At 43.6% G+C, this 72,089-nt stretch overlaps 3 protein-coding genes across 4 annotated transcripts; 2 read left to right on the top strand and 1 right to left on the bottom strand.

Annotated features, from left to right (window-relative positions):
* Nucleotides 1-17,071: 17,071 nt before the first annotated feature.
* prpf6 (PRP6 pre-mRNA processing factor 6 homolog) lies at nucleotides 17,072-49,105 on the top strand. Its single transcript, XM_079492897.1, has 21 exons — nucleotides 17,072-17,306; nucleotides 18,730-18,889; nucleotides 22,352-22,470; nucleotides 23,061-23,139; nucleotides 23,624-23,800; nucleotides 31,348-31,476; nucleotides 31,735-31,829; nucleotides 32,467-32,623; nucleotides 33,616-33,778; nucleotides 34,361-34,479; nucleotides 35,849-36,067; nucleotides 37,593-37,715; nucleotides 38,400-38,521; nucleotides 38,640-38,778; nucleotides 38,971-39,090; nucleotides 40,600-40,776; nucleotides 41,249-41,382; nucleotides 43,543-43,634; nucleotides 44,869-44,983; nucleotides 46,451-46,577; nucleotides 48,195-49,105. Exons 1-21 carry the CDS (start codon nucleotides 17,095-17,097, stop codon nucleotides 48,345-48,347), a joined length of 2,931 nt encoding a protein of 976 aa, XP_079349023.1. The 5' UTR covers nucleotides 17,072-17,094; the 3' UTR covers nucleotides 48,348-49,105.
* On the bottom strand, nucleotides 25,031-30,846 carry LOC306942956 (calcium homeostasis modulator protein 6-like; the record flags this gene model as incomplete). The annotated part of the gene is made up of 3 exons (XM_079529152.1): nucleotides 25,031-25,190; nucleotides 29,813-30,120; nucleotides 30,301-30,846. The coding sequence occupies 3 exons, from the start codon at nucleotides 30,844-30,846 to the stop codon at nucleotides 25,031-25,033; spliced, it is 1,014 nt and encodes a 337-aa protein (XP_079385278.1).
* A 1,014-nt stretch (nucleotides 49,106-50,119) lies between the features above and the next one.
* On the top strand, nucleotides 50,120-59,726 carry aar2 (AAR2 splicing factor). Of its 2 annotated transcripts, none has more exons than XM_079490333.1 (5): nucleotides 50,120-50,238; nucleotides 53,813-53,979; nucleotides 54,409-55,051; nucleotides 55,899-56,128; nucleotides 57,259-59,726. In XM_079490333.1, exons 2-5 carry the CDS (start codon nucleotides 53,845-53,847, stop codon nucleotides 57,424-57,426), a joined length of 1,176 nt encoding a protein of 391 aa, XP_079346459.1. In that variant the 5' UTR covers nucleotides 50,120-50,238; nucleotides 53,813-53,844; the 3' UTR covers nucleotides 57,427-59,726. The 2 variants fall into 2 exon arrangements, with proteins under 2 accessions (XP_079346459.1, XP_079346458.1); XM_079490332.1 differs by lacking the exon at nucleotides 50,120-50,238 and adding an exon at nucleotides 52,268-52,374.
* The last annotated feature ends 12,363 nt before the right edge of the window (nucleotides 59,727-72,089 follow it).

Here is a 72,089-nt window from a genome sequence, read left to right as displayed (position 1 = left end):
GGGCTCGTCTGAGGCCGACCTAGAGAGAGTCACAGCATGAAAATATTTGGTGGAAATAGGCCAAATCAGTGAAAATAGCAGATCTACAAGCTCTATAAAGATTTTCAGCAAATAGATTTTGTTGTTTTGTAGAGGGAGAAAGAAAGTACAGACCCCTGGGTGATTGAAGAAGCAGTGAAGCACTCATAGGTTTTGCTTATGTAAAAGTATCAATACCGTATTGTAGAAATAGTCAGTTACAAGGTATTCTACAAAAGTATTGGCATCAAAATGTACTTGAAATACCAAAAGTAAAAGTACTCGTTACGTTATGCAGAAGGTCCCATCCCATATCACAAGTTAAAAAAGATAAAAATCACTACAATACAAGCTCAGCGTGTTGGCGTGTTGTGAGCTTGTAGATCAGCTATTTTAAAATTGCCAAATATATATAGGTCTGAAGTGGTTCAAATTATTGTGGAGACTGTGAAGTAAAAGTACAACATTTGTCTTTGAGATTAAATGTACTTAGTTACTTTCCACCACTGGGGGTCCCCAGATCAAACCAAACAGGAGACATTGGAGAAGTCCAGCTGGATACTGAAAATAATTCAAAACTTCACACAACAGACAGACGAGACATGCCAGCAGCTATTTGACAGTCAGACACACCACCACTGCCCACTTCAAAGCAATAGAGTTTCTGGGCAAGTTGAGTGAATATCATCAGTTTTGCGTATAGAACCTTGTATGTCAAAAACTATTACTTTTCAGTAAATGGGAAGAAATCTTGTGTTCCAAAGGGTCCAATTATTTAGTTACAAGCTCATGTAATACTCTTCATTGGTTAAATATTCATAAAACCCACAGACTTAAACACTTTCAATTTGTTATCCCATGTCAACATAGGTCAAGCGAAAACATTTAAAAGCTTTTTTTTAAAAAGCTGCTTACAACGCATCCCATCACGCGAAAGTGCGAAACAGCAACTCACAAGTCACAACATACTTTGTCATACGATAAAATAGGGTATTCATTTATGAAAACATGACACAAGTAGCTGGGCACAGGTCTCCACCAGGATAGGATTGTTTGTGACATAACAGTATATTCATAATGCTTAGTAATGTTATGAATGCATGTTGTGTTTTCAATAAATGGGTGGCATAGTACGAAACGGGCCACTCCTGAAAACTTTGGAAGGCAATCATATAGCCAATCAGGTTGGAATATGAGAAATTAATCAGACCGGTCTTGATCACATGACTATAGAGATCATGTGTACTGATTTGCGTGAGATTTGGATAAAATCTGTATGAGTAATATAAAGAAATGTGTTTTTCAAAAAGGAGTGTTTTTCGTGCAAACCTAATGCTTGGAATGTGTTCAGAACGTCACATGCTTCTTTAAAGGACCACTTCACCACTTTTCAACATCTCTTCATATAATTGGTCCTCACTAATGTTCATGATAAAACACCACCATTTTTTCCTACTCAGTCTGTGTCTCATAGGAGGGCTTTGGGCAGTTCGGACACCCGTCCACCAGTGACATCATCATTAGGCAGATTTTTTTTTAAACAAGATTTGTTTTAAAATATGTTTAGATTTGTATTATCGTGAGAACGATGGCTTCAACTTTTGCATTGCAACTTTTCAGGAAAAGAAAGCCTGCCGTTTCTATTAGCTTGGATTCACCATTGATGATGTCACTGGTGGACGGGTTTCTGAACTGCCCACAGCCTTCCTATGAGACACAGACTGAGTAGGAAAAAATGGTGGTATTTTATCATGAACATTAGTTAGGACCAATTATAGGAAGAGAAGTTGAAAAGTGGTGAAGTGGTCCTTTAAGTATAATGAAATTTAGAAAATGTTGCCATATATTGGTTGTTGATGGTACCCCAACTTTCAGCAGCTGTCAAATATTCCCCTAGGGTAGTTGAATAGAAACCAATGTGGGATATGTTAGTAGACACCCTTACAAACACATTGGGGATTAATATCCCCTGACTATTCGGCCTGGTTGAGACAAAGATGAAATATGGAGATACAAGGTTCCTGCCCCATTGCGAAGATCTGCTTTAATCAATGTTACCTACTCTGTAACCTGCTAACTGAGTCCGCTGTTATTTGTTAGATGTCTACTGACTGCAGAGCAGTGCCTTTTGTAGTATCAGAAAAATCATTCCGGAATGAGGTGATGGGAGAACATTACCCTCGGGGCCACGGGGTCAAGTCACAGGTCCACGGAAAAGGCAAAATGACATCTAACAATGCGATGTCAGACTCAACAAGGCTTCATCACAATGTTGGCAGGGAGCAAAGACATCAAACATTACATGTTTGTACACACAAACACACACACGCACGCACGCACGCACGCACGCACGCACGCACGCACGGACGCACGCACGCACGCACACACACACACACACACACACACACACACACACACACACACACACACACACACACACACACACACACACACACACACACACACATTCACGTATGCAAATTATATGCAAATGAAAGCTGACACAATCTCTCACAGAGCCTAATTTGAGCAGTCAAAGTGTGTGGATTTGATTCAGAAGGTGGCCAGTGCAGGGAATTGTGCAGGATGTATCACACACGCACGCACGCACGCACGCACGCACGCACGCACACACGCACGCACGCACGCGCGCACGCACTCACACACACAGAGGAGATCACTGGCTGAGCGGCCACTTGGGAATGGGTAGATTCCTGGTTTGATCCCTCTCACTGCCACACTGAGTTTCAAGTGATTCCACTTGTCAATGTTATCTTCCCACCTTTTCTTTTGTCTCCCTCGTCTCTTGCCACTCTGTACCCTGTACCCTCGCAGGATGGTCTTTGCAAGGCCTGAGGATCCGGTGATGTGTCTGAACACCTCAGTTTTCGCTTTATGACAGTACTAGTAAGCAGGTCATCATGATGGCTTGGCTGAGATACCCATGAGTCTTCTGTAGCGTCTCATCTCCATGCTCTGTATTCTCTTTTACACCGTAGTCACAGTAGTCTCACCTTTGATGCCAGACTGATGATTTTGAGGGGCGCTAGCCCCTCCTATGCCCAGCTTTGTGTGTCTGTGACTTTGTGTGCACCACATTTGTGATGATTTGATTGGCTGAGCACGGAATGTGATGTATGATGATGATATTATGATGATAAGAGCGCCCCTCACTTCACACAAGTGTGATTTTTGTCTTTACATATGGGCTTGAGTTTTGCCAAGGCAGCAGTTGTTGGAGCAATTCTGGCAAGGACCACCCCTTTGGACCCCCTTCATCAGACACGATTGCACCGAGGTATTTAGACACCATGTCCAGTGCCTGTCTATTGACTTTGATGTCTGAGCGGATGCCAGTGTTGTTGTTCATCATCATTTTAGTTTTTTCTGCATGGATGGCATCCATGGTGCACTCCAATAGGCTCTATGCACACCACGCCATTTTGGAAAAGAACTTGGACCCCTTCCATACTTCCTTCACAGGTGTTACCGATGATACCAATGAAGGCTCAGGCTGACAGTGCAGGCCAGGGTGCTGCTATTGAACATGCTGGCTCACTGTGTGTGTGTGTGTGTGTGTGTGTGTGTGTGTGTGTGTGTGTGTGTGTGTGTGTGTGTGTGTGTGTGTGTGTGTGTGTGTGTGTGTGTGTGTGTGTTAGGCTGCTCAACAGTGACACTTGGTGGTCAACAAACGCTATTTCTGTACTCAGAAAGACAGACAGACACAGGGACAGACATACATAGCTGTCTCTAGCTAGCACCAGAACCACTGTACACTACATGGAACAGAGCCTTAATTAGTATCATCGGTAGTATAAATGCAACATTTAGCCTATTGTTGTCCTGAATCAGTCTCTGATTGCTCCGTTGTAGAGAACTGGTAAAGGACAAATGTACATAGGAGAAAAAGGAAAAACGGTGGCAGTGAATAACACCTCCTTTTGATGGTAATTTGAATTTACATTTAGCTCCCCTCTATATAAATGCACGCACGCATGCACGCACGCACGCACGCACGCACGCACGCACGCACGCACGCACGCACGCACGCACGCACGCACGCACACACACACACACAAACACACAAACACACACACAAACACACACACGCACACGCACGGCACACGCACACACGTAGGTATACACAGAGAAGTATATGTACACACAAACTATTTGCACTATAGTGACTGCCAAAGAGAAAAAGACGTTTTCAGGGCAGAATATGTTCTGTCACTGGCAGAATCATGTCTTTAAATCCTTGGAGACAGCCAGGAGAACCAAAGCATGCATTTGTGTCTGACTTGATTTTCACAACCACAACAATGTGGTTGTGAAGATGCATCTTTGGGGTCATAGAGTGGGAGATGTGGTTGTGAAGATGCATTTTTGGGGTCATAGAGTGGGAGATGTTGGAGATGTTGACAGTTCAAAGGAGAGAAACAAATCCAAAGAGAGATGCAGTGATGGAAAAAGTATTCACAATCGTTACTTAAGTAAAAGTATCAAGTAAAAGTTCGGTATTCAACGTTTTACTAGTACAAAAGTATGGGCTTCAAAATATACTTAAAGTACCAAAAGTAAAAATACTCATTATGCAGAATGTCCCATTTCACAAGTTTCCAAATATATAAAAAGCCTTTGAAAATAGCATATCTACAAGCTCACAGCGCGTCGCATCGCGACACATTGTGAGCTTGTAGATCGGCTATTTTCAAATAGGGCTGAAGTGGTTAACGTTTTGTAATAATAATCAAAACCCACAAAGTAACTAGCTACTAAAGTGTCCAATTAGTTTTATTGGCATAAAAGTACAATATTTGCCTCTATAGATGGAGTGGCGTAGAAGTAAAAGTATTGTAAATTGTAAATAAAGGTGCCCCAAAAGTGAATATACTTAGTTACTTCCCACCACCGGCAGAGACGCAGACAGAAATGGAGAGCGACAGCGTGACCCTTAGAGAGGAGACACAGAGGAGCTATTGATACTCTTGAGTGGAGCACCAGCTCTTTGCCAGTGTCCGTTGAACCCGTTCAGCATCACGGTGAATGGAGGCGCCCTCTGACTTGGCAGAGAGAGAGGATGGTACCGGACAGAACCCATAGGACACGGACAGAAGAGAAACGGTCGAGGGAAAGAACGGAGCAACCCTTTGGCTGCGTCTAAATGCTCAGAAACAGATGGGAGAGAAGCTGAGAGAAGCGGGGTGCATCTCGGGAGTTTCCCACACATGGGTACAAAAAGAGCCCTCTTTCTCCTGCTTAATCTGACGTGAAAGAGATGGCTCTTTTGGGGTGGAACTGAAAGCCATAGCAAAATGATTCCTAACTGGGCTTTGGTAATAGAGCGATCATCTGGGATTTTGGATATTCCTGTTGTCAGGGCAGAAACCTCTTACAGTATATCCATATTCAACCTTTTTGTGTTTTGTGGGGTTTTTTTCTTCTGTAAATCAAAATTTGCAGATATGCAAGCTTGAAACACGGCGCGTTTTGAGGTTGTCGATCTGCTACTTTTGATATTTTGCATCTGAATCCTGAACAGTAAAAGATTTGGACATATGAGGTTTCCAACCGACAGACCGTATCATAATATAATGATGTCGTTTCCTGGTTATGCTGCCTTACAGATTACAGCAATTTTCTGAACTTATACCAGACTGTTCTGGCTGTTCAATTATTTGCCTTAACCCACTTACAGCATTTGCGATGATTATTCATCAAAAATTGTCATTGTGAAAATTGCAATCCACCATACACAAACACAATATCGTCACAGAGATATTTGGTTAAAGGTATATTCAGTGATTTCACTTAATTCAAATATCACTTCTTTTTTCTTATTTTTTGGATAATCCTCCCTACTATAAAGTGTGCTGACCATATAAGGAGTTCCTCCCTGTCCCCAGTGAGCCCCTGGAGTCTAAAAACCCTAGTTTCGGTTTGGGCTTTGGGTGGCAAAGCCTTCATCCAATCAGGATGAGAGGGGCCTTCCTCCAATCATGATCGAGTGGGGCGGGCCTTGGTGCACGTGCTGTTGGTCTGTTGTACTTCCCCCACTGTAGAGCGTGTATACGTGCACATCTTGTTTTTTCCAAATCACCCAAATCACTGAATGATCCTTTAACAATATTGCGATAACAGATAATTTTCCCATATAGTCCCTGCCGGGTGGAAATCATTATATCCAAAACTGTTACTTTTCAGTAACAGTATATGTGAGGTATATATGACAAAGGCGTATCCCAACTATACCAAACCCCAGCATCAGAGCAACGTGTCGTGAGCAGTATAGCCACTAGTATAGAGCCCTGAGGGACTCCCCTCAACAGCGTCTGGGGTTGAAGTGCTCCATTCTGGACACATACTGTAGACATGCCAGGAATCCTTAAAGAAAAACAACATCCCCGTCGCCCTACTATTTATTCAGGAACATGAACACAGGGTGACAGAACCTATTTGAGAGATATATTCTCTGTTTGCCTCTCCTTGAAATCATCACCTCTTGTCTTGCGTGTGTGTGTGTGCGCGCGCGCGCGTGCGTGCGTGCATGCGTGCGCGCGCGTGCGTGGGTGTGTCTGTGTGTGAGTGTACAAATAACCACAGTTACTGTAACAGGCAATTTCCAAATCCGAGCTTTGTTCCAAACACTAACTCGCATCATGTGCACTTGAGCACACACACACACACACACACACACACACACACACACACACACACACACACACACACACACACACACACACACACACACACACACACACACACACACACACACACACACACACACAAACACACACACACACACACACACACACACACACACACACACACACACACACACACACACACACACACACCTCTCTCTCTCTGTCCTTATACAGCATAGTGCGGTGCTGATGGGGAAACTTTGTCCTGCAGAGCAAGGGCGTGCTCAGCTCAAGAAGGAGCAAAGTCATGCTGTGTTCCTATAGCTGACTGAACTGTAGAGCTGACTCCTTTAATCCTCTACATCCAAGACAAATGGACTGTGCCGCTGTTTCCTGTGAAAAGCACGTACAGACATTTTGTGAGAGAAATCAACAACCAGGTCTATGAAAACAAGCCCAAAAGAAGTGACTATAGGCCACATGAGCACTTTAAACCTATACACTACACATTGGCTATTTGAAAATAGAAAATCTACAACCTCACAACGCGTCAAACACAACATATGTACTGGCACAAAATGTTTTCAGATGGGGATACACAGACAATTAGAGGGACGGTAGTGGTTAATGTGCCATCTTATATTGCATTTGAGACCAGTGGAAGTGCACAAAAATGTGCGCCAGTTCAGATCGCAAAGTCATGGCTTTCTCCACACGCAACGGTGCTCTGTGCGCCTCCACGCCCCTCGTGTGACATTGAGCTGTCCTCTGCTCCAACATAGACCCCTTTCACCATCTTCAATGTGCTTGCATTCTTTTATTTACTTTACTTTCGCCAATAGAACCTACTCCCCCTAGCAAGTACCCTCTCCCCCTAGCAAGTACCCCATCCCATAGCATCGCGCCTGCTTCCGTTGCTGAAATCCATTGTCACTGCATCCGCATAAACGTGCATTTCTCTTCAGAAGCGTTCATATTGTAACCTCGACACAGCATAGCATCAGTTGCTAACATATCACATCGCATGATCACAGCACTACTAGACTGTACAATGGTAGTTTGTCAGATCATGTATAGTGTAAATTATGTCAATGTCAACTTCCTGTCAGCTGTTTACCCTAATTGTAGTGATCTTTTGTCCTTGTGGTGGTTTTCCACTGACTGTCAAACATGACCAAAAAAGGGAAATGAGGAATGTCCAAACCAGAAGTTAAAGTTGAACGTTAAAGTTTATTCCATCCAAGTTGAAAACAAAGTAAATAGACTTTAGCATAGAAACTGTAACTTAGTTAGAATAGAGGGTATAACAAAAAACAGACGTAAAAAGCTGTGAACCTCCAATCAACTACACCTGGCCCCCTGTTGGCCAGGTTCTTACTGTATGTTCTCCTCTCTTCCATGTCTGTAGAGGGTGACAAAGCACACTGACAGGGACATTAGACATGGCACATACATGATAGCTTCTACACAGCTCCTATAGGTGTAGCTCCTACACTAATAGAGTAAACATTAATTCAAATCTAATAATTAATTAGTTTGAATGCAAAGCACCAAATGTAACTGATGTTACCCATGGCAATGCATTGTGGTTGGAATGTCCAGGAACCATATTGTTGTTAATGTTTACCATAACCATCTATGATATTGTCGTGAACAACTCTATTCTCCTCCTTCTCTCAAATCAACTCTTTTAACTCAATAACAACGCAGTATCTTCCCTACACAATCTCCATTATTCTCTGAACAAAGGTAAGGTATTTCTCTGAACCTATAACAACAGAATATAACTAGAAAAAGTACCCCTCGGGGCACAGGTCTCCACCAAGCCAGGTCAGGTTGTGGCCTCCTGGTGGCGCTATAATAGGCCAATGTGAAAAGGGTGCCATTTCTTCATACGCCTTTGATGGCAATTGGATGATTTGATGCATTTTGTTCCAAAAATTTGTTTTGCAAAAATCAACCTGTTGGTGGCGCTATAACAGGCCAATGTGAAAAGGGTGGGAGATATTCCTCAGCCTAGTAAGAAAATGTGTGAAAGATTTCACGTAAATTGCATGCTGCGTTCATGATTTGAGGCTTTTGTTCAAAACGGGGCAATCTTGCAAACTGTGAAAGCCAATTATAGCCAATTAGGATGGAATATGAAATATCGGACAGATCCGACTTGAGCACATGACCATAGAGATACTGTGTAACGATTTGTGAGATTTTTGGACAGAATCTGGAGGAGTAATGTAAAAAAGTGTGTTTTACAAAAGTCGGCCTCCTGGTGGCGCTATAAAAGGTAGATGCGGAAAATGCAGTTCAAAGGTTTGTCCTTGGCCTCTAGGGAGTGTGCATGCAACGTTTCACGCAGATCGGTGCAGTTTTAGGTATAAAATGTGAAAAGCTGCCTCAAGGTGGCGCTATAACAGGCCGTTCTGGAAAATGTGGGGCAGAGGTTCATCGTTGGCATCCAGGGAGTGTGTGTGCAAAGTTTGGCATCGACCAGGTTAACGGTGCCAGAGATTAGCTGGTAACGGACGGAAGGAAGGAAGGCCGGACACACACACACACACACACACACACACACACACACACACACACACACACACACACACACACACACACACACACACACACACACACACACACACACACACACACACGGACGGAGTGCAAAACATACTCTCTCCCCATGCCTTCGGCCTGGTGGAGACAATCAGGAAATGCTTGCTTTGACATAAAAAAGAAGAAGGGAAAAAGACAAAGAAAACAGAGAGACATTCTCTGGCTGCATTCACCAAAATAAAATGATTACCATCTTTGTGCCATTCCTCATGGGATATTTTACAATGGAGAGAGTCCAAGTTTGCTCACTATAGCGTCAGGCTTCTGAGGGATGGCAGGTTGCCTTCTCTTTCCTCTCTCTCTCTCTACCTCTATTTCTCTCTCTCCCGCTCTCATCTGTTCAGGATTTTACAACCTCTGCCTGTCAGGAAATATCTCTAAAAGTTATGGAGTATCGTAACAGTCCTCTCCTCTCCTCTCCTCTCCTCTCCTCTCCTCTCCTCTCCTCTCCTCTCCTCTCCTCTCCTCTCCTCTCCTCTCCTCTCCTCTCCTCTCCTCTCATCTCATGCCCTGCTGTCTCCTCCCAGGAAAGACAGGGTCAATGAGAACAAGGAGTCCATCTATAGTCAGATCTATCATGTCAAAATGGTCCAGCCCCCGTTATACGTACCAGGCGGCAGGGTTAGGGGTCGATCTGGACTGTAAATAAAATTGGAATGAGGTAATGCATGGGAGGAAACGACTGAATTGTATTTGTTTGTTCACAGCATGGATGAGTGGCTTACATTTGGCTGCACTGCCAACAAAAGACTATGCGATGCATTTGTATGTGACTGCTATAAAATCTTAGGGCCTGGGCCGCATGTCTTCCCCCCCATCTCTCTTCCCCTTTCTTGTCCAAACATTACTGTACCCTATCAATAAAGGCAAAAGCCAAAAAATCATACATATATATCTTTAAAATCTTAGTGTTTTGCCAATTATTTGGAGGGCCCACTTGCAATATTCTCATGGCCCACTAGTAGGCCCAGGCCCACAGGTTGAGAACCCTGTCATACTTGCATATACCGTACTATCTGTGACTCAAGGTGACCCTCCGTGCTGTACATGGATACATGGAGGGGAGCGGGAGGGCAACGAACGCCCTTGTCTCTCTCAGCACTGCAATTAGCCTAATAAATCATATCTGATATAACTGACCTCCACAAGCATTTATCTGTCATGTTAATTGATTAATTAGAAGTCAAAACAGACAATCCATTACCTATGTTTCTGTCTCACATAATTTGAGTCACATTCACGCCATAGACTTAATTACCAGACTGTCCCCATTTAAATCTTTGTTGTTGTGCCAAGCTACAATGGATCAATGGGGTTCCATTTGGACAAGTGTCACCCAAATAAGCAGCAATCCATTACGGAAGGCCATAATGACAATTTTTCCCATTGTCCTTTAACAAGGACGCAGCGCTTTGTTTCAGGATTATTATGCATGCAGTAATAATCGCAAAATAAATCATTAGCCTTCGCAGAAACCTCTCCTTTCCACGTACAACAAGGCTGCTTTGAACAAAGAGATGCTAATTGAGTTTAGCATGCGTGGGTAATGGTGAAAAACGATGATGCCGTGTTATGCATTGCCCTCTTAAGTTTGCCCCACAGTGTTTTGTTTGGACATAAGTTACATTTAGCTCACAGTGCTCACACAAAGGCTGATATGTTTATGTCTTTTGGGTTGTATGTATGTCATTTGGTTACTGCAAAGGCAAAAGAGGCATGCTTACATCATTATAGGCCTGTCATATGATGGTGTCTCTCACACAAAACATCCTGTCTTTTGGCAGACAGTGATACTAATATAACTGCGTGGATATTAGTCTCTCTCAGCATTAGATTTTTTTCTGCAATGTCCCGCCCCATATTTGCATACTGGGCCCTGGTTGGTTATAGCCTGGTTCCAGAAGAATCTGGTTGGCTCGTCACCACTTTGGCCGTGAAGTCCTTCCACAATAAGCCTATCTCACAGAATTTCCCCGCCCCCTTTTTACGCCCCCTTTCGGGGCTAGTGGTGATAGCGTGACGTCACTCCATAGACACTACATGTTAACAGAGGTTATTTAAGAAATCTACAACTTTTGTTTTCTCAAGGTAAGGTTTGTTCTATCTGTTCGAGCTGATTTACCATCTTGTTTGCTTCATAATAATATTGGTCTGTCACATTTTTACATTAGAAAATGTACTTAGATTCTCCAGAGAAAAAAACGTGTAAATGCTAATGTTAAATGACACCACTATCTACCGGAAGTGGGCGTGGAAAGCGGGCTGTGAGATAGGCCTATTGAGAGGGGCCAGACTCAATCTGCCTACATGGGGCAATATGCATTGCAAAGGCAGATGAAGGCTGACTACGCAAGGCTATTATGATTTGTCTTCATGTAGTACCTACCTTGTCTCTTTTATAGCATTGGTTCTCAACCTTTTTGCACCTCAAGGACCACCCCATTCCACCTCCCCACAACAATACTGTATATATATATTTAGTATAAGAAGGCATAACACAGTCATTTTCATTTGATTACATTTGTTTGTTTGTTTGTTGTTGATTACAACACTCACTGATGATGTGTCCAAGTTTGTGCATCAGTAGATGTTTTATTTACTGAAATATAACTCTGGGAATGGGAGTACCAGTGACAACCAGGAACAGACTGGATGACGACCACAAAGACTGTGGTGACATCTGGAGAGACAGAGGCCGACCGGAGAGATGGCAACCTATAGGGTGGAGAGGGCTGGCAGCCCAAACCACTTCTTCCGTGAGGAGGAACCCAAAAAGCTACAAACTATACGGTAAAACCTGCAAGGAGCTATAGGGTTTAAAATCAGCCTCGGTGCAACTCGAGAGCCTATAACGAGTTGCACAGAGGCTGAGATGTGTGCTGTTCAGCGGCAACGATGACGCAATGCACAGATGGATTCAGCACTTCTGGTCAGACAAAGATGGAGCCGGGCCCGGACAGCAACCCACAGCGCCTGGAGCCTCCTAGTGTCACCAACATCTCATCTTCCCCACTGACTGTCTCTGAACTCCCCAAAGAGAGTTGGGAATTTTGAATGGGTTACCCCGAAAGCCCTACATTTGCTGTTGCTATTGATTCTCTCCATCTCTCTGCACTAACATTCCAAATGTATGCGTATCATCTTCCACTGGAGGTCTTCTGGGACCGAGGGGACTGGCACAATAAATCCTATGATGCCATGTGTATGGGCCGGCAGGCCCGACAGATTAAAGGCGGTCAAGCATTACTATACTATACTATAAATGTGCCACCTCTCTGTGTGCGTGCGTGCGTGTGTGCGTGCGTGTACGGTTGTAATGCACGGAACTCGAGAACCGTTTGACCCACTGACTTCACATTCGACACACATGTTCCACACCCCCACAGGGAGTGCAGTGCCAGGTATCGAGTCGGTCGGACCCACGGTTCTCCAGAACCACCACAAAAGGCTCTGCTCAGGCTCTGCCAGTGGGCCTAATGAGGCCAACTCCTTTCACCTGGGCCAGGCTCTGCCAGTGGGCCTAATGAGGCCAACTCCTTTCACCTGTGCAATTTCCAGCCTCTGCCTCAGCCAATTGAGGCTCAACCAATCAGGCTCTGCCAGTGGGCCGAAATGATTGCCAAGTACACTTTTCAGGCACACAGGCACATACACAGATGTGGGACACCGGCTGACAGTTAAAACGAGTGCTATGACAACGTATATCATTACGTTCCCAAGTTGCAACGTTCCCAAGTAGGCCGGTGGCTGACTGCGACGTGCACGTACAGGTCTAGTCTATACAAGCTGTGACACACATGAACACACACACACACACACACACACACACACACACACACACACACACACACACACACACACACACACACATACACACATCCGGTGTAGAAGAGCTTTTGATGTTCTAAAAAAGAAAGTTGAATCAAATCTACGTTTTTCAAATTTATTAGAAAACATTGCTCTTTATTTTGGACGGAAATCTGTCCTTATAATTAAAAAAGGTTTGAGAACCACCAGAATTATTCTAACTAGACCTGTGCTAGCCTGGCTAATAAGCCAGACGCAAATCAGCCGTTGGCAAAACAAAATTGCCTGCCGGCGGCGACAGTGTGATATGAGTCTGGCTTATTAGCCAGGCTAGACCTGTGCCACCACCACACCAGCCTACTTGGGAACGATGCAAGTTGTGAACAATTGGGAATGCATACCCCACCCACCTGTTATATCCGTTGTCATAGCACCTGTCTGTCTGTCTGTCTGTCTGTCTGTCTGTCTGTCTGTCTGTCTGTCTGTCTGTCTGTCTGTCTGTCTGTCTGTCTGTCTGTCTGTCTGTGTAAGTCATTGTGTAGTGATAAACATCTGTGGAGAATGTCTGAAGATTGCAAACTGACTGTGAAAAGTGGATTGACTATAAGTAATCAAATGGCAGGTGTGGAGAATAAAGCTGGTGTTGCCATGGCAATCAATTGGGTCAGGCAGAGCCTGGAAATTGCACAGGTGTGGGGACTTAGGCTCATTAGGTCCACTGGCAGAGCCTGATCAGAGCCTTTTGTGGCGGTTCTGGCCAACCGTGTATCCGACCGACTCAAAGCCGGGCACTATAGTGCAGTGCCCGGCGGTGGTGGTGTGGAACGGGTGTGTCGTATGTGAAGTCGGTGGGGTGAACGGTTCTCGAGTTACGTGGAATACAGACGTACACACATAGATTTGGTACATTTATTGTAAGATTGTAGACGTCCAAATGTGATGGAACTGATTCCAGTTCCTCAATGTTGGATTCAGTTCCTCACGTTGTGGATCTCAACCCTATGGTGACCCTGCACTCACGCTCTGCCATGCTGATTGACAACACACCACCAGAGAGATATATCATTCATGGAAATTAACCCTTTTCATCCTAAATACAATTCCAAATGAGACTATATTACCCTTTTCTAAAAAAAAAAAAAAAAGAAAAAAAGAAGAAGAAGCAATTAAATGATTGTCTTTGAGCTCTACTGTAATAGACAAATTACAGTGACTGGCTTATACTCTAATGCGGGGAGAATTATTATCTCATTTCGAATGGCCTCCAACATACAGTACTTTCAAAGTCTCACGAGCTGCAGTAGGCTATTCACGTCTTCTGCACTCACTTATTCCGTTAAAACCGGGAAACCACCTGCGTCATTTTAGATGTTTGGCTATTCAAAAATAGTAGATATAGGCCTACAAGCTCGCATGCGTGTCACTTTGTGCCGCGCTGTGAGTTTGTGTTAGAACTATTGATTTAGGCATTTGTAGAATCGGCCTCAGTTCTTAATGGGTTATTACAATGTTATAAATACATTGCATACTTGAATCCCCTCTATAACTGCATTTGAACACAACCAAAAGTTTTTTTTTTAAAGTTAAAAAAAAGTTTTTAAAAAAAAAGAAAAAAAAGACAACTAATCCGGTTCCACACCTCTGTTGTTGGATGCAGAATTCTAGCGGCTAGTTTGGAAGAGGACAACAACAAAGATAGTTTGTTTTCTTTTCATGTCCTCTATGCTTCATGTTTGGATGTGGCTTTTGGAGAGGATGCGTTGCATGCCAACGGTTTCATGGTGGCACATCAAAGGGAATAATGGTAGTGGGATGCAGGGGCTAGCTGCTGTGTGCTTCAGTCAGTCAGCCCCCCCATAGACACCCCCCCCCACCTCCCCAGGCCTATACAGACAATGCCTATACTCTCTGCTGCTGCTACGGAAACGGGGCACCCAGACTTGTGCATTCGCCTGATGGAGCATATAGTATATCAGTAGGCCTCAAACGTTTTGTGTATAGACCTGTGCACACATTTGGAAACCATGTCAGAAGAGTGTACAGATGGAACCAAATGGTCAATGTTTTTTGTAAGAATATCATGTGTACCCTTCCTTCCTTCCTTCCTTCCTTCCTTCCCTTGACAGAACACAGAGAGAGTCATTCATTCCTTCACCATCTCTCCTGGAGACACCATATAAATGAGCCACTGCCACACAAAGCAAAGCATGGGAAAAAACGTGAGAGAGAGAGAGAGAGAGAGAGAGAGAGAGAGAGAGAGAGAGAGAGAGAGAGAGAGAGGCTACTTGAAATAGGAACTGAATATTTTCATGGTCATTAACATTAACATGCATTGCTAATGGTTCTTTTGTGAATAATGTGGTTGACCTTGAGCCCCTCGTCCATGGTCCAGCACTGCACATGAATAATATTAAATCATAAAAATATTACAAATATCTAGGCTACTTCATCCATTCTTTTAATCTTTGCTGCCAGTGTAATTGTGATTATGGCATTGCCACTAATGAGTTGCTCACTTTGGCAAGCATCGAATATCATGGCTATTAAAAAAAAAACGGGGAAAAAAAATACATTTGGCTGAAATGAGGAAATTATCATTGAAATGATCACACAGAGAGAGAGAGAGAGAGAGAGAGAGAGATAGATGTAAAATAGTCCCTTGCATGCATGGTAACATGGGAGCTGAGTGAATTCAGATCTGTGGGTTGTATCTTCTGTATAAAATATCACATTGGCTGCAAGAGCTATACATTCTCTAATGTGTCTGACAGATCATTTTCATCACAGCATCTTCTATCCCAGAAGTGAAATGTCTGTTCCCTACGGGCATGGTAAATTAGGAGAAATGAAAAAAAGCCTGCCCGCCCCATCTATAGCCCTGGCGTCGGTGCACGGCGGGGTGAGGTTAAACATGATTGAAACTAATTGATGTATGGGCGCACTCTTCATCTCACGAGATGAAACCCAGAAATGTCATATTAGAATGTAATTACATTCATTAGCCACACTCTCCTGTCTCGTGTTTGAATGTGAAATGTCCGAAATGAACTCGTTAAATCTGGACGGCTATTGCTCTTAACGAACAGCTTACATATAAACCAGACACAGAGCTCATGCAAATTTAACAGAAAACACTTTGAAATGATGTGTGGCTCTGTCTGTCTGTCAAAGAAATTTAGAGAATAGCCTAAGATTAACTTTGGCGACTCTTTAATGAGCCAGAAATGCCTAAACTGGGTATACTTGGTTGTTTTGCAAATAGTGTAATGTGATTGATATGTATACCCCTTACAAATGTGAGGAATTTCAATGACCTGAATTATGAAAAGGACGAAAGTTCATATAAAATGCAATGGCAATGAAATATGATTATCACTGTATGGGGAAAAATGCAAACCTTTTGAATTAGATGTCATTTCCTTAAATGAGATAGCCATACATTTGAAATGCATGGGAAATTAGATGCCCGATTCTGGTTAATTATGTCATTGAATGCAAATTTGCCAACGCTTCTATTTCCATGTGTCTTCGAGCAATAACTTATTGTAATCTGGCGCCCTCGCGTGGTTAAGAAATTAGAATCGTGTAGTGTGTGTGTGTGTCTGTGTGTGTGTGTGTGTGTGTGTGTGTGTGTGTGTGTGTGTGTGTGTGTGTGTGTGTGCGTGCGTGCGTGTGTGCGTGCGTGTGTGTGTATGTATACAAATGTATATATGTATATATATATATATATATATATATATATATATATATATATATATATATATATCATATTATGTTTGTTAAAATAAAATGTGTTTTGTTGAAAGGTGACATTTGTATAAATCCATTTTCTGTTTACTAACGAGTTAGAGAGACAGAGAAAAGAGACCTCTGTTACTGGGAGGGGAAAAAGCCTAGTACAATGACCAGCCTCTGGTGTCGCTATTTCTTTTCCCCCTTGAAAGAAAAGAAAGGGGTCATATTAGGAACGGAAGCGCGACTGTTGTTCTTCCGGAATTGAAAAAACCTCGCCATGGTTGGAGTAAATAACGCTCCGATAAATAGGGGCTCCAAGATCGTTTCGCGGGGGGCCCCGGGTCCCGCGGGGGGCCGGGGGGACCCGCGGGGGGCCGCAGGTGTCCTGCCACCGGTGATGCCGCTGGCCTCGCCGCTCATGGGGAAGAAGAAGAAGCCGTTTCTGGGCATGCCCGCCCCGCTGGGTTACGTGCCAGGTCTCGGCAGAGGGTAACGATCGCTTTACGAACATGCTATTTACTAGCCCTCATACATGACTGACGGTCATGGATAACCTTCAGAATAGTGTTCGCACTTTCTCCCTTTATGCTCCATAAATCTACACAAACGTTCAGATTTCAAATATAAAGTGCTTACCCCATGGCCACGGATGTTCCACTTATGTACGGTCCCTCAGATGTACCCCTATATGTCGTATTGTTAAACAAAACACATTTAAATCCGATCGGTGGCAATTTTCTCCATATGCTTTCAACTACGTGACCCTATCGGTTGAGAGGTGTATCGCAATCTGATACGTTATAAATATGAGTTGAAAATGGTCACCGATCGGATTAAATTGCCCTTTAGTGAGTAATACGAGATATACGGGTACTTCTGACGGTCCGTACATAATTATACCATCTGTGGCCATGGGGTAAACACTATATTTAAAATCTGAACGTTTATATATGTACGGACAAAAAATGGGGAAAGTGCTTACACTATTTTGAACTTGAAGATCATCCAAGACGGCCATGGCAGATGATCGTCTTAAAAATTGTGATCCAAGGCTAGCTATTGCGTGCACCGAAAATGGCAGATCTGCAAGATCACGACGCGTCGTGAGCTTGTAGATCGGCTATTTTCGGTGCTCCGTAGACGTACAACAAAGTATAAATAAATATCCCTCTTTAATGTATATGATATGTGCTCACTGCTCAGCTGCATGCTAACCTCTTAGCTGCTGCTGTATTTGAATGAATGAAAGCTTCTTCCATGAATGTCCAACAACAAATAGATAGCCCTGATGAAACATGTCAGTTCAATAAACTTTTCCTCCTTTTAACATTAAGTGTGCCCGGATCTCCTCTTTGTTCTATATCGATCCCGATTGATCCCAGGAGCACCTTTTTACATTTTTACATTTTTTATACCTGCACACCTCCTGAGCCTCTGCCCAACAAATAGATAGTCTGTGATGTGCTATATTATTGAATCATATAATAACAACAATAATATATACACAATTGTAATTGCTAATGCTAAATGCTAAATTGCTAACTTCTTACTAGTTTAGCTGAAGTAGTTGACTAAATGAGAAGCGTTCAACAAACTTACAGTATTAACATTTTGTACTAGAATGAGGTGAATGTAAGTGAAAGGTGCTGTGATCTGTCTGTCTGTATTTATAGTTAAATACAGCTTCACACTGCTTTCGAGCTTGTGGATCTGCTATTTTGGATACTTTTGTGTGACATTCACACTGTAGTATGATCAAGTGGAGGCGTCAATTTACGAAAACAGTTAGAATAAAATATGGAGACAGCCCAACAGCAACGATATTCAATTAAATAGATTCGTTTTATTAAATGTTGCACACCTAATAAGTAGTGATCTGATCATCACCATGTCTTTCCCTGGTCCTCTGCAGTGCCACCGGTTTCACCACGAGGTCAGATATCGGTCCTGCCCGCGATGCCAACGACCCAGTGGACGACCGCCATGCGCCCCCAGGGAAGAGGACGGTTGGAGACCAGATGAAGAAGAACGAGGAAGATGAGGAAGATCTGAACGACACCAACTATGACGAGGTGTGTTTCTTACAGCATGATGAAATTGAAACTGTGTGGGTTGAATTAATTTTCAAAAAGGCTAAATCGGTATTAGTGGGCACCGTCTACAGACCGCCTGACCAACATGGGTTCTATGATATACTTGAGGGGTGCTTAGCTGAGGAGGAATGTGTAGAGAAAATCCTGATTGGCGACTACAATACAGACATGCAACGTAAGGAAGCACCTGTGTTTTAGTCATTCAGTAAGTTCTGTGATCTACATAGTGTCAGTCAGCTAATTACCCAACCCACTAGAGTGTGTGATTCTACTCAAACTGTCATTGATCTCATTCTGTCCTCGGACAAATCCAGAATCTCCAAGAAAGGGGTTATTGTATGTGGGCTTAGTGATCATTTTATGATATTCTGTACCCGCAAAATACAAAAACTTAAGACCGGCTGCCACAAAACAGTCATATCAAGGGACCTCAAAACCTACTCTAGTGAGGTTTTTAACCAAGTATTGGAGAGTCTGGATTGGTCCGATGAGCTTAAAAGCACACTTGTCGAAGAAGCTTGGCTTGGCTTCAAAACCAAATTTACATCAGTACTGAACAACATGGCTCCTTTGAGAACCACCAGGGGCAAAACCCGCTCGGAACCATGGATGAATTCGGACATACTGGCTGCAATGAAAGCCAGAGACAAAAAATGCTCTGAATTTCTAAAATGCAAGTCAAAGCTAGCCAAGCGCTTCGACAGTGTTCGCCAAGCTCGTTTGAACAACCTAAATACCCAACGAATCAAGCTACGAAACAATGTAACTGCCATGACCAAATCAGCTAAAAGTAACTTCATTAATGATAAAGCTCAGGAAAACAAAAACAATCCTCATGAGCTCTGGAAGCTACTAAACAATCAACTAAGCTATGGTCAGAAACTAAAAACCAGATTTTCAAACATAAACATCAAATCGGACAACACTCTCATCACTGACAACCTTGATGTGGCCAACTACTTGAATATCTTCTTTACAAACATAGCAACAACTCTGGTTAACAAACTGCCCTCCCACTCTGGGCTCTTTGGTGTAGAGCACATTACAACCTTCTACAGAAACCTAGGTGTTTGTAAAGACGATTTTAAACTAGTTATGGTAACAACTGATGAGGTAATTAAGAAACTGAGTGCCCTCCAACCCCACAAGGCCACAGGCCATGACAACATTCCCTCCAAATTTCTCAGAGACTCAGCCATCTCTATAGCTCCAATCATCACCCACATAGTAAACCTCTCCATCAAACAGGGACAGGTCCCCCAAGATTTCAAACTGGCCAAAGTAACCCCCTTGCACAAGAAAGGGAGTAAATTAGACCCCGGCAACTACCGCCCTATTTCTATTCTTAGTTCCATCTCGAAAGTGATGGAAAAAATAGTCTATGAACAGGTTGAAAAGTATCTTGCCACTAATAAATTATTGTACGAGTTCCAATCTGGCTTCAGAACATCCCACTCCACTGACACATGCCTTCTCTATTTGAGCGACCACATCAAACAAGAGGTGGACGCTGGCAAATACTGCGGCATGGTCATGCTGGACCTCCAAAAGGCTTTTGACACCGTGAACCACTCCATACTGGTTAACAAGCTAAAAGCAATTGGTTTCGATAGCACATCAGTGAGCTGGATGCAATCCTACCTGGAGGGGAGAGAACAGATGGTGGAAGTGAACGGAACACTGTCCCCCCCCCTCCCAGTGAGCTGTGGCGTTCCACAAGGAAGCATACTATCTACTGTTCCTAATATATGTAAACGACATGACTTCAGCTTGTGACTGCAACTTGTTCCTGTTCGCAGATGACTCAGCACTGCTGGTCTCGGACAGGGACAAACTGCAGGTTGAAAATGCCCTCAGCTCTGAACTCGGTAGAATCTGCACCTGGGTCGCTGATAACAAACTATCTTTACACCTGGGAAAAACTGAATCCATTCTCTTTGGCTCTATTAGTAATCTCAGCAAGGCAAATGGCTTCTTGGTTAGAGTGGGTGACAATGTTATCACACGTAAAGATGAAATTACCTACCTAGGTTCCATCCTGGAGGCTAATCTTTCCGGTGATAAAATGGCCACCAACGTAATCAAAAAAGTCAACCATAGAACAAGATTCCTCTACAGGATCTCCTCACTGGTCAACAAAAACACCTTGAAGACCTTAACAGGAGCCCTTGTACAGGGTTTCTTTGACTATGCATGCACCTCCTGGTACCACAGCACCTCAAAGGCCCTTAAAACCAGGCTCCAGACTTCCCAAAACAAACTGGTCAGGCTCCTACTTGATCTAGCCCCCCGAACCCACCTCACCCCTGACCACTTCGACAGGCTGGAATGGCTTAGGGTCGACGACAGAGTACAGCATCTTGCAATGGGTCTGGTCCACAAGATTCGATACACCACCAAGATACCCATGTACCTGTCTAGATACTTCCTTAATGTTAACGAAGTCCACACCCACAACACCAGAGGGAGTGCAACGAACCATGTACAACCCAGATTCGGCACAAACAAGGGACTAAATTCTTTTCGCTCCTATGCCACCAAAATGTGGAACGCCCTACCAACTGTCATTAAGACATGCGAATCCCTTGACTCCTTCAAAACCGCTCTCAAAGGGCACCTACGGATGGCTGCAATTCGAAACTGGCCCCCGTAAAATCTGAATCCCCCCCCCGCCCCCCCCTTTTTCCCCTCACTGTATATATTTCTTTTCCCTTTTTACCTCCTTTATGATGAATTCCTGTTCTGTCTATAGAAGTGTCTATTTGTACGTCTCTAAATGTTTTGATGATTTGAACATGGTGGACCCTATTGGAAACAAGTGTAATGCTTAATTGGGTCGTCCACTCACAGTTAACAGCCTTTGTATTGAGTTTGTGCTTGAAATGTACTGTAATTCTGCAAACTGTTAATAAATTCTTCAATCAATCAATCAATCAATCTTAAGACCTTTTTCCAAGTCAAAACCCCCACATTGATATGCATTTTGCCACATCTCAACATATTTCAAGACAGGGACAGCAAGAAGTGAGGATTTGTGTTAAAATGTTAAGTTCAAGATTCAGATCAACAACCTTACACTGTGCCAAAGTATAACATATGGGTAAAGTGTTTAAAATGATTGTGATGTTATATTAACTTATTACGCTTGGGGCCGCCTGCATAATAATATAGTAATATCGTGATTATGGCATAAGTGTTCTCCTGGTTTGGATCTCATAAAACTTAGAAATAGAGGTTTGGGTTGTGTAGTTACCTTGTCGTGATGTAACTAGGCCAAAGGAATTGATGATCCAAAACATAGTGTCTGTCTGCCTTGACTTACATTGTACGGTCAAAATTAAATGGCTCTCATTTGTTTTTTGTCCACATCACCCAGCCCTTATGTATGGTAAACTTAGCATTTTCCACGTGACTTGATATTCCGGTGGTCTTTTCTTCTAGTTCAACGGCTACGCAGGGAGCTTGTTCTCCAGCGGGCCCTATGAGAAAGACGATGAAGAGGCAGATGCTATATACGCTGCCCTGGACAAGAGGATGGACGAGAGGCGCAAGGAGAGGAGGTGAAACTTAAGAGAAACCTGTTGCACTGAAGAATGTTCTGTGTGATTGCACGCCCCCTTGCCCAGGGACTGCAGACCAGCCGTGTGCTTGTAGCTAACTCTGGTTACATTTCTGTAACCGCTTGAACCCAAGGATAGACCCCTGGGGGACCCCGCTCAATGAAGTATAGGGTTTAATAAGTTCAGTACTTGAGGCTATTTAAAAAAATCACACCCGTGTGAAGTGAGGGACGCTCTCATCATACATCACATTCTGTGCTCAACCAATCAAATCATCACACATGTTTTTCCGGCCAATCACAATTTGTGTCTTCACTTTTTTGTCCTCACTTTTGGCTTCAATGTTTGTGTTTACACACCAAAAGCTGGGCACGCCCCTCAAATAATGTTGGTTCATTTTTAACCAATAATGTCATGCCCAAAATAGGGACACCAGGTTGAAAGTGGTTTATCGTAATGTGGTCCCTGCTAAATAAACGACATTAAACTATATATAGCTGCCTACAGGGTGTGTTGCAGACAACTTTATTTACAGTGATCGTTGTCATCAGTGTTTGTCTCATTACATCTGGTGTGTGGTGTATTTCCAGGGAGCTGAGAGAGAAGGATGAGATTGAGAAGTACCGTATGGAGCGGCCAAAGATCCAGCAGCAGTTCTCCGATCTAAAGGTAAAATTGCTACATTCTACACAAACGATCTCATGGAGTTCTCAGTCGCCACAACTGATTTGTCATTTGGATTCTATAGAAGCCAGCATGTCGTCTATGGAAGCATGTTGCGCAGCGAAAATAGCCCATGTACAGGCTCTCAATGCGTCACAAACACATTTTCTGTGATTATTTTAAGATTGGAACAGCATTTGAAGTGGTCAAACTAGTCTCAGATATTTCATATAAAAGCGAAGGTTAAAGCCTCAAGCTGTGATTTCCTCATCTGGTTGGTGGTATGTAGAACAGCAGGAACAGTACTAGCAATGAGCGATAGTGTGCCGGTGTCCTTTCACACTGTTTCACAAATCACACACTAGGATTTGGTCATATAAACATTTTCAGTTGTGAGATTTTATTTTGCTATGGTCCATGCGATTTAGTGATGTCATATTAAGCCAAGTAGCAAAAAACTGACATTTATTGTCTATGTTTATGTGTCCAGAGGAAGCTGTCGGAGGTGTCGGAGGAGGAGTGGCTGAGCATCCCCGAGGTGGGAGACGCCAGGAACAAGCGGCAGAGGAACCCCCGTTACGAGAAGCTGACCCCCGTACCGGACAGCTTCTTCTCCAAACACCTCCAGGCTGGGAGCAAGGACACCACTGTGGACCCACTGAAGGGGGTTAGTACACACACACACACACACACACACACACACACACACACACACACACACACACACACACACACACACACACACACACACACACACAGTGTCGTTTTAGTATGCACCAGCAGGAGGCAGCCTCCACTGCTGGAAGCAACTTGTTTGATCGACTAATGGAGGAAACTGTGATATCTGCTGGGGAAATGGGGATAGGCATCAAGGCCACCGTGGCCTCAGGGAGGGCATGTTTTGAGGTGGAGAAGGCAAAGCTGAGGAGGAACAGCGGCCAGTGGCCTCAGGGAGGGCATATCATTGTTTTGAGGTGGAGAAGGCAAAGCTGAGGAGGAACAGCGGCCAGTGGCCTCAGGGAGGGCATATCATTGTTTTGAGGTGGAGAAGGCAAAGCTGAGGAGGAACAGCGGCCAGACTGGGCCAGTGCCTTCATGCTGAGGAGGAACAGCGGCCAGTGCCTTCATGCTGAGGAGGAACAGCGGCCAGTGCCTGGATATGCCTGGATATCACTGTTGTCTCCATACATGCCTGCTTGTCCAGAGGAGCAGGGAGACAAAATACAACCTCCCCAATTATTGTATACCGCTAAATGATATTGTATCAACATACTCTACCACAGAGATTAGACAAAATTACATTTCATTCATAATAAAAGTGTGCCGCTTTAACTTTTCTTGATTGATTGATTGAATAGTTGAGGGGTTGGGGGTGATCATCTGTTTAAGGAAGAAGTGATCATTTCCTCTCCCTTGGGCCTGCTGAAAGGTGTTTATTCAGGCCTGTGTTAAAATATGTAAAGTGATTTGCATTTTTTTTCTGATAACTTTAATATTATGCTGAGTCGAATAACTCCATAGTTGGACATTGCATTTGATGTCACGCAAGCACAGACACGGCTACCATGGCAACCATGCGTCACATCATACTAAATACTAACTGGATTTATAAATGTATGCACAGTGTTGACAGGAACAACACACAGACAGTGAACAATAATGCACTTCGTAGCCGTGCTGTCGGCCACCCGGAACATCATCATCCTTACCGTCCTGCTCGCTGTGCTCAGCCTGCTGTTGGCCGTACAGGCGGACAAAGATGCTACTGCTTACCCACCGGACAACAACAGTAGCAGCATTGTCTTTGACCATCTTCCCGTGCTTTTCAGCACACCTTTGAGCCCAGAGATGGCCTGACGGGCTTTCCTCATTGGTGCATGGCCAGGCAGAGAATTAATCAAGAGAATGACACAGCTGAGAGCCTCCCTCCAGCTGTGTCATCGTCCTCATCAAGCGCTCTGACTGCAACTCTGACATCCAGGTCCTCAATGCTCAGAAAGCCCTGCTGTTCACAAAGTGAACTGTCCAGTGGCTTATTCAGAATTGGATACACCTTCCTGGCATTGTTACGACAAATGGATAAAGATACTAGGGGTGCATCATATTGATTTAGTCAATAGAGCACCAAAGTCACATCCGCGACACATCCTACCTGGGTCGCATTCTTTTAGGTGGCTAACTGCTCCGATGACTGGCTGTGTGTTTTGGAGTACGAACAGATGCAATACTGCTGGCAGCCACTGTCTGTATGTCTTGTCTGTCTGTCTGTTTGAAGTACAAACAGCAGCTGGGGGAATCAAACCGGTCTCCCATAGACCTTTTAGGTTCTGGTTTTTGTGCGTGACAGTCTATGTACGCGTTATCTGTACCCATGTATGGAGACAACAGTGATATCCAGTGCTGACATCAGACTAGTGTAGAAACCTCATATATGGATATACACGCCTGGCATCGTCATGGTGGTACGTACAGTTGGCTGGCATCGTTATCATGACACGCATCTAGTGAACCATATATTAGTAGAATCCGAGGTTTTTTTTTTTTTCACTTAATTTTTATTGAAGAAAAAACAGACAAAAAAACAAAAACCAAAAGACAAGACAGGAAAAAAAGAACAAAAAGAGGAAGACAAAAACAAAAAAAACAAAAGACAAAGCTGCATTTTTCATATTACAAGATACATTCATTGAAATCCTATTGCATTATCACTAGGCTGAGAGAAGAGATCCCACTTTTCCCACATTTTATAGAACTTATCCTTTTGTAGTTAAGTATGAATGTTAGCTTTTCCATAACATACAGTTCCTCAGTAATGAGAATCCGAGGTTTTAATAGGGAGCTATCAGCATTTGCTATGCTCCTCACAAGAGACTCCATTGCCTTCCCGACGAGACAGGATATTTGGCCTTACAACCCAAATGTCCTCACTCAGTAGGTGCGTTTCCATTAAGCCTTTGCGAAAAAAGGAAGCGTATGTTCATTAAGTCGAAAAAAGAAAAGCGAATTGTCGGTGTTGCCATTAAACTGATAAAATGCGCATATGAAAGAAGTTAATGAAATATGCAGTAGGTGGCACTGTTTTGCCAGTAAATTGAGGCTCATGTAAAGTAGTCCATGTTCACACCATTGATTTGATGCGCTTTGTGCGTGCTCTCAGTTTAACGGACGGGACCCCATATACTGTGCTGTAATCTGATCCCTGGTCAGCGGCTGACCGACCGTCAGCAAGTCTACAGCAGCTCGCCAGCGGGCATCTGCTGCTTTCACAGTATTGACAACACCTACAGTCAAAGAACGTATAAAGAACGATTTGTTGTGTAATGCTTGTCTTAATATATTCGGGGCACATGTAGCCTATATGTCGCGGGACTCGATTGGAGCATACTGGTCATTTATACTGTAAATTGATTGATTGCAGCTGCAAACAGTTGTGAATAACTTGTTTCATTGGCTATATAGCCTAGCCTACACGTTTAGGTTGCTTATCTTATGCAATGAATATAAATAAGAATAGATGAAGCATATGCATGGATGGATCGAATAGCCTACAGGGACCCAGGCAGCTAGGTTATATAAAAGTTTATTCTGCTACACTACTCGTAGTCCGTGTGTGTGTGTCTTGCATCCATACAGTAGCGATCCAGATATCAAAATGATCGGAGCGCCCCGATCAACTCGGGAGGATTCAGACTTCATATGGGATCTTTGAACACACTACACAATATTAATCGGACGGGTCGGGTAGTAGTAAATTGGGACCTTATATGTATCCACAACATCACTCCCTCTCCCTCTCTATCCACCATCCCATGACCATTCACTCCACTGCCTCCCCATCGTTGTTTTATTTTATTTTCCAACTGTTCAAAAGCGATATAATGCGAGTTCAATGCTTTCTAATTAAAAACCTTTTCCGCAAGTGTTTCCATACACTATTTGCGCATTTCCCTTTTTTCGAAAAAGCCAAAATGGAGACTTATTCGCATTTTGAGGTGTTTCCATCCAGGAGATTTTGCGCTAGAGCCTTAATGCGCAAAATACGGCTTTATGGAAACGCACCTAGTGCTGCTCGGGATGAGCAAAGTGCTGTGTAATCTGTAAACTTCGGTCTTTCATTTGGTATATAGACTGCGAGTGTACTGCCGGTATCAAGCGAATTCTGAAGTTCGGGAAATCGGATTAATTAAAAAGACTTGCACTGAACTATGGCGAAATCACATTGGAAATGACACCCATCTAGCATTGAATTGCCTTTCATTTGGTTGACACAAGTATCAGCATGTGTTACTGATTATGGGGAATTTTATTATTTAAATCCATACATATTTGCTGCGTAATGGGGTGATGCAACTGAACGAGGGAATCGCGCACGATGCGCCTTGGCACAAATCTAATAACTTCTTTGACTTATTGACTAGACAATGAGCACAAGGACACTCTGATTATGGGAAAATTACAATCACAAAGATTTGTAGAGAATTAAGACCGAACAAGACCTCTGTGCTGCAGTGAATGTTCTGTGTTGAGGCAGCTCCAAATCAGGAGCCATTTTTTTATCAAACGGATTCGCATTACGGGTGGTTTGAAGAGGCACTTTCCGTTGTCCTAAACCTGTGTGCATAAGATAGCAAATATAGGGAAAGCGCATCAACACGCCTACAGACACACCTCCACCCACAAATATAGGAGTCGAAAAAATGAATAGTGGGTTGTGTGGCCACAGGATACCATTAACGCAAAGTGGAAGCTCCTAAATGCATAATTCACGGAAAGTGTTACTTGCGGATAAAGCATGGCACAAGTAGGTCATGTATGGCCTACTTGTGCACAAGCATAGCGCGCTCACCACCGGCATCACCGCTGATATACCGGTATTATGATATATTGTAATGACGACATAATGATGTTGCCTGAGATCCTGGTCCCTGATTGGGCTACGGTATTAAACAAGGGAGGACACCGACATACATACTCCAACATACTGTAGATACATACCCAGCTGATCGCATTACGCAGTGCTCTGCTTGCGCAAGTAATCACAACAAAAATCCATATCATCACATCATCATCATCATCATAAAACACTGTATGTACAGAGTTGAATACAAAGAAGAAGTGTGGTCCATGTGGTATCTCAAAAATGTAATGGCATCAGCTTTGGCAAAAGATGACCAACGCGTTTCGACTCTTAAGCCTTCATCAGGGGATCTAATGTTTTCTATATTTGTATTTTTCTATATTTGTATTTCTATACTGTTGTGATTCATCTACATTTTCTATTTTCTTGAATTGATAGTAGTGTGAGGTCTGTGGACATAATGGGTTCTGTGACATTTATTGTTCTGCGATTGTTTTTAATGATGATTGACAGTTTGTGGTCGCTATAAAATGACATCATGATTTGCTTGTCATAACTATTGGATCCTGATGAAGGCTTAACAGCCGAAACGCTTTGGTTGTTTATTAACCTGTCTTTTTGCCAAAGCTGATGCCATTTACAATGAGGCTTTTTAAACTTCATAGAAACAGAGTGCCTTGGATCCTCCTTTTTTTTATTAACTGTGTGTACAGAGTTTTGAAAATAGGAAGGGGGTGAGCAGTTTAAGGGAGAAGTAGCCTGAGCTAACGTGTTAGGTTTCTGGTCTAGAGGGGCGGGTCGCGGCTGAGATTTGCACACGCCCTGATTGGAACTCACCGATCTGTCCGTCAGCCCCCCCCCCCCCCCCCCCCCAGTGCAGTGCTACGTCACATAATTTGGAGCGACGGCCCCCCCGGAAGGGTTGATCCCCACTTCTAGACCAATGCGTTCCCCCAGGCTTTCAATTTTTGCGCAGATGAAAATGAAAGCCTGGGTACTGAGGCTAAGGGAGAAGTGATAATTTCCTCTCCCTTGGGCCTTCTGAAAGGTGACTTTGGTACAGAAAAATGCTTTTCGATTATTCGTTGCAGCCCAGCCCTGAAAGATGCACATCCCATCTGTGTTTGTAATTTAGGAGACCTTCAACTCAACGGACAAAAGGTCAAAGAAATATTAATACATATGGTTGATGGAATTATTATTATAATTTAATTTAGTAAGACACTTGTATCTTGACAGTTCTCATAAGATGATAATGCGATTAATTGTGCAGATGGCCTAAAAGCCCCCAAAGCAAGTTAGAAAATAGCCCTGTAATGTAATTGTTTTGAAACATAGCCTTGTTGTTTGTCTTTTAATTTTTACGACTTGGTGGAAAGTAGCCTGTCCTACATTTGAGCAATTCAAAATGTTCTTGTATGGGGGTCCTTGGAACAAGTTATTTTCAGATGGGGGGTCTGCGGCCAAATGCATATCAATTTATTTAATATGTGCGGGTCCTTGACCATCCTTGACAATAAAACATTTGAGAACAACTGCTTCTACAACAGTGACGTAGTCTCGCACCAAATAATAGCAAGTCTACAAGCTCACAACGCATTGCAGTCACTTGCGATACGTTGTGAGTTGTGAGCGTGTTATTTTCGGTGCAAGACACTGCCATGCTAAGTATAAATTAGGCTGCTGCATCACAATGGCATTTTAGCCTCATCCAAAAAAGAAAGCACAGCTGGATGGTGCTGGATGGAGTGCAGTATTATTGACCCCATGCCATGGTCAGGACTATGGAAATCTGTTTCCCTCTTATCAGACTCCACATACTGGTGCATTATGCTATAGTAGGGGTCGTTGGGGTTGAACCTGTAGAATCTGGAGATCTTCTGCCAGTCTTGGTTAGAAGGGGAGGTGATAGGCGCAGGTGGCATCTGCTGGAAGAAGCTCTTAAGGTTCCTTTCGGCGAGTTCCTTGGCATGTTTTGCAATGTAAGACTCCAGCATGTCGTTCTCTTCCTGGGCATAGGCCCTCCAGAACGTCACCTGCAGGTAGCTGATGGGGGATTTGCACCTTGTCACACAGGTCAGGATCAGGTAGGACACTATGATGGATGCAATCACCAGCCAACCCATGATCTGTAATTACCACCATCCACCAATAGCCATACCATAAATCCATTGAGATATTTCGGATGATAACTCATGCATAACATATTCATTAAATAAACAACATCATGGGCAAAAGCCACTGACAGAGACTATAAACAAAACCACCTTTATGTTTACAGTCGAAACAATGCCACTTCACTTGCTCACCTGGGATTCCGCACGAAGTGTTGCGAGGACGTCATCTTTGTCCGGCACAGTGCTTTTTCCAGGGCATGGAAACTTGTATAGCTCTTCCTGGCACGTTGATTGTGACATCGTACTGCCGCAAAGGTGATCTTTATAGACGGATAAAGTAACCCCAGTGAAAGCACACTCAAAGTAATAACCATCGAGTAGGGCCACAGCAATCCAACTGAGAGGTGCCACAACTGCGGTTGTGGTTATCTGCAAGAACATGATGGTAACGCCAATAATAGGTTTCAGGCTGCATAATTCAGATAATTTAGATTTGCGAATACATAGCCCTGTAAACAGTTTCCATGTATTTTTGCTTAAGATGTAGCCTAACACTAACAGTGCCAGTGCAGGCACGAGAAGAAACACCATACCATAGAAAAAGTTCCAGTCATTGCAGGGACACCTGAACACTGCCCCTGAGAATATTTGCTCTCCTCCTGCAGTCAACAGTGCAACGAATCCAAGATTGGTCTGTTTATTAGCAGCAATGCTGAGGACGGTTTTGAACTTATCCATGTTTCTAATATAGGACAACGGACGGTGCCTCTGCTCTGAGCGTTTGAATGGAAATGTTACAGTTTTTTATTCCTAGCAGTTACACTTTTAGTTCCCCTATCCGTTGTGTCAGTCAACACGGTGTCAAGTGGCATCGCCCATCGTTAATTTCAAAGCCGAGTCATACGATGGGCTTTTTTACTCCTACACCGAAGCTGATGCTGTAGAGAGAACTGGGAACCACAAAAACTAGGAACCCAAACCAATCTGTTACAGGAAAAAATTATCTCTGGGGAGATTTGTGTGGAACTCCTATTTGAATTACATATCCCTCACCCCAGAGTTGTGGGTGACCAATCGGAGCCCACTATTCAAAGTGAGACTTTGTTCCAGACTAACATCTACGCAGTGTTATTAGTCTGGCCATGCCAGAAATCACAACAAATGAATGAATGAAATTAAAATGTTTTAGTCGAGAACCAATGGTCTAAGCAGGTATTTGCTTTTATTCCATTTTTCTAGCTGGGTGGTTTGAACACACCCTTCCCAGGGGGCCTGACCCCTGGCCTGTCCACCCCAGGGGCAGGAGACCTGGACATGAGGAAGATCGGCCAGGCCAGGAACACTCTGATGGACATGAGACTGAGTCAGGTAACACCATAGTTCACCCCAATTTATGCCACCTGTTGTAAGCTTTAAAGAAAGTCACACTGCACATTCAGTCAGTGTGAATTAGAACTAGTGTGAATTAAAGTGACACTGTGTAACTAATTTTATTAAGTTAAATAAAACGATGTTATGCAGTGTATGACTTTTAAGTGGTAATCCTAACTGTCGGATTTGATCTAGACTTGACTAGATCTATGGGAAGGTCATCGAACACTGAAAACGCTTTGTCCCTCCCTTCAGGTGTCTGACTCGGTGAGTGGCCAGACAGTGGTGGATCCTAAGGGCTATCTGACTGACCTCAACTCCATGATCCCTACCCATGGTGGAGACATCAGGTGTTGACCCCCACACACACACACACGGACGGACGGACGGATGGACGCACACACACGCGTGACCGTACACAAGCACACAGATTAAAGTTCTCAGTCGGCACGGCCATATGAGGCCAACAAGTCTTCTATAGAAGCATGTTGCACAAGCTTGTTATTTTTTAGTTGCGCTAGCAGCCTCCTATGCCCAGCTTTGAGGGTTTGTGTGAACACCAACATTGGCTGATGATTGGCTGATCACCCCATAGCGATGATTTGATTTAGCAAAGTACTACATATTGAAGATTCGTGTGAAGTGAGGGCAGAAAAGTGAAGACGCCAAAAGTGATTGGCCGGAATGACATTTGTGGTGATTTGATTGGCTGATCACGGAATGTGATGTATGATGATAAGAGTGCCCCTCACTTATATATAGATATTTTTAAGATTCGAGCATTTGAAGTGGTCAAACAACTAGCAATATGTTCAGTACACAATACAACCACCCCAATTGTATTAACACACTCTACCATACAGATTGGATAAAATTACCTTGTATTCATTAAAAAAATAATATATAATTTACATAGTGCCACTTTTAAAATGTAATATACATCTGCATGTCTCTAAACGAGTCTCTCTCTGTGTTTTTCGTGCACAGTGACATCAAGAAGGCTCGCTTGCTGCTGAAGTCAGTGAGGGAGACCAACCCCCATCACCCCCCGGCCTGGATCGCCTCCGCCAGGCTGGAGGAGGTCACTGGCAAGCTCCAGGTGGCCAGGAACCTCATCATGAAGGGCACAGAAATGTGTCCCAAGGTGAATGCTTAGAAGGCAGGGGGGGGGCAACCTGTTCCCAAGGTGAATGCTTAGAAGGCAGGGGGGGGGGGCAACCTGTTCCCAAGGTGAATGCTTAGGAGGCAGGGGGTGGGCGACCTGTTCCCAAGGTGAATGCTTAGGAGGCAGGGGGGGCAACCTGTAACCAAGGTGAATGCTTAGGAGGCAGGGGGGGGGGGGGCAACCTGTAACCAAGGTGAATGCTTAGGAGGCAGGGGGTGGGCGACCTGTTCCCAAGGTGAATGCTTAGGAGGCAGGGGGGGGGGGGGGGGGGGCAACCTGTTCCCAAGGTGAATGCTTAGGAGGCAGGGGGGGCAACCTGTAACCAAGGTGAATGCTTAGGAGGCAGGGGGGGGCAACCTGTAACCAAGGTGAATGCTTAGGAGGCAGGGGGTGGGCGACCTGTCCCCAAGGTTAATGCTTAGGAGGCAGGGGGTGGGCAACCTGTTCCCACGGTGAATGCTTAGGAGGCAGGGGGGGGGCAACCTGTAACCAAGGTGAATGCTTAGGAGGCAGGGGGTGGGCGACCTGTCCCCAAGGTGAATGCTTAGGAATAAGTCAATAACTTGACCACTTTCAACCTGGTGAAACCCTATTTCGAGCATTATACCCAGGGGGAAAACCACCCTTTTTTTGGATACCTGCATTTGCCATAACATATAAGGTTGTCCACCAGAAATAATATCATGAGCCAGTAGGATCACAACCTATATGGACACACCGGCCAATTTTTTGCTGGAAACCCAATATGGCCGCCACAATATTAGCCCCATCTATATAATTGGGGGTGAACAGGGCAAAATCTTAAACTGAGGGATATTTCCATGAAACTTCCCAGGTTGATCAATGATATGAATACGAACACTTTTTGTATTGAACGTTATATTATCACAATAGCGATATTGATGTTTGGTCCAAAACATTGTGATATTTAATTAATTGTGTCCGTTGGTGGTTTCCTCTCCATCCTACAGAGTGAAGACGTGTGGCTGGAGGCGGCACGGCTCCAGCCAGGGGACACGGCCAAGGCGGTGGTGGCCCAGGCCGTACGCCACCTGCCCGGCTCTGTCCGCATCTACATCAGAGCCGCCGAGCTGGAGACCGACATCCGGGCCAAGAAACGGGTCCTGAGGAAGGGTACGTGTATAGGTCGTACGGACTACGGAACTGACTGTCAAAACAAATCCAAAATGTTTCATGAAGATTTCATGAGATAACACTGTTGTCCCCAATTTTCGGCCGGCCGTGATAGAGTTCTCAAATTGTGTCTGCTACAATATGCCCCTTGCCAGCACACACACTACCATTCAGGTTATTATTTTGGGCATATTGTAAAATAATATATTGGAATTTATTGGAGTTTTTATGTTTTAAGATCACAATGTTCATCTCTTTCTTACGTCATATTTGACTATTCGGCCAATTTGGAATTAAAAAGATCTTATAAGTCCTTAAATTGTAACTAGAATTAGAAATGTGCAGATAACCCTGCATACACTAAAGGTCCTTTCATGCGTTTTTCGGATAAACAGCAGGACAATTGCAGAGAAACCCATCGGTCTGCAAGGACCTTTTTATACTGTATGTTGGTTTGTTTACAATGTTGCACATTAAGCTAATCATCTGGAGATCTCTCCATAATAATTTGAGGGAACCACTGCTGCAAGTAAAGGTGTTCATACTGCCCCCCCCCCCCCCCCCCCCCACACACACACGTAGCCCTGGAGAACGTGTCCAAGTCTGTGCGTCTGTGGAAGACTGCTGTGGAGCTGGAGGAGCCGGAGGATGCCAGGATCATGCTAAGCAGAGCGGTGGAGTGCTGTCCCACCAGTGTGGAGGTACGTGCACGTACAGTAACACACACCCAGCGGCAAACAGTTTTTCAATTTTAATTTAAAGGAACTTTGAGGTGCTCGGTGGCGCGGTCGTAAAGTGCCTAATAGTATAGACTCCATACACACACAATATGATGATATTTGTTACCTACGAGCTGGGGCGGCAGCTGTCAGCTGGGAGTGTTGGGCGGGAGGAGAAGGACAAAGGCTGTATATCCTCCCGGGGCTCCTCACTGGCAGGTGAGCCAGTATCGGATACAACGGCAGTGACAACACGTGTGTGGAGAGGAATGAATTGTCGTAACGACTAAATTGAGGAGAAAAATAAATGAATAAAGGAACTTGGAGTTGTAGCAGACCTGCAGTTATTTGGGAGTGTATTCCAGACAAACTGAAAGCTGCTTATCCCCGGTTTTGTTCTGATTCTGGGGACAGAAGGCAGTCCTGTCCCAGACAGTTCATGATACAAGATCAGAAATGTAATTAATCATGGCCCTAAACCACTGTTGGATGTTTGGACTGTACATTGATTGTGACCTTGCTCTATTACACTTTTATTATTGCACTTGATTGCAGTGGGGTAAAGTAACTAAGTACGTGTACTCAAGTACTATACTGTACTTTACACTGTACTTAAGTACATTTAACTGGAGTACTTATTTTAAAACTTAGTTACTAGTTACTTTGTACATTTGATATATTATAATAAATGGGTATCTTTGAAAAACAAAGAAGGGTCCCGCACACTGTCAGAAAACTTGCTCTTTATTCAACGTTTCGGTCTATTCGACCTTCATCAGGACAGACAATTGTCTGTCCTGATGAAGGTCGACCCTTCTTTGTTTTTCAAAGATACCCTTTTAAGTATGCTTTATTGCCCTACGCACCTGTCGATAGCCTTGAGGTGTGCATCGGCCTTTTGCTAAAACATATATTATAACATAATTAACCACTTCATTCCCTATATACATTTTTTTAATACATTTGAAAATAGCCGATCTATTTTCAAAATATTTGTATACATTTGAAAACTTATAAAATGGGATATTTTGCCTAATGAGTACTTTCTACTTTTGATACATTTTCATACAATTTTGAATCCCAGACATTTTTTGATTTTTCTTTACAACATAGTAATTTCAAAGCAATTATTCACATATATTTCCCCCCCCCCACACCCACATGGAAGCACAAACACTGTGTCCATAAATACAAAGCAAAAAAAACACATTACAAACAAATGCACAATGTCCCCATCACAGGAATCCCGGACTTTTACTTGTAACAAGACAAGAGTATAATCTACATGGTGGTATTGATTAAGTAAAACATGTGATTACTCTTTCCACCACTGCTTGCTTGCCTTCCAAAGCTTTGGCTGGCCCTGGCCCGGTTGGAGACGTACGAGAATGCCCGGCGCGTGCTGAACAAAGCCCGAGAGAACATCCCCACGGATCGCCACATCTGGATCACCGCCGCCAAGCTGGAGGAGGCCAACGGCAACACGCAGATGGTGGAGAAGATCATCGACAGAGCCATCTCCTCGCTGCGCGCCAACGGCGTGGAGATCAACCGGGAGCAGTGGATTCAGGTACAAACCCATCCACACTCGAATTTGGAGAGTCCTGAACCAGGACTATAGGTTAGGTTAGGATTTAGAAGGAGTTTTTCTCGGTCTCGGGTCTAAATGGGTTAATTTAAAGCCTGCTTTTCAATTATTTGATTGAAAAAGATATAATAATCGTTAAAACAAAAATAATGGACACCTTCAACATCACTTGTGAAAGCGCTGCTATTCATGTTTAAAGATGGGGGGGGGGGGGGGGGGACTGTATCAGTTTTCAGCCTTGATTTGGGTGCCAGCATTTTCTGGCAAAGTGTCAGTCTCGTGTTTCATTTGGGCACAACACACTGAACGCAGCAAGCCAAGCGCTGCCAATTGGTTTTGCGTTTGGCGATGGTGCACGTCTTTCTTCCACTTACATAGTGTTGTGTAATTGGAATCTCTCACTGCAGCCACTGCTATTGTTGTTCGCTCTGTTGTTCCTCTTCTCTTCAGTGCTTTTTTGGCACGGGTAGTGCGATTGGCCACGGTGGGGTAGGTTAATCAAAGGGCTAACAGCAGATATTTCTGTAGTGCCAAAAAAAGATGTCCTTTGATGTGACGACCAAAAAAGGCTGTGCTGGCTGCTCCATCTCAATTATTACAAGGTTACATTTCCACCAGGGGAACCTCAATATCCATCTATAAATCAGGTTTATTTGGGATTTATAGCCATAGAGAGACAGGAAAGAACCTAGCAGCACGCTAGCAAACACTTCACTAGTTCTTTGTTTCAATAATTTTATTATTATTTTTTCACAATTATATTACCAGATCATCTTCTTCTTAAATACACTAGTTTAAGCTTGTCACATGCAACTCTATACCGTCATATCTGTCGCGTGAACTATCAAAACATTAGAAAGTAGGCTAATTCAACAAATAAATTGCATTTAACAGTGCTGCCGGGCAGGTCTTTGCGCAACCGCTCCGTCATTTAGATATATGCATTTTTAAGTGGCTCCAGCCAGTCAGCATTCCTCTAGGTTTTCGAGCCAAGGATTGGGGTCCATATCTTTGTATATTTAAAGTGACACTATTTAACTTTTTTTAATGAATAAAATTTAATTTTGTCCAATCTGTATCATATGGTATGTTAATACAATATAACCTATACAATGGGGTGGGGGGTTCCATTGAGGTGTTTAGATCATGTCAAAGGTCATGTCTCAACTAGACGACACAAATTTCGACCTGATGGTCAAGATTACATTTTTCTCCTGAGCAAGCAGGCAGGCTCTATTAGCTCAATGGTAAAGATGGCAGCACTAACGTAGGAAACAGGGTTAAAATCTGGAGTAGAAGAGGGAAGTTACATTGTGCAGCTTGAAGTTATTTGTCATATCTGCCATTTGCAATGTCTGATTACATAGCAAAAAAACGCAAACTGAAATGATTTACATGTTACAATGTCCAATGCCAACAATCATTAATGGCTGTTAATTATGACAATTACTCGTCAACTAAAATGTCACCCTAGCTGACAGTAGTGTGTTCCTGGCTGTTGTGACAGGATGCAGAGGAGTGTGACAAGGCGGGCAGCGTGGCCACCTGCCAGGCGGTCATCAGGGCCGTCATCGGGATCGGCATAGAGGAGGAGGACTGCAAACACACCTGGATGGAGGATGCAGAGAGTGTAAGTAGTGTCCAGTCATTACACTTAACTGGCTTCTGAAGAAAGAGAACATAAAGAGACTAGAGGAAAACATAGGACTAGACAAAGAAGACTAGACCAAGACAAGAACTCAGTCACGACAGAAGGGAGTAGAAACTAAACTCACACGCACAACCCACAAAACAGTGAACTCAGGAGTCCTCTACAATGAAAAGCTATTACATCCAACCAATGGATGGATGATGTAAAAATTGTACGACGTTATTGCATCCAACCCTCCCCATCTTATCATTGCTGTCGAGGAGAAACCTCTTATCTCCATATTTTAACCGTTTTTGTTTTGCGAAGGCCCACTTGATCGTGCTACACAAAAGCTCAGCGATGTGTTCAGAGCTTTCCTTGTAGATTTGTTACTTTTGCAAAGAAATTAAATAAATGTACTCCTGAAAAGTAGCAGTTTTGATTGCCAGAGCCCACCCCCGGGCCCAACCATTTAAAACAATCAGGACACATCGCCTGCATAATTGCTGATACCAACTTCCTAAAAGTTAAATAATGACCGATATATCAGCCAAACTGATGTATCGTTTAGGCTCTAGTGAATTCTCCAACGACCACTAAGAAACATTTTGTTTGGCATGAAGGATGTAACTGTGTGTGTGGTGTGTGTGCGTGGTGTGTGTGTGTGCGTGTGCTGTGTTTTAGTGTGTGTCACATGGTGCGTTGGAGTGTGCCAGGGCCATCTATGCCCATGCCCTGCAGGTGTTCCCCAGTAAGAAGAGTGTGTGGTTGAGAGCCGCCTACTTTGAGAAGAATCACGGTACCAGGTAATGTGATGTCGGGTCACTCGGGTCGTACAGCTGTTTAACACTCATTTTAACAAAAATAAGTGGTTATAAGACCTGCGTCTCATGTCCTCTCTTCTATGTTCCCTTTGCTCTCCAGGGAGTCCCTGGAGGCTCTGCTCCAGAGGGCTGTGGCTCACTGTCCCAAGGCAGAGGTCCTGTGGCTGATGGGGGCCAAGTCCAAGTGGCTGGCTGAGGACGTGCCTGCAGCCAGGAGCATCCTCGCTCTGGCCTTCCAGGTTGACCATCCACTATTTCCTACCTGCTTTATTGCTGTTTGATACTGCAGGTCCAGTGTGTTAAACGAAGAAGCACTTATGCACTTAGGACCTCTTCAAGTTTCAAGTGCATGTACTTGGGGGTCGTGCTTCTTTATTTTCAGTGTTTATATAGTTTTCATTTGTTATTCCCTTTCTCTCTCCCTCTCCCAGGCTAACCCAAACAGTGAGGAAATCTGGCTGGCCGCTGTGAAGCTGGAGTCCGAGAACAACGAATACGAGAGAGCCCGTAGGTTGCTGGCCAAAGCCCGGAGCAGCGCGCCAACTGCCAGGGTCAGTGAGGGCTTTGTGTGTGTGTGTCAGTATGTGTGTCTGTGCAGGACAACATTCCGCATTTCAAACTGGTACTTGAGACTTCAACGTTGCTGCTATCGCGCTGCTAGCATAACAACACATGGAAAAGTTTACCAGGATCGATATGGCCTGTTTCAAGAAGATACGCAAGGACACAAGAGGCATGAATGAGAAGATACAAATCTGAAAACATACATTTATATCAAGGCCCTTTCATAAGGGATTTAAAAGATGACACGGGCATTGCTAGCCTTAAGATCCACAGGCAGGGCGTTTCAAAGCTTTGGTGCCTGGACCATAAAAGCCCTAATGAAGCGACTTTAGGAACAACCAACTGGGACTTACCAGAGTGGATCTTAAGCTGTTCTCAGGCTCAGACAGGGCCAGCATAATACATGAATAAAATGTACTAAAATGTACTCTGGTTTGCAGAGAAAGGGTGGTTTGAGCTCTCCTTTGCTTGCTTCCCTTGTTTATGCATTGTCTTTACATAACGGGCCAATGGCGAGGACTTGGGTTCAAATCTGACTCCAGCCAGGGTTTTTTACACCAATTCTCTTCACAGTAAATATTTAGTATCTGCAAGCTCAGCTGACAACGCATTGTGAGCTTCTAGATTCTGCCAAATGCTTTCCCCCAGAATACGGCCACTAGGTCAGGGGTTCCCAAAGTTTGGGTCGGGACACCCCCCCCCAAAAAATAAATAAACCATCCAATCCCCCAGTCCCCTTCAGTTGAGTTGACCCGGGGCGACCCTGTATTTCACACAGTTAGCTGTTAGAGTGGAGACTAGAGTGTTAAATGGTTCTGTGAAGCTTGGGTTGCGGGTAGCTTGTCGGTCACGTAGAACAGCAGCCGTATAATGAGGCTGTGCTCTCTGGAGCAAGTGTCTTAGGGAGTTAATGGTGCATAATAGTTGGAGTGTCTTCTACAAAGCACTCCGTCTTTCTCAGGCCGGGCTTGCCATCCTGTTTTAACAGCCAACATGGCTCTTTTTAAAAGTGCTTGGTGCCAGCATCTGTCAACCAAATCATCAACCAATTGACTTTAGCACATTAGTTTGTGCAAATCAGGATTTGTTCTTTTTTACTTGGCAATGCTCAATGCCAAAAAGACAATTAAATCATTAATTACTGACACACATGGCTAATATGAATACCACAGTGATTTTAGTATTAATTGAGCTCTGGGTCCAGTGCTGGACTAGAGACCTGGTCTAATACATACTGTATAAAATATCCTCAATTCATTTCGGAACGGATCCAGTTTTCCTCTGTCCCGTTTCGGACCGGGTCCACGTATCCATGGGTACGTTTCAGACCGGGTCCAGCAATTTAGAATGTTTTCTCTGGTCCGTTCGGACCGGTCCAATTATCCACAGGTCCGTTTCGGTTCGGTTTGGACCTGTGCTACCCTCTACTCTGAATCTGTCTTGAGAGATTAATTCCAAGATTACGTGGTGGTGACATGCCTACATGTGTTGTGCAGGTGTTCATGAAGTCTGTGAAGCTGGAGTGGGTGCTGGGGAACATCGAGGCGGCCCAGGAGCTGTGCACCGAGGCTCTAGATCACTACGAGGACTTCCCCAAGCTGTGGATGATGAGGGGACAGATCGAGGAGCAGTGTGAGCACATGGACAAGGCCAGGGAGGCCTACAACCAGGGGGTGAGCAGGATGTGGAAAGGGCTCAGGGAGGGAGCTGATAAAAGGTCACACAGATCGTAATTAAGGTTGATTTAACGATTCCGGTTGCTTAACGATTCCCTCTTAACGGTCTGATTCCTTATCGGTTCCCTTTAATGATTCCTACAGGGTGGTTTCAAATGGACTGTTACAGGTCTGTAACTCTTGAGAGTTATTATAATTGTCTAGCAGACATGAAGTCCACATATTCAGCTCTGACAGTGTGATAAACTGTTCCAAATGTGATGGTTCAGCTCAATGTTGGATCCGATTCCCACGGTTCAGAATACTCTTTGGTGTGAACTAAATCAGTGATAAAACAGTGATTCACAACCATGACGATATTCCAAGTAGCACATCGCTACTGGGTCTCGAGCTAATATGTTTGGGAATCACTGGTGTAGAGAATGTCAAAAAGAAGCATTGTCTCATCTTGTGTTGTGTTGTGTTGTAGCTGAAGAAGTGTCCCCACTCCATGTCGCTGTGGTTGCTGCTGTCACGCCTGGAGGAGAGGATTGGCCAGCTGACCAGAGCCAGGGCCATCCTGGAGAAGTCCCGGCTCAAGAATCCCCAGGGTCCAGAGCTATGGTGAGGAAAACACATTTCCAGATCTCTCCGTAAAAGACAAGCAAGCAGAGCCGTCCCCCAAGACTCTATACCTCCTTTTATCCCTCAACATCAAATGTCTTGGTAGTCAAAAATAAATAGCCAATCTACAAGCTCACAACACGTCACATTGCGACTTGTTGTGAGCTTGTATTTAGAGCTGTTATTTACACTGAATGTTCAATCAATCTTTATTTATATAGCACATTTCAGACAACGAGTGCAGTTGAAAGTGCTTCACAGAAAGAGCAAAAATATAACAAAGAGCAAAAAACAAAAACATAACATGAGAGCATCAACTACATAGTAATAACAAAAACAAAAAGGAGCGACTAAAACGGACATGCAATGATCTAGGTAAAAGCAATGCTAAAAAGATGTTCACCCCAGAGTAGAGTTCTCAAATTCTGCCCGAACCCGAGGGTACCCGACCCGACCCGACGGGTTCGGGCCGAGCCGGGCTGAAATATATGCTAATTGGTAGGGCCGGGTCGGGCTCTCGGGTTGGCGCTGCTAAAGGGGATTTCTTTTTTTTTTTTTTTTTTTTTTTTTCAATAAAAATGATTCTGTTCTGTCAATCTGTCTTTGTGTATTTATTTATTAATAATGAACAGCAGTGCTGTCAGTGTGTTGTGTTGCTCCGCTGACAGTGACTGGATTGGGAATTTGGGATGTAAAACTTTTGGAGAGAGAGAGAGAACAGCACGCGTTGCGCTGCTCGCGCAGCATAAAGTCTGTCAGACTGAGTGAGGCTGAGGTGAAGTATCGTATGCTGTGTGTGATTATTACTGTGATATATGATAAATAATTAATAATAGTCAATAATAATGAATTAAGAAGAAGATTCAAAAGTCTATTACTAAAGAAAGTGTGTAGCTGTGCCAGCCTATGTATGACTATGAATATGATTAACGACTGACTACTGCGGAGTCTGGCTGGCCTGGTCATGAGGTGGTAAACTGGTAAGTGTTGTTATAGGTGTTATAGCCTTCCCTTTGTTAGAAGAAAGAAAATAATAGCCTGAATTTACATGACTAAAGGTGTTACACTTACAGCCGCGGCACGGCGGTGCTCAGCAGCACGCAGCAGAGCAGACGCACGGATTCAAGGCAGACAGATAAAGCATTGATTGATTGACTGAATACTTTATTAGCAGTTTACATACAAGCGCAAGACAGTAGGCTACAGTTCAAAATACAAGGTCTGCTTGAGCTTGCCTTGTTCTCATACTAGAATATGATTTGTTTTGTACTACTGCTACTACTGCACAGCGCAAGTGCATGCATGGTCAGTGGCGTCTGTCGCTCACCGAACATAGCAGGTCTGCGACTGCAGTAGAACATGTTTTGGGTTTGTAACTTTGTTTAACTTTGTAGACTAGAAAAGATCTCTGCTCTGCTGATAAAATATAAATTACACGAGCAGCGGCAGCGCCGTCAGGGAGAGAGAGAGAGAGAGAGAGAGAATGAGAGCTACAAAGGGGATTTAACATTCTAGTGCTAAATACCTATTTCGTAGGCCTACTATAACCTATTTCGCGCAGAAGAGAACTTACTAAGTTAACATTATGTTTTCAACAACTGAACATGATTGTGATGTTTCCATTTAGAAAACTATTATAATGTCCGTTGACTCCATTCTCTCTCTCACTCGCGAGTCGCAACATGGCGCTGCCTGCGCAGTGCGCACACTAACAATCTTTTTTTTTTTTTTTTTCCCTCTCGGGTTTTGTCGGGTTTTCGGGCCTAAAATGATGAGAACTGTTCGGGCCGAGCCGGGCCTCGGGCTGGCCCAGTCGGGCCCAGTTAGAGCCGGGCTTTAATTTTCAGGCCCGTTGAGAACTCTACCCCAGAGTAGGGGTCCTAGGGTGTTATGTGGTTAAATAGAATTCTTGAACTCATAGGCAACCAGACTATCCCGTCCTCGTGTCAGTCGACCCATCTGTGACCGTTAATGGTTCTTTGAGCCTAGAGATCTGCAATTGTAGCTGGACGTTCGCCACAGAACAGGGGCACTGGGGTTCACGTGATTAATGTATATAACTGGATCTAATGTCCCAATAAGTACTGTCAATGATATGGAGATGCACAAGGCACTCACGAGCAGGTTGGATAAATGTGTGTGTGCTGCTGTGTATTTCAGGTTGGAGTCAGTCAGACTGGAGTTCCGTGCAGGACTGAAGAACATTGCTAGTACGTTGATGGCCAAAGCCCTCCAGGAGTGCTCCAACTCAGGTCAGAATCACAATGATCACGACACACGCCTACAGGTTATAAAAGAGTGGGTGGCATTATTCATGGTTTAATTAAACCTTGCATGGTCTTTTTTTTTGAGCGCCCCTCACTTCACACAAGTGTGATTTCTTTTAAAGTAGTGAGAATAACCGATGCAGAGCTTGTAGATCTGCTATTTTCACTACTTTAGTGCAACACTCTTGTATTGTAAGTACGGTAATTATGGTAAATCCTTATTATTCAAGCATTCAGCAACTCCCCAGAGAAGTATTTTCGCCAGAATGTTGACAAAAAATTTGGTGGTGTTTATAGACGGCTGCACCATAAACAACATTCTGTGTGTCCACTCTAAACAACTTGCACGTGAAGTCGATCTTGAATGCTTCGCTTCCTCTCCACACACTCTTACTCCATCTCTTTTTTCCCCTAAAACAACGGTTCCCAAACTGGGGGTCGATTTTGGAACGTGCCCAGATGATGATTGCTATACAGTGCAACATGGTTTTCTCACTCAAGTTAACAGTAAACAAACCAACATACAGTTGTGTTGGTGTATACAGGGTATCTGCACATTTCTAACTTGACAATTGAAGGACTTTTAAGACCTTATTAATACCTCTTTTTAATTACCTCTAAAAATGGTCAAGCATTAGTCAAATTGTTGAATAGTATCTGAGAAAGAGGAAAATAATTAAAATAGACAATCTACAAGCTCACAACGCCTTGTATTGCGAGGCATTGTGAAGCTTGGGTTGTGCAATTTTATCCAATTAGAAGAGAGTTCTGTGACCAAAGAAATGAACAGACAGAATTGGGAATTTGGAACACTATAAAATTGAAGCTGATAGCATCTGTCTCATTTTAGATTTTTGTGTTTGCTATTCAAAAGTAGCAGATCTACAAGCTCACTGCTAGCTTGTACATCTTCTATTTTAGTTTTTGAATAATCTTGAATGTGTGAAAACTACTGATTTAGAAGGCATTCGTTACTGAACACATTACTGAACATACTACAGCAAAGATTACCATCAGCATACAAGTATAATAAATGTAACCCTTTTAACTAAAAATGTTATTGTTTTAACCGAACACATCACTTATTACCTTTTAACTCTGAGTTTACAAATGCAACCATTTGGTCGCATTTGTTCACTTAGATGTGACTCAGGGAAATAAGGAACAAATGGCTAGAAAGTGGCCCTGGAATGTGTTTGTGTTTGTTTTCCTCCTGAAGGCATCCTGTGGGCTGAGGCAGTGTTTCTGGAGGCCAGGCCTCAGAGGAAGACCAAGAGTGTGGACGCTCTGAAGAAGTGTGAACATGACCCCCATGTCCTGCTGGCAGTGGCCAAGTACTGACCCTTCTCTAACCCACCCTCCCTTACTTCCTATTCTCTGCTCTTCTCCTAACGGCAGGGCTCCACCGGACGTGTTGCGTCTCCGTCGTGTGCGTCAAAAAACGCACCGGTTCAATTTTAATGCACACGTCGCGTCTCCGTCAACGCAACGCGGGCAGTGGAGCCACCCTTCATTGATTAAAAAGGGAACATTCCCTGACAGTGACGGAGACGCGACGCTGACGCGCCCGGTGGAGCCCTGGTGTAACCCTTCCTCCCTTCCCTCACTCCCGTCTCTTTTGTTGGCAGCTGTGTTAATAATATTTTGGTGTCACGATAGACAAAAATGTAAAAAAAAAAAAATGTATACGTATATACGGTATATCGTTGCTGTCAGGCAGAAACCTCCTATCTCCATATTCTAACTTTTTGTTTGGTCACACAATTTGAGCTTGTAGATCTGCTCTTTTGCTATTTTTGAATTTTAATCCTGAAAATGTTTTGGACATGAGGTTCCCACCCGACAGACGATATATATTTTGAAAATCCTGAATAGGGGCAACATTTTGAAAATAGAGCTCATTTACGAAAAAGTTCATTCACTTTAGTTTTTACATCTTATAAGTCCTATTATTTCATATGTATGGATATTAAGCCTGTTATATTCGGCTATGATCAGATCACACTGGACTGTTTCTGCCTATGTGAGGGGGTCTTTACAATAATGTTTTCAATGGGAATGCCTTGTGTTATGCCTTGTGATCATGTGCTCTGCACCAGGGTGCCTCCAGTAGAGCAGAGCAAATCAACTCAAAGCAGATAAATGCTCAAAAAGCTTTTTCCCCATTTGATTAATCGGATGAGTCGGATGAGAAATAAATAAAAATAAATAAAACTGAGATTCAATGGCATTGAACATGGTGGAAAGGTTGGTTGTGGCTTTGTTACCAGAGCCAGGTGTATGATTTTGGTACAATAGCTGAGCCAACGACGGTGATCAGGCAAAGTCATTGCTCTACAGACAAACTGTTGTATGATCAGGGCGGCCAGAGAGTGAGTGACGGGTGCATATTATTATCTGGTTGCCTGGCAACATCAGACAGAATGCATTGCAAGCCGCTTTGCTTTGTAAACTGCACAAAGAAGGCCAATGCCAAAAAAGAACGCCAAATCAACCTTGATTTATCTTCATTTTCAATGACAGCCCTGTTATTATTTATTTGAGAGTAATTCGTTTTCAGCTCTACGTAAAATTACATTGAGTCCCACCCCTGTCAAAAGAATACCAAAGGGCTTCTACAAAACAAATACCCGATTAGATGCCTCGCATCCATAACTGTCAACTCATTATTTGTGATTAGTCACTCTCTGCAGTGTTAAACATCCTCTGGTGGGAGCATACTGTAGCTTGCAGCGTTTAAATTGTTATTATTATTATTATTATTAATATTCTTTTGCTCTGTGCCCACCACGTGTCGTCAGGTTGTTCTGGAGCGAACGTAAGATCACCAAAGCAAGGGAGTGGTTTCTGAGGACGGTGAAGATCGAGCCAGACCTGGGAGATGCCTGGGCTCTCTTCTACAAGTTTGAACTGCAGCATGGCACAGAGGTATGCATGGATCTGTTATTTTGGGGTTTGTCTCCTTCGAGTGGTGGCATCAAATGTATCTTGCCGTCTACGGGTCAGTGTACTGAGTGGTTCTCGAACTTTTTCATTTCAATGACGCCAAGTTGATATCAATTAGGCCATGCATCCCAATTTGATCAAATGTATTATCTCTATGTTATAGACAAGGGGTCTACAACATTTTTCACACTACATATTGTATAACATTGTGTTGCAGATTAAACTTTATCATAGATTTCATAGATGGTTGGACTCATGTTAATGTGTATTTTCAGACCTTTAACCACTTAAACCGTCAATACTTGACCTTGCACTCTGTTCTTGGTCTGCTCTTTTTTCCCTATACACCAAACCTCTTTGTCGAAAATAGCAGATATACAAGCTCATACCTTGCAGTGCGCGAATAGGGATGCTTGGGTTCAAGTTGTTAATCTAAAGAAAATGGGGTCCGAGCTATCAATTACCACGTTTACATGAGGACTTAAATCCCATTTTAATTCCGAATAAAAGTTAAATCCTATTAAAAGTTGTCATGTAAACACCTACAAAAACTTAAATCCAAATGAAAATGCTCAATGTGATTTAAAAACCATTCCGATGTAACTGACCGGATTATTCCGATGTTTAATGCGATTGAAAGAAAATTGGACTCATGTATACACTCATTCGGATTTAAGTTCATTCTGGTCTTTCTGAACATGCTCATTTCCAAGGCGCTCATTTCCAAGGCGCGCCAATGGAATGTTATCTTCCGAGGAGTTGGCACATAGAGCGCGTTTTTTCGTGCATTTTGCAGATCCGAAATCCACACAAAAGCAGCAGCAGTGAGGATGATCCCCCTGATCTGTGAGTGTTCAAAGATCCAATCTGAACAGTCCCGAGTTGATCATGATCACTCTGATAATTTTCAAACATGTTTGATATAGGCTAGCCTATGTATCTGGATTGCTACTGTACAGTGCAGTGAGGGACTCACAGAAAGACCGTGGAGGAGAGGACGCAATGCTGTCAGCCCACTGATCAGTGAACACACACACACACACACACACACACACACACACACACACACAGTCCCAAGAATATGCTATTATCGCTATAATGTCCAATATCTATCCTATCCCCTTAAACTTTGCCTATTCCAAGTTGCAACCAAAACGTTGATGAAACATAACGGCGTTGCCGTTTGCATTGATGAGCAGCTGCAATAAATCTAGTATTAAACAACCAATTTATTCTCTGGTACAGTGTTGCGCCCGGAATATATTTAATGCAATGCCATGATAATGATGCGGCTGCCACACGTTCAATATATAACTGTCTCTATGGGTTCAAGCCGGGATTATCTTTCGTCACACGATGGTGTCGTGCAGATACTGTAACAACATGCGATGTATACGACCACAGATGGGATGTGACGTGTTGCCAGCCTGTAGATCAGCTCTTGTACGTGCATTGTGCAAAGACGAAGAACAAAGAAATCCAATAGCCGTGAGGCGCGCAAGTTGATAAATGCGATGCCCCCCCCCCCCTCTCTCGGACTTTTAATAAAGTACAAACTGTGTTTTAACAGTCCATCCTTTTTTTCTTGTTCACCTTCAGGAGCAGCAGGGGGAGGTGCGTAAGCGCTGTGAGAATGCCGAGCCGCGCCATGGAGAGCTTTGGTGTGCCGAGTCCAAACACGTCCTCTACTGGCAGAAGAAGATCGGAGAGATCCTCACACAAGTGTCCAGCAAGATAAGGAACACGTTCTGATAAAAAAAGGGCCTGATGAGAGTTTGTTATGCCCCAGAACTGATCTGTTTTCCGCCCGGCCACATCGTCGTACTGCGAAGTATAATTTAGGCAATAGGTGATCAAGGTGAAGAGTGAAGACACCTTGCGCTGATAGGTCAAATGTAACACCCTCTCTTCCCTTTTCTTTTTCCTCCGCACAACCCCTGTTTGTGTTGATGTACAGTAAACTCATTTTATACACTGAGAAGAACCCCCTGTCGATGTTTCCTTTGATTAGTTCACCCAACAATGTACCAGAGGAGACTCGGACGGTCATCAAATTATTACGTTATGCGACAAAAACAAAAGAATCTCCATGAAATTCAAGGCTTCATGGGGTGTGTAATTGAAAAAGTCATTTTTGGGCGAACTACTCTAATTGTGTGATCCATGCATTTAATTAAGATTTGTGCTGTAGAAATTATGGCAAAAACATTTGAGTATGTTTTCTTTTTTTTTAATGGAATTATTGCTGTTTGTTTTCTTCACCTGGAAATGGAATGTCAAACAGTTTTTTTTAGCCATTACGTCTTTGCAGCAAAGTCTTGGCGGTGTTGTATATAGACAGTCTGTAAGAGAACTGTTCTTTATTCTTATAGACAGTCTGTAAGAGAACTGTTCTTTATTCTTATGTGATGATTCTAGTGATGTGTAGCGTTTTCTAACCGGCTTTGATTTGGTGTTGTATCAAAACATCTGTGATGGTATACCCAATAAACTAAAGGATTCCTGCTTGAGCTGTTTTTCTTTCTTTCTTTTTGTATTGTCTAATACAGTGGTTCTATACACTACTACACTACACATACTGTACAATCAGAATGGATCTTCTCTCCAGTGTATTTCCATGCATGCTTAATCCAGATGTTTTTAGGGCCTTACAGATTCCATTGGGCAGTGGCAGTGCAACTGTCTTGCACACCCTATGTCCCAATCCCGCTGAGATCAGAGAGGTGATAGGCACTGCCTGTGCCTACAGTATATTGTTTGACAAGCCATTGTCAGATTGCAAAATGATATTTTATACGCTTCGGCCTTCAGACGGGTGCTCTATGTCTGGTGGTGAATGATATGCACGCATTTCTCAGCTAAACAGAAAGAATGCAAAAATGATTGATTGCAGAAGTTTGTCTTCGACTTGAACGTACTGGAAGTTTGGTGAAATTAAATCCTAACTGCGCCCTTGTGGTCTCCTGAATGAATGATCAATGTTCTCAGTCCAATTTTGAAAGAGACCAGTGATTCACAATTTCACATCCTTTACATGTGAAAAAACTGAAGTGACTTAAGTCAATTCAATGGGCTTTATTGGCATGAGAAAACGTACGTTTACATTGCCAAAGCAAAAAGCACAATACAATCAAAACAAAATGTACGTACATTTGAAAGTCAGAATCTTCAATAAATCAATTTCTATGTACCAAGATCACTCGATGCAGGAATACAAACAATGGGTGGTGGTTGATATCCTATCGCAGCAGCTCACAAATCTTGCTGCTGTGTTTGCACATTGTTGTACTTTCCAATGTGTCAGATAGTTTTCCTTTTGCTGTCAATATGAACATTTTGAGTTCATGTGAGAGGTAATGGGTCTGATTACCAGGTTAATTGAGCGATTGACACCACATGCTACTTTACAAATAGAGGGTGTGGTACAGGGGGGAGTAACATTGTGAATCACATCTTGATGTCATCAAGATGTGATTCACAATAAATTGTGATCAAGGCTAAATTTCCACCACCACCGCAAATATAAAAGCAGCTGGTAATTAGGACTGTCATCAATTCTTGTTTCACCCTTGCGCTTATCAAAAAAAACCAGGATTATAATTTCATGTCAACATTCAAGTCCAACTATGAGCGTGTAACTCAGGTAAAGTAATGTGTCACCGTCTGTAAGTTTAACTAACGTTTTCCACCTGTCCAATGTAATTTCTGATACAGACAGCCTTGTGTATTTCGTTTTGGAGAGACAGATGCCTGACGCACAGCACTGGTATGTTTACAAAATAAAAATCACACCCGTGTGAAGTGAGGGGCGCTCTTATCATCTTACAACATCAATTACAACATAATGTTTGTTTAAGCAACGGGTGCTAATGTTTGTTTTAGTCCTCAAAACAAACTACATTTGTCTTTATTGTCTATGGTGTTTTCTTAAACAAGCATAGTTGAAAAACAAACATTAAAGCTGTATATCCCCTCAAAGGCTCAAAAAGTTATCATTGGGGCTTTAATGCAAATCTAAACATGATGGGTGCAGCTGAAGAAGTTGTGGTGCTTAAACTTTAAGGAATGTACAGTTGCATTCTCCTCTCAATATTGATCGACATGACCTCGATAAGTCGACTCACGAAATACTGAGTCGTTCACATCCCTAGTTGGTAGTCATGGCAGTCAGTTCCCACCTGATGTCGTGTGGGAGTTCAGACTGATCCAGACCGTACTGGATGACCGTTAGCTTGCATAACATCTTCAGACTAGGACTCAAGACGAACAGGTGATCAACGGATGTGTTGTCCCATCGTCTGTATCCTCCAAAGCGGATGATACGATCTCCCACAATGCAACAGCACGTCACCCCCATTAACATTGGTTCTGGTCCTTCTCCCTTGGGTTTAACCTTCTTCCAGGAGAAGGTCTCTGGATTGAATTTCCACAAATCACTGTAGTTCTGGGTAATCGCCTTACCACCAAATATGTACTGTACAGCTCTCCATTGTAGGCAAAGGCTGAATGAAACCAGCGTCCTTCTGGAAGAAGCTGTGCGGAAGGTGTTCAGCCAGTGGTTGGTCTCTGTGTCAAACACTCTTATGGTGCTGTAGTGCTTAGACTGGCCCCCATGGCCTCCATATACAAACATCTTGGTCCCGATGATGGTGGCAGAGTGACCTCTCGAAGTAGTTGGCAGAGTTCCTCTGGAGTTAATTAAAGACCAGACCATTGTGGCGGTGTCCAACTTGTAACTGTCTTTACATCCTGTACATCCAGACAGCAGTGTTTCTCCTCCATGGATAAACATGGTCTTCCCCAAGACAAGACACAGGCTGAGTGTAACGACCTCGCCTCTGGTACAGATCCAGAAACCCTGGGTTTAAACCATCTGTGGGTGTCCACATCAAATACATAAAGCACATTGCAGAACTCACTTGCGTGTTTCTGAAAGCCTCCCCAGAGGTAGATGACATCTTCGACCAGGACACATGAGTGGTACCAGCGTGAGGATGGAACCTCAAAGTGGCGTTTTCCTCTTCCTGGTGTCACTGTGGGCAACTTCCTCCAGCGTAAAGGCACTGTGTTGAAAACGTGCACACCAATATGAGGCGTGTTGACATCACAATCACGGTGTACAAAGGCATACACCTTGTGCTGCACTGAAACAACATATGGATATTTTTGTCCATATTTTTGTACCGTCCAGCAAAACATTTCTAACACTGTAAATTACACTGAATTAACAAAGAAACAAACTCTGAGAAACAATGGAGACATAATGAGCGTGTTATCACTTGGCCCGCAATATGTTTAGCCAATCCACACAGCCGAACAGTTGGGTTGGTCAATCAAGGAAGCCGATGACTATTGATCTTTTAATATGGCAAATGTAATCCTCTCGTGCTACACTGCAGATCACTGGACACTGTTCGGCGGTGTTGACGAATACATTTCACAGTAATATAAGTAAGATATAGACAGTTTATTGTCAGATAAGTAAGCCTGGGACCAAGGCTACCAAGTGGGAGTGTCTACGTGGGAGAGGGCGGGGCAATGGAAAATGGAAACACGTAGCCTGTATTTCAAAACATGGTACGAAATAAATAAACTCTTCTCAAACATGTTATTTATTTCATTTTATTAAATCCATGTTTAAGCTTTTAAAGTGCGTGTTCCTCGCGGTGCATGTTCCGGAACTGTCTTACAGAGTAGTGTTCCCGTACGGAACAATAATGATGGTGCACACACCGTTTTGCACTCGACTTGTATTGAGTTGAATTATCAACACATTCAGGTAAACATTACTATTACTACCTTATATCTACGAAACAATACTTTAATACGCCTATCGAATGGTTGAATCGCGATTTTAATCATGCTACTGTCGCCTTTGTTAAGCTGTGTGTGTTTTATTGACGTATATATTACTAAAATCTAGAATATAGATAGTTTTACCGATAACGAAGCTGGAATCAGAACATGTGTCCCTTTCTCTCTCTCTGTGTGTGTGTGTGTGTGTGTGTGTGTGTGTGTGTGTGTGTGTGGTGGCTATTATAAATAGTTTCATGAGTGTTCAGTAACAGGGGTTTTGATTGATTGATTTATTAACAGTTTGCAGAATTACAGTACATTTCAAGGGGGGTACGGGGGTAAGGGGGTTCACGATAGGATAGGATACAGGATAAACCAGTGGAATTGGAAGTGATGGCACAAAGAAAGGATAACTTATGACCACGATAATCAAAATATAATTAAAAATTAAAATGCCTCATTTGCCACTCTGATGAATATGCCTTTTGTATTCAAGAAAAAAGAAGACCTATCACACGTTTTTTGATCACTGGTTTCACTGCGTAATTGTATCGACCTAAACAGCCGAAGGTATTGTTTAATAGTTGGCAATAATTAATTTACACAGTACAGTTTGAAGAGGACTTGTTTTTCCTTGGTGTTCTACTAAGATGTACTTTTATGAGCAGTTCAACCGAGTCCTGAATGATTAAAGATTGTTTAATGAATGCTGTTCAACAAATTAATGTTAAGCCGGGCGTTCAACACCCAATTTTCATTGGGCCTACCTAACAATTTGACAGTTATATATTTTTTTATTTTATAGACATTTATTTTCGATAATGCCAATTCAATTGCTTTCATACTTTATGTGAGATGGAGAATGACTGATTTAAGCAGTCACACCAGTTGAACCTTCAACCCCTGCATCCCTATTCTGGGGGAATGTTCACTGATCTACAAACTTGATTTGCTATTTCAAATCAAATTTGTGAGTGCAATAAGAGCAAGATACCAGTTTCGAATTGCAGCCGTCCATAGGTGCCCTTTGAGAGCGGTTTTGAAGGAGTCAAGGGATTCGCATGTCTTGATGACCGTTGGTAGGGCACACATCTGGGTTGCACATGGTTTGTTGAGCTCCCTCTGGTGCTGTGGGTGTGGACTTCGTTGACATTAAGGAAGTATTTAGACAGGTACATGGGTATCTTGGTGGTGTATCGAATCTTGTGGACCAGACCCATTGCAACTGTAGAACAATAGAGGGTTTTAAGTGGTACTGAATTTGCAGCTCAACAAAAAATCACTTCATCTCAGTGTAGGACGGAGGACAATTTCACGAAAAATGAATATCTCTGCGATACAATTATTGTGAATGTTTTTTTTTTTTTATCATCATGCTAAACGATAGTGATTATCATCCCATTCCTAATCCAATGCTTTAGAAAGTGACGGCCACGTAGCAGTCCTTGCAGACATGGCCAGCAGCAGCAGCAGTGTGGTGGACATGGACCCGGACGTGGCCCGTAGGCTGTTTGAGGAGGGGGCCACCCTGGTGCTGCTGGGGGTCCCTGAGGGCACAGAGCTGGGCATCGACTACAAGAGCTGGCAGGTTGGTAGTGGTGGAACAAACTTAAGTACATAATATATACTCAACTACTGTACGATAGAGGGTATGTGTGTGACATCATCATCATACCCGAAGTTGACAGCCCATACATCCAAACAGAAAAGTCCTATCTGATTGCATTAAACAACGTTAAACTCACTTTGCCACTCGCTTCATGCATGCGCATACCCTGTATTTGACACATTTAGAAAATGTTTTACAATGGGACATTCTACATAATTGAGTACTTTTACTTTTGGTACTTGAAGTATATTTTAATGCCAATACTTTTTTCTGTCTTTTACTCAAGTAACATTTTGAATGCAGGAACTTACTTTACTTACAGCAACCATGTTTTTCTACAATGTGGTATTGCTACTTTTACCAAAGTAAAAAAACCAAACATGCGACTACTTCTTCCACCAACTGTAGGTCGGTCCGCGCTTCCGTGGTGTGAAGATGATCCCTCCGGGTTTACACTTCCTCCACTTCTCCTCCGCCAACCCGCCTCACTGCGGGGGTGAGATCGGCCCGAAGACGGGCCTCTTCCTCGTACTCAAACCCAGAGAAATTCTGCTGGCCAACTGGGACCCCAAAGAGGAAGACCTGGACTTCTCAGCCTCCCGCAACGAGGAGGAGGTGGACCGGGTGCGGGCCAAGCTCCAAGACTTGGACCCTTTCCTGGGCCCCTACCCGTACGAGGTGATGCGGAAGTGGGTCTCCCTGACCGACCGGCTGACCCAGGAGGTGGCCGATGGCCTGCAGCCGCTGTCGGGGAGAGTGTGTGCCTTCTGCGACGTCATTCCCGAGCTCCAGCTCAAGCACACTAAGGACAGAGCGGAGCAGAACCTGCCCCGGAACGACACGGAGTGCCAGAGCATGAAGGAGGGCCTGGAGAGGCTGCCCCGGATGAAGCAGAGGGAGGGCACGGAGCTGCGCTTCTCCCACATCCCCAAGCAGACGTACCCCGAGGGCGCCACGCCGGCCCAGATCACCCAGTGCAGCATGGACACCAGCTACGCCCTGGAGACACTGCTGGACAAACACTACAAGACGCAGCCGCTCAACGTGTTGGGTGAGTTGAGTGTTGGTGTTGATTTTGACAGCAATTTTTTATTTAGTCATAGTCATAGTGATAGTTTTGAATAACATTTCATTTAGTTTTAGTCATATTTTAATCATCAAAGCATTGTGAGCTTGTAGATCTGCTATTTTAAAAATATTAAATTACTTTTATTTGTTGACGAAATATTCAATTTAGTCTTGAGCACAAACCACACCAAATGTTGGGACAAAACTGTTTTTAAGGTAAACCAAACCAATGCAACTCATTGAGTTGCAATGACTTGCCCTTTGGTGTGGTTTGGGCTTTAGTTTTAGTAGTCATTAAAAATCAATAGGTAGCTATTTTCTCTGCACACCACATCTGAAAACGGCCATCCGAGCAGACAACGTCTGTTTCACTGTCTCCCCAGATTAAATTTCTCGCATTAATCTCTCCTCTGTACACTCCTCGTCACTAAGCTAGTGGTTCCCAAACGTTTTAGCTCGAGGCCCAAAAGAGAAATTTGATGTCTCCCTGGGACCAAGCTAGTCACCCAAACTATTGAATAGCCATCTTCAAGCTGACAAAACGTCACAAAGTGACACTTTTGTGAGCTTATGGATCTGTTATTTTTTTCACTACATTTTTTCTTGTTTTTCTTAGTTAATTGGAATTTGTTATGACATTCTCTTAACTGTTTGAATTCGTTTTGAATTCATTGAAAATGTGTGAATTTCTTTCGAGAATTTATAATTAAAAACAAAATCTAAGGGACACAAATGGGTTCTCCGGCCCACAAATGGGTCCTGACTGACTGACCCACTGTTTTGGGGTAACGGTGCTCTAATCCATCCAACTGTATGTGTTCTCTGTCCAGGAGAGCTGCAGTTTGCCTTTGTGTGCTTCCTGATCGGGAACGCGTACGAGGCCTTCGAGCACTGGAAGAGCCTGCTGGCTCTGATGTGCCGCTCCGAGGAGGCCATGCGCAGCCACAAGGACCTCTACCTGGGCCTCATCACCGTGCTCTACCACCAGCTGGGAGAAATCCCACCCGACTACTTTGTGGACATCGTGTCCCAGAACAACTTCCTCACATCCACACTGCAGGTGAGGGGCTGGCAAGTGATGATAACATAAGAAAATGTGACTATTATCAGGCTCTGAGCAATATGCCTTAATTAATACATTATAATTGTCCTCTAGGAATAAAAAGTAGGAAGTACTACGTAATCATCAATTTGCACCAACGCCCATCGCAAGTTGAAGATTTAATTTGTCCATGTGTGGTCCAGCTCTATGGAATGGATGGAATGCTATGTGCTAATAAAACGTAATACTTCCTATCAAGAGCACACCATCTTCACTCGCTAAAAGCCAGGATCCAGGTATTATATGTCTTAAGTTATTAGCCAGGGATCCTTTTAAAATACTAGAGTGGTGCCCGTTGGGCACTGGCCTACTTGGAACGATGCAAGTTGAATTGTGTGTTGAATTTTAAGTTGGTGGGGCGAACGGTTCTCGAGTTACGTGGATTACAGACAGACACACACACACACACACACACACACACACACACACACACACACGTACCGACGTTTGTACGTCTGTGGCACATTTATAGATGGATAGACAGATAGATAGATGGATGATGCTTGTGCTCATGCATCTATACTGAAGCACAGCCGCATCCCATTGACAGTATCAAGTTGTTACAGAAGAGTGCAGTATAGGTTCATGGCCAAGTTCCATCGCTAGTCATCAAGTCCAGGATCTGAATCACAAGTCAGCAAGTGTGTACAGGTTCTTAATCTGATGAAGAAGACCACACCGATGCACAGCTGATTATGAGGCATCACCAAGTTATTCCATAGATAGTCCTACATCTGATACAGAAGACCACACAGGTACACAGCTGTTGATGAGTAATCACCAAGTTATTCCGTAGCTAGCCTCATTTCAGTCTTGCGTGTCATCAATTCCTGTCGGTATGTACAGGTTTTTGCCAGAGAAGGTCAAAGGCCTTGATAAGCCTGTGATTCACAAGCAAAGGTTGAAGTCGACCGGTCAGAACGGTTCTCGAGTTATGTGGGAGAGAGATGCACACACATAAATTACACTATAATTTATAAATTACATAAATCTCTGCAACGCATAATATCGGCTACCTTTGCCAATTACATGCAAAATTATATATAGGGCTCAAGAGGTTTACGATGCTTCTTTTTATTTCCTGACAGGACTTCTTTCAGTTTGCCAGTGGGCCCGGGATGGACGGCATGCTCCGCAAGAGAGCAGAGAAGTTCAAAGTCCACCTGACCAAGAAGTTCCGCTGGGACTTTGAGGCGGACCTAGAGGACTGTGCTCCCGTTGTGGTGGAACTACCCGAAGGTGTCACAATGGACTGAACCCATCACGGTGGCTCTGTCATCACGTGCCAAGGGACGGCTTGAAACCCACAGGAAACTGCCTGCCTGGGGTCCTCGTCCATCACCTAACCCCTTTACATACGACGGTTGGTAAGAAGGAAACAGAAAGGGATGCGTGATACTCATGGGTGGCAAACTCGCTCTGGAAGTTCTATCAAATACATTGCAGTGAATGAGAGCCCCCTGGACCAGCTTATGAACAAACACTTATTTCTGAACAATTGCAACCGTTGTCATTTAATTGGTTCAGGAATATAAGAGAAGACATATCACATCTTGTTTTGTGATCGTGTCGATCTAAACAGCTGAAGGTATTGTTTCAGGCAGTATCGTGAGATTTGGTTGTCAGACTGACAATGATGTACAGAGCATATTTTGTGCTCTTTAGTTACCTCTATACAATTATGGTGCAGACATCGAAATGCAATACAGTAGAAAATAATGTGTGATATGTCATATTTTACATTACAATGGTCTCTCAATCATTCAGAAACAATGATTCTTTATAAGCTGGTCCACCTGGCCGTCACTGACTGCAATGCATTCCATCAAACTCCCGGCTGCCGTTTGCCACCCAGTGCGACGAATCTGCCAGTTGGAATTGCTCGATATAATGATGCCGGTGTCCTTTCCTTACATTACCTTCCTTGCCAAGTTGCTAGGCTTAAGGAAATGTGGAAAACCATCTATTGCGGTGCAAAACTCCTCTAATGAACAAGCGGTCTTTCATCATTCAGAGACATGACAAGCTCTTCTCCAGCACTCTGTTTGGACGGTGTAAACATATGGTCTGTTCAATATTCTTCCATGTTTTGTTCATTAGAACCCAATAACAAGACATTGCACCTCAGTGTGTGTGTGTCAAGGACGCCCTCTGGTGGTAGTTCTTTGCAAGCTCCCCAAATGACCTAAAATGTATGGCTCCATTGAAGATCTACTACTTTCACTGGATTATTATATATTTTTTACATCCTTGATAAAATGTAAGTGATTGTTTTTAATTATATAAAGTATGTTTTGTTAAAGTGCTATATTCTTATAGTAACGATTGCTAATAGCCCTAGAATGACTGATATTGCATACATTTCATGTATTCCATATACACAGCCATAGTTTACCCCTATGCCCTTCTGTGTCGGTGAGGCATCACGATGACATTAAAAGTACAGTAGTAGTGCTGTGTGTGTACTCAATAATTAAATCCTCTGATCTATTGTCCTCCAGGTCAGTAGTTGGTAAACATTTTCCAAGGCCCCCCAAACTGATATTCATTTGGCCACGGACCCCCATCTGAAAAGGTTTTGTGCCAGTGACCTCAAGAATAGAAGATTTATGAATCAATTTGGTCCCTGTTGGGTAGGAGAATGCAAGTGCGTTGTGTGAAGCTTGTGGAAAAGTGGAGATGTTTTACCAAACACCACATCTTTGGCCAGAACCTTCAAATGGATATGAAACTAGAGGACAGTAGATTACCCCAGGTCGCAGCAATGAATTATTAGGTGAGTACACATGCAGTGCTACTAGTACTACTACTGTAATGTCGTAGCGGTGACTCACCGACACAGGGCGACATAGGGGTGATCTAGGGCTGTGTATATGATGGAATACATGAAATGTATGTAATGTCACAGCCATGCTAGGGCTATGATTGCCCTAGTGTTTGTTTAGTGACAGGGGTCTCCCCCGTCTCTCCACCTTTTTAGTAAAACAGAAAATACATGTTCAGGGTGGTTACCTTCACCAATTTCATCCAAACAGGACAGGACATTTATCTTCAATTTCAATTTCAAACAGGACAGGACATTTAATTTCCAATTCCAAATAATTTAGCCTGTATCCTATGAAGTTCTTTCTCCTTCTGAGTGGATCAAATTGGTATCCCGAAGCTGGAAAATGTATCTTCTGTTTGCTAAAGAACTGGAGAGACGGGGAGACCTTGGAATATAGAGCTATCTAACACTTATTCTAACAAAAACAAATCTCTTACACTCCTTTTTTTAATATCAGTTAAGTGAACAGCTGTTAAGACAGGCCTTATCAACGCAGCTGTTAACACAATATGCAATCATGCAACGTTGTCAACACAGATGTTAACACTTTAACCCTGGTGTCCCACTTCTGGGTATGTCGTTACAGGCAAACATAAAAATAAATAATGGTAAGGCATGCATCATCATCAGCACAGCTGCTAACTACTTAAGCCCTTGTTTTATACGTCGCTGTAGATGTGATGGCGTGAACCCAAACATTCCCTTTAATAAAACCCTTTGAAAGAATAATACGGTATGATGTGTTTAGTGTTCTGTATGTTTAGTTCTTTTTTTCCCCTTTTTTATTTTTTACCTTTATTCAACCACTAGATGGCAACCACGGGTTTGTTTTACTGAAGTGATGGCTTTATCTTCCTCAGTGACTCAAATATAATGTCAACTGATATTATTCAGGCAATGAGGCAGATTCACCGTTTCCTCACGTAATACATTATAAAACTCCTCTACCCATGTACTTAAGCGAAGGGGTGTGTGTGTGTGTGTGTGTGTGTGTGTGTGTGTGTGTGTGTGTGTGTGTGTGTGTGTGTGTGTGTGTGTGTGTGTGTGTGTGTGTGTGTGTGTGTGTGTGTGTGTGTGTGTGTGTGTGCACGCTACCCTCTCAATGCGGGGAAGTTATCAGATGAAGATGAGAACATTCAGTGGTTGTTTGAAATGGTGGTTCTCAAAGTGAGGTCCGGGGACCCTCAAGAGGGGTCCTTGAGAGGATTCCAGGGGGTCCATACTTTGGCTATTTGTTTGAAGAAGGAGGGAGACCTGCACAGTGCACACCGCCACTTGCTGGTTCAAGAGGGGTTTTTTTAATTTAAGAGTCAAAGCAAAGCACTTTGGCTATTCGAAAATATCCAATTTACAAGCTCACACACAGCATCACAGAATGTTGTGAGCTTGTAGATCTGCTATTTTTGAACATTTGAAAAATGTAGAACACGTTTGAACAACAAATCTTCCCATACGGGGGTCCCTGGAACAAAATATTTTCGGAATAGCCGACATATCAGCCAAATACATTTTGATGGCTCCTTTACATGAAAATGTTTGAGAACCATTGGTTTTAAAACTGTGTGTCCTGAGTGTCAATTTTGTCAAAGTGTGCAAAGATTGGTGCTCTCTGGCATCACTCCACCGAGTTGAAAAGCGAGACGGATCTATTTGTGAAATGCTATTGTGAGTGTAGCAGACAAGTCGCAAGCTGGTCCAAGTAGATTAACTAGATTTGTGAAGACTGGAGAGTCACACAAAAGTGCAGTGGTCGGGCTAACTGGATAACCTAATTACATGGCCATTCATTGTGTGTGTGTGACTGTGTGTGTGCGTGCGTGCGTGCGCGCGCGTGTTTCAAAGAAACATAGTTGGCTTGTCCCTCTCGTCTTGATTGATGGATGGGGACAGATCTTGTGTTTGCCTGTTGGTCCACCCATCCATCCGTCCATCCACCCACCCATTCACCCTTTCATCCGGTCTCCACTTCCATTACGTCTTCCCCAGCTGTACCCCTCCCTCTTTTTGAGTTCTTCTTTGATATGTCCAAGCGCCATGAAACCAGCTCTAAAGGCATGAAGCTGCTGTGAAAGGGCCTAAAGCCACCTCATGTCTAATGATCTGAATCAATAGAGTCTGTCTGGACCTTTTAAATGGACATTCAAATGCCAAACACAGACAGACAGAGAGAGAGAGAGAGAGAGAGTACTTTCTGTTTCCTGGAAAAAGATGGCTTTGCAGAGTGGAACAAGTTTTAACCTTACAAGACCTTACTAGTGTCCGTATTCTGGAGGCAAACAAGATTTGGTGTATAGAGCAGTGGTTCCCAAACTATGGTTCCCCAAATTATTTTGGGGGGTCCCCAGATGATTAGCCTAATGTGCAACATTGTTTTCTCACTCAACAGTAAACAAAGCAACATACCTTTTAAGTGTATACAGATTATCTGCACATTTATAAAGTTAAAATGTAATGACTTTTAAGGCCTCTTTAAGACCAAATATTACGTAGGAAAGAGGCAAACTTTGTGTGAAAATTGTCAATCTACAAGCACATTTTGGAACCCTTGGTGTAGACTCAGGGAAAGTATAGAGCACTGGGAGACAACAGTATATCGAGAAGTTATTCCAGTTCCACCGTTCAATTAATTCTTGCACACATCTTAAAACAAGCTGGATTCTGTCATCTGCAGGACCATGGCTAGACTGTAGGGGTTGTCATCATTCTTCTGAATGAATGCATGCACCCACCACACACACACACACACACACACACACACACACACACACACACACACACTGCCCCCACAGATTGAAACAAATGACTTGGACTGCACACAGTGGAAACATACTGCCGCGCGGCATGGAAAGAAAGAGCTAGTGATTATTTGTAGATTAATTTAACTCTCTCCATGGAGCTGAAATATGGTACACTGTCAATGAGGAGAGTTTCCCCAAATGACACCGCTGGGATTTCCTCGGCATCCTGAGATGTTCCATTAGTGCAGGAACTGTGGTAAATATCATGTCCACTTACTGGCACACAGTGAGTGAACTCAGTATTTAATTTAATTCGGAGAGAGTTTAACGGGTCCATTTGTGTCTTTTCAGGTCAATAGCCTACTACAGTTTCTATTAAACAAAAGCAATTTTGTATATAGTTTCTGTCAGGCACAAACCTCCTATCTCCATATTCTAACTTTTTTCATAAAATAACGCCCTACTTGACAGCGTCACACAAAAGCATCAAAAGTAGCAGATCCAGAAGCCCGAAACATGGTGGGACGCGACACGTTTTGAGCTTAGTTCTGCTACTTTTGCTGTTTTTGAATTTTAATCCTGACATGTAACAGTTTTGGACAAATGACATTTCCACCCAACAGAGACAATTTCATTTTGTGTTTAAACGACTCACAATGTTTTGTAAATGTCTGCCTCCGAAACTCTCGTGCCAAAATGATGCAAGCACCAGAAATGTACCGGGAAATATTGTTGTTTATGTATTAAAGTTATTTATGTCACCATAATATAACTTTATCACCATTTTAATAGTAAACAGAGCTATCACAAGTGTCGCCAAAAATACTATTAAAATGGATGTTACACAGTGGGCCTTTAAATCAACACTTACTTGTTGTGAATGTGATAACATTTTTATGCAGCCACACGCACGCACGCACGCACGCACGCACGCACGCACGCACGCACGCACGCACACACTGACACACCACACCAATCTTGTTAAAAAGAAATCCTCCTGGGCATTGGTTACGGTATGGCAACCATTTCCTTTTCATCTCACCATGATTTGTTTGCTTTGGTGTGTCCATCCTAGGGGCTTTGAGAGGCCGGCGTTGTTGGGAAACACTGATTGTGCGATGCTGAGCTGAGCCCCCTCCTCAAAGGCCAAGCCAGGCTCCTCCTGTCAGTCCCACTGGGGCTTGTGCCATGTTCATTATGCTCATTCCCCCCTGATTCGGGATGCATCCATTACTATTAGGTATGCCACCAAAATGTGGATTGCCCTACCAGCAGCCATCACACATGTGACTCCCTACCTTCAAAACTGCCACAAAAGAGCAAACATTTGCAAATGGACCTAGACAAGTCTTCTAGCTTGCCAAAATAAATGACCCCCTCCCCCCCGTACTTTTAGATCGGGAACTTGTAGATCGGCTATTTTGGGGAGCCACGATACCGTCGTAGGACGATATGTTTAAACCACACACACACACACACACACACACACGCTGCTCACACACTAGCCAGTGTAAACACAAGGCCCCTCTGTCTCCCAAACTGACTCACTCCCACCGTGTGTGTGTGTGTGTGTGTGTGTGTGTGTGTGTGTGTGTGTGTGTGTGTGTGTGTGTGTGTGTGTGTGTGTGTGTGTGTGTGTGTGTGTGTGTGTGTGTGTGTGTGTGTGTGTGTGTGTGTGTGTGTGTGTGTGTGTGTGTGTGTGTGTGTGTGTGGAGAGGAGACTCCCCTGACCGAGCACTGACTTGGTTGTTAATGTGAATTATCATTATTGATTGGAGAAGTCAGATGTTCCACTGTGCGGTGCAAGAGTCCATTCTTCAATTATTCATCAATTTAATTTGTTTCTCGATGATGAGCCAGCCTGCCTGCCGGCCGTGAGAGCTGAATGAGTGAATATTATTGGATAACAAGGAAGAGAAGAGTGCATCGACTTTATTGTCCACTCCAGTGGAAAATGTGCATTTAACATTTTGCTCCGTGCCCAAGGAGAAGAAGTGCGCCGGTCAGCAGCCCTGTGAGCACTCCTCTGGACTCTAAGAAATAGAATATACTTGTACTGTATATCGTTTTATACTCTGACTACAAGTCCCAGACTTCAACAAACGAAAACGTGGTCGCTTATCAGCACTTTTGCTGCAAAGGAGGGCATGTGAAATACAGCAAGTAAAATACTGGCACTGTAGTGAAAACACAGCTTTAGAGTGCTCATAAAGTCTTTTTTGATCAGCTACTTTTTTCCCCTTTATCTTCAGTGTACATGTTATCCATTTCTAACTCTGAGAGTGTACAGATACAGTAGCCTACACCAGAAAAGTGGTTACATTTGTACCCTCTCAGAGTTAGATCACCGATTGAACGCACATCTGTTCCCATCTGTTGCCACTTTATAGTAAAGTAAGATGCATCATTAAAATGAAAGGGTGCTTTTGGGTAATTGACCATGTCAGTGTGATTATAATGTTGGTATGAGTTTCAGACAGACATGGTTGGTTGTCCAGGTTCTTTTAACCGATGAGCAGGTTGGTGCCTTGCATGCTTCCCTCCACCATCTGTATTATGTGAATGGTGGTATTGCACATTATAAAGCTCTTTGGATAAATGCAACATTCTCTCAAGTCAATCTACAGTTGGAGGCCATCGATATTGTCCTTTTCTTTTTGCTGAGGTTTGCGTGATCTGCGCAAAACCCCTTTTGGTGTTTTAAACATTATGTTATAATTTAGCTATTGAAAAATAGCAGATCTACAAGCTCATAGCGCGCCACCGAGTGGCGCGCTACGAGCTTGTAGGTCTGCTATTTTTGAAAAATCGTGAAAATATTTATTTCAGAAAACTGGAGGATTTAGAAGGATTTTTTTAGTTGGGGCTAGAATCTGACCATGCTTCACCCTTTTGATGCGATGGGATTCCCTGACACATCATTTTTCAAAGCTCCCTCCCAGTATAGTCCCACCCACACTGGAATGCAGAAGTTCTGTTCTCACTCCCAACTCGTACTAGGTTGACGCGTCCATTGAAAACATTTACAACAAGACAGGTGCACACTGCACACTGTCAGAAGTAGACTTGAGCCCCGCGTGAGGCCTTAGCACAGAAACCGCCTATCTCCATATTCTAACTTTAAAAAAAAAAAGTATTAACACCCTACTTGATCATACTACAGCGTCACACAAAAGCATCAAAAGTAGCAGATCTTCAAGCTTGAAACGTGACGAGAAGCAACGCGCTTTGAGCTTGTAGATCTGCTACTTTTGATGTTTTGGAATTTTAAACCTGAAAAGTACGTTTTGGACATATGACACCTGACTTGCATACCATTAATCAGAGAATCGTAAAACATCATAATTTACTCTGGTCCATAGCCCTAATGCTGTTGCTGCCGTCACGTGATTATGAATCCCACCAACGTTCTAGGGAAGACCCGCCTCACCATGTGTCTGATTGGCTCCCGGGAAGGCATCGTTTTACTGAGGTTAGGCTGTTCGGGTTAGGTTTAGGGGGGTGCATACTTAGTTTAGACTAGTCATTGGTTAGACATGCATGGGTTAAGGTTAGGTTTAGGTGTGCTGCCCCGTGGCGTGGGAGGTTAGGTTTACGGTGAGGGTTTGAGATAGGTTGTAGTTGTAGGACTAATGACTGGGCGCAAAAACGAGAACTGTCAATCACAACGACTACTGGCCAATCACAGCAGGGCTTTCCTAGAACTGCGGTGGGATACATAATAACGCGCCGTTGCATTAGAGCTATGGGACTTTCAATTAATTGCCCTCGCATGAAATACAGACCAGCCTCTCGACTTTTGCTAAAATAAAAAGAACGTTTTCTCTACTCACCAATACAAAGACGGTTTTGGTCATTAGAAAGACTACTTTCCCCGGTGGACACACTCTGATGTATAAAATGCACTTTTTGGCCAGAAAGGGATTTTTTTCCTTACCATTAGGGCATTAGGGCTATATGTTGTGTCATTTTGACACAACAGGTAGTCAAACGGGTATCACATCATGGTCCTATTGTTACGCTCCTATTGTCTGTGCTTGTCATGTTGATGAGATGTTCTGTACAGCACTTTGGTACAATGAAAATTGTTTTTAAATGTGCTTTATAAATAAAAGTGATTTGATTTGATGGTCAAACCTGTCCCAAAACTCGTCACTGATTGTACTTAACAGGTGTGGGGAGAATGCATTGGATCGGCTCGTATAAATGACCTAATTTACCATATTGTAAAATTTTCAGGAACTGGAGGCAGAGACATAGTTCAGAATCCGAGGCTGCGTGCAGCTTTTCAATGGATGAACATGCACCGTAACCAGTCACACACACAATGGATGAACATGCACCGTACCCAGTCACACACACAACCAATTTCCCTTCTAGCACATCTACATAACCATAGGAAATCACACCCGTGTGAAGTGAGGGGCGCTAATATATTAAAGTCTAACTCATGTTGATTAGGTGATGTAATGGTGATGTAAAACAAACGGTGCCAACACAAACATTAAATCCCATTAACAATAAAGAGACAATATTATGTAATGAGTTACAAAATGACGTAAGTTTTCCCTTCATTGTCAATGGCGTTTATTAAAAAAACATTGAACTAAAGACTAACATTAAACCTGTATATAGGAGGGGCCCCTCAAAAATATAGATGCCTCATTGGCCGCTGCAGTTCGTTGGAGCGACCTGTCTCCAACGGGAGGAGGAAGTCAAGCGGAACCTTGAAGGCGTTCTTCCGTTTTGCTTCCGCTACGCTTCACAAGGAATCTTGGGAAAGCTTGCCAATGCAATCACACATCGCCATCACCTCCCGTTGCCTCCATATTGCCTTCTGTTCAGATACTACAGACGCCCCAGAGCCGGAGGAGGCCTCTACCTTTATATGTCTATGCAAATAACACTTCACTTCCCAGTCCCGGAAGTCCCACCCCACAGTCACTCCTGAAGCCATAGCGAGCCGCTACAATATTTACAATTTAATGTGCGAGTGTGCGTTAAGTTTATGTATTTTATTAAATCTTTTTCCACGTCATGCAGCGACCTAACAATTTGACTTTTCACCAACACGTGCACGCACATGCACACATGCACACGCATGCACGCACGCACGCACGCACGCACGCACGCACGCACGCACGCACGCACGCACGCACGCATGCATGCACGCACGCACACACTTCTGTTGCCAACTTGGACAAACCCCATTTTCCTTTTCCTTTTTCCTACTTTCTCTTGGCTGTGGTGCGTTCAGTCTGGCACAGGGCAGCGTGTTGATGCTTGGTGATGTATAGTTTAGTTTTCTCTGTGTTCCCTCTCAGCTAAAGGAACCAACCAGAGCTCTTCACATGGTGTGTGACTCACAGCCTGTGTAGTTCAGCGGTTCTCAAAGTGAGGTCCGGGGACTCTCTGGGGGTCCAGGGGATCTTTGAGGGGGTCCAGGGGATCTCCCTGGCAATATGAGGAACAAATTGAACAATGTAGGCTATTCACTTTAAACCTGTTAAAGGATTTGGACATTCAAAAATAGCTAAATCATATAGAGCCTGTATTTGCCCATTATTGAAACATTTTCAAAAAACCTGATGAATGCAGTCAAATAGGCCTATCTTGTTTCTGTAGGATGGAAACCTGGCTGAAACCTCATATCCAAAACTGTCGACAAGCTCAAAACAAGCTTGCCGATCTGCTATTTTTTATACTTATGTGACGCTGTAGTATGATCAAGTAGACCTAGGGGATTAATTCATTTACAAAACAATACAAACTAGAAAACGTGCCCTTCCGGGCACATGTCTCCACCAGGAGGAGGAGTGTGTGTGTGATGTTTGGCAAAATGTTTTTTGGTGATGTTTTTTGTCTCCACCAGGCCGAAGGCATGGGGAGAGAGTATGTTTTGCACTCCGTCCGTGTGTGTGTGCGTGTGTGCGTCCTTCCTTCCGTCCGTCTGTTACCAGCTAATCTCCGGCACCGTTAACCCGGTCGATGCCAAACTTTGCACACACACTCCCTGGATGCCAACGATGAACCTCTGCCCCACATATTCCAGAACGGCCTGTTATAGCGCCACCATGAGGCAGCTTTTCACATTTTTTACCTAAAACTGCACCGATCTGCGTGAAACGTTGCATGCACACTCCCTAGAGGCTAACGACAAACCTTTGACCTGCACTTTCCGCATCTGCCTTTTATAGCGCCACCAGGAGGCCGACTTTTGTAAAACACATTTTTTGATATTACTCATCCAGATTCTGTCCAAAAATCTCACAAATCGTTACACAGTATCTCTATGGTCATGTGCTCAAGTCGGATCTGTCCGATATTTCATATTCCATCCTAATTGGCTATAATTGGCTTTCACAGTTTGCAAGATTGCCCCGTTTTGAACAAAAGCCTCAAATCATGAACGCAGCATGCAATTTACGTGAAATCTTTCACACATTTTCTTACTAGGCTGAGGAATATATCCCACCCTTTTCACATTGGCCTGTTATAGCGCCACCAACAGGTTGATTTTTGCAAAACACATTTTTGGAACAAAATGCCTCAAATCATCCAATTGCCATCAAAGGCGTATGAAGAAATGGCACCCTTTTCACATTGGCCTATTATAGCGCCACCAGGAGGCCACAACCTGACCTGGAGACCTGTGCCCAGAAGGGCACTTTTTCTAGTTTTGTTTTGTTTTTGCAACAATTTTCTTCATTTTGTTGAGGAAATGCAGAGCCAGATCACTCATAGCATCTCTGAGGATAGAATTCTGGATGAGCAGGACATGTGCAGCATTTTGTACAAAACGGGCCACTCCTGAAGACTTTGGAAGGCAATCTTAGCCAATCAGTGTAGAATCTGAGAAATCAAACGGACTCGTCTTGATCACATGACTACAGAGATCATGTATACCGATTTGCATGAGATTTGGATGAAATCTGTGCGACTAATATAAACAATGTGTTTTGCAGAAATCGGCCTCATGGTGGCGCTATAACCGGCAGATGTGGAGGGATGCAGGGAAAATGTTTTTCCATGTCCTCTAGGGAGTGCGCATACAAAGTTGTACACAGATCGATGCAGTTATAGGTAAAAACAGGAATTGCCCTGTTATAGCGCCACCATGAGGCTGGTTTGGAAAATAAATTGTGTCATGTCGTCCTCAGCCTAGTGGAAATGTGCGTGTATAATTTCACGGAAATTGCACACTGTGTTTGTGATTTGTGGCATTTTGTTCGAAACGGACCAATCATGTGAGCTTTGGAAGCGAATCTTAGCCAATCAGGAAGGAAGATGGGAAATGGTGCAGATCCGTGTTGATCACATGACTATGGAGATAGTGTATACCGAATTGTGTGATGTATGGATAAAATGTGTACGAGTAATCTACAGAAATGTGTTTCGCCTAAATCGGCCTCATGGTGGCGCTATAACAGGCCGTTGAGGAATATTTGGGGCAGAGGTTCGTCGTTGGCATCCAGAGAGTGTGTGTGCAAAGTTTGGCATGGATCGGGCCAACGGTGCCGGAGATTAGCTGGTAACAGACGGACGGAAGGAAGGAAGGAAGGACGGACGGACGGACGGACGCACACACACACACACACACACACACACACACACACACACGGACGGAGTGCAAAACATACTCTCTCCCCATGCCTTCGGCCTGGTGGAGACAATTAACTATGGAGATGAGAGGTTTCTGACAGTAACAATATCAATTTGGGGCTACATGACATGAAAATGTTTGAGAACCACTGCCGTAGCTCCTCTGTTACAGTGTACCTAGCCTCGGAAACCCAGACGTTTGTACCCCTCTGCTCCAGAACCCACCAGAGAGCGTGGCTGATTCACTTACATGACCGAAACCCAAACGTGAAGGCAGGCACGTGCGCGCGCGTGCGCCCCTTTCGGTTTGAGCTCCTTCCCCCTCAGTGCTTTCTGCACGGCCCTGCAAAAGCTACAGCTGACACTCAGCAGCGCGAGATAAACAGACAGGTGATTGATTGGTACATAATTCCGGTGGTGACGGTCTGTTATGTTAAACCACGTGGAAGTTGGGTGCGCACTGGCCAGTGAAAACGGCAAAAATTAAGACGTGTGGCAGCAAGTGAAAGAGAAAATGCATTTTCTTCCCAACTGAGTTTATTCCCCTGGTGAGTTCGAGTTAGCAACCAGTTAGCTGCTTTAGCACTAACATTTAGAGCTGAGTTGTTTTATTATTTTACTTGGTGAAGCATTATTTTGTGTGAACGTCGTTGTATTGAGCTGTGTGTGTGTGTGTGTGTGTGTGTGTGTGTGTGTGTGTGTGTGCGCGCGCGTGTGTTGTGTGTGTATGTGCGTGCGGGCCTGTGAAGGAATACGAGACATCTCACCCCGGTGAGTTGTCTTCACTTTTTGACATGTCGGGGTGAGTTGTCCGGACAGCTCACCCCGGACAGCTCACCCCGGAAAGTGAAGACATAAGCTCACCCCGGAAAGTGAAGACGTGAAGACTGCATTTATGTTGTGGTTTACTTTAAATGTGTTTTTTTAAATAAAAGTGTTAAAAATTCACCAGTAAGAGGACAAAATACATGTTAGAGAAGAGAAACATGTTTAGGCCCTACTATTCTATTTATTTGTTTCCCCTTCAAGTAGCTCAAAGTGTGCATGCAGTGACCACCAGTGTTTAGAAACAACCAAGCTCAATATGGGACCAGCTTTCTTTTTTACTTTCTTTCTTCCTTGCAGCGGCAAAGCCTCGACCCCGTCCTCTCATCATAGTCCTTACAATGAGCCCTCCACTTGCATGGAGGGCTCTGAATGGCATGACCAGTGTGTGGAAATCCAACCTCCCCCATCATATCAAGCTCAAGTCCGTTCTCCTATACTGCTGCGTGGCGGCCATTGCGGAGGCCGTTTGGGAAACGGAAGGACCCTCCCTGGTTCACGGCTCGGTTCCGGTCGACGTGTGAAAGTGTCCCTCAACCTCCAACTGCCCCTGTATGGCCCACTGCTCCTGATACTTAGGGCGCGCTCGGAAATTGAGCACTGAGCGCACTGTGCAATGCAAACTAATAGGCGAGTGTGCTCCCGGACAGTGCGCATTTCCGAACGCACCCTTATATGCATCAAATGCAGATAACACAATGAACTGTATATGCAAATATACAGTGGCAAAGCTGTAGAGCACAGCCTATATTATTATTATTGCCTGCTCTAAAGAAGTCCAAGGCCACTGTTCTACACCTGAATGCTGCCTGGTGCAGTACTAAACATCAACCAAGATGAACATGTTGCCAACAAGCATCGGTACTATGGTGGGCTACCAAGGGTGAGTGAGAAGAACTAGGCTGGTTGGTCACTGCCATTGACACCGGGAGGGAGCTCCCAGCAGCGGAGGAATGGTTTAGCTGTCGCCAGTTGTATGGAGGACTGAAGACGCTACTGGAAGAGTTGTCGGTTGGGGGCTCTATCACTCCATCATGGGTTCCAATTTTTGACCCATGGCCATCGCTTACAGTCTTACACAACTGAGGAAGTCAAGTAGAAGACAGCTTAAGGTATGAACCTTGTTTGTTTTTCTTTGCTACTGCTGCTTGTATTGCATGCAATATACTGCTAATGTGATTCAGACTGTTTCTCTATTGCTGTCATTTTGGGACCCAATGACTGGGTGGCACTAGTGCTCAGTGAGCGTTCCTGCTTTGGAATTGAAGGCTGATATGATTCATGAATCTACAGTGTGTGGTTGTTGAAAGTAGTGAGTTTTGACAAGACCAGTATAGTAACTGTATGTGGCTCTTGGTCATTTCAATTAGCCTAAAGTATGTGTGAGTTTGCTACTGTCTTTAAGTTCAAGTTCAAGTCCAAATCTTCATTTGGAACTGAAGAGATGATGTGGACACTGGACTGGTCTGTCTGCTGTTGGACAGTAGGGACACTGTAGGGGCACTATAGTGTAGTAAACCATCTCAGGCCATCTCTGGGCAAAACAATGTCCCGTTTTGTTGTACTCCCTAATTTTGGGGGTTTGGTTTCTACACTAATGCTTATATTACTTAGGGGCAGTGTAAGCTATTAAGTAGAAACTTCTTTTGTACTATTTTGTATCTATTTGTGAACATTTTTGAAACTTTTGCAATAGTTTAAATATTTCTTCCATATTATAGCTTGAGGAACCATTCGATGGAGTTCAATGGGCAGGTGGCACCGTCTTCAGATTATTATATATTTTTTATAGCTATTACTTTCAATGGCGTGGCGTGACGTCTTTCTAAATAGTGGCACAATGGCCAAAATGCTAGGATGGATGTGGATGTGAACATTCCCTAGCAACAAACAGCTACACATTCTGTCTGTTTCTCCTCCAAGGTCC

Source organism: Electrona antarctica (genome assembly GCF_951216825.1).
Source record: "Electrona antarctica genome assembly, chromosome: 2".
NCBI classification, from domain to species: Eukaryota; Metazoa; Chordata; class Actinopteri; order Myctophiformes; family Myctophidae; genus Electrona; species Electrona antarctica.
Note: the sequence above shows the minus strand (reverse complement) of the source record. Positions and strands in the feature narration are given on the sequence as shown.

What these genes read in the sequence shown, in the direction of transcription:
- prpf6 (XM_079492897.1), top strand. Translation starts at nt 17,095, where the DNA reads ATGGTTGGAGTAAATAACGCTCCGATAAATAGGGGCTCCAAGATCGTT. An exon ending in GAGAGGCGCAAGGAGAGGAG is followed by an intron (nt 22,471 to 23,060) that starts GTGAAACTTAAG and finishes GTGTATTTCCAG; the next exon opens with GGAGCTGAGAGAGAAGGATG. An exon ending in GAGAAGAATCACGGTACCAG is followed by an intron (nt 38,522 to 38,639) that starts GTAATGTGATGT and finishes TTTGCTCTCCAG; the next exon opens with GGAGTCCCTGGAGGCTCTGC.
- aar2 (XM_079490333.1), top strand. Translation starts at nt 53,845, where the DNA reads ATGGCCAGCAGCAGCAGCAGTGTGGTGGACATGGACCCGGACGTGGCC. An exon ending in GCAGCCGCTCAACGTGTTGG is followed by an intron (nt 55,052 to 55,898) that starts GTGAGTTGAGTG and finishes TTCTCTGTCCAG; the next exon opens with GAGAGCTGCAGTTTGCCTTT. An exon ending in TCCTCACATCCACACTGCAG is followed by an intron (nt 56,129 to 57,258) that starts GTGAGGGGCTGG and finishes ATTTCCTGACAG; the next exon opens with GACTTCTTTCAGTTTGCCAG.